The 72089-nt window shown below is 38.6% G+C and overlaps 2 protein-coding genes across 2 annotated transcripts in view; both read right to left on the bottom strand.

The window, feature by feature from the left end:
* Positions 1–46713: 46713 nt before the first annotated feature.
* inpp5kb (inositol polyphosphate-5-phosphatase Kb) lies at positions 46714–55769 on the bottom strand. Its single transcript, XM_063014778.1, has 13 exons — positions 55564–55769; positions 54857–54961; positions 54654–54762; positions 53801–53917; positions 50937–51112; positions 50472–50583; positions 50152–50261; positions 49914–49940; positions 48608–48809; positions 48257–48394; positions 47464–47547; positions 47275–47379; positions 46714–46800 (listed from the first exon to the last, which is right to left on the bottom strand). Exons 1-13 carry the CDS (start codon positions 55767–55769, stop codon positions 46714–46716), a joined length of 1578 nt encoding a protein of 525 aa, XP_062870848.1.
* Positions 55770–62420: 6651 nt separating this feature from the next.
* The window catches only part of pitpnab (phosphatidylinositol transfer protein, alpha b), a 13792-nt gene continuing 4123 nt past the window's right edge, over positions 62421–72089 (bottom strand). The window contains exons 2-11 of the mRNA XM_063013771.1: positions 71392–71422; positions 67938–68083; positions 67623–67714; positions 66654–66661; positions 66129–66203; positions 65929–66012; positions 65127–65204; positions 64913–65023; positions 63974–64096; positions 62421–63246 (exon numbers count right to left, since the gene is read on the bottom strand). Coding sequence (XP_062869841.1) covers positions 63199–63246; positions 63974–64096; positions 64913–65023; positions 65127–65204; positions 65929–66012; positions 66129–66203; positions 66654–66661; positions 67623–67714; positions 67938–68083; positions 71392–71422 — 796 coding nt within the window. The 3' untranslated portion in view covers positions 62421–63198. The remainder of the gene's footprint in view (positions 63247–63973; positions 64097–64912; positions 65024–65126; positions 65205–65928; positions 66013–66128; positions 66204–66653; positions 66662–67622; positions 67715–67937; positions 68084–71391; positions 71423–72089) is intronic.

Genomic DNA, 72089 nt, shown 5'->3' with positions numbered 1-72089 from the left:
TGATGTGATGAACATTTTGGAATTCGTGCCAATGCCACTTGGAGAAGACGTGAATAATGATGGAGCTTTCGCCATGGTCTGATGTACAGTAATGGTGCTGAAGGCATACACTAGGCATTACAAATGCATTTTGGAATTATTTTAAGCAGCTGAGTGCAGTGGAGCGTGTAATGCAAGTAATCCATAACCGCTAAATGAGAGAGGGGATAATGAAGCTGTATTATCTGATTCATCATCTTGTACAATTTACAGTAGCAGTAATACATCTGATAAATAGGTACGAACGTATGTTTAATGATGGGGTGTTGAGATAAAGGTTTCACAGCTATTTAATTATATAGGCATCTTGATTGGCCTTTCTTTCTTGTACTTCGTCTACACATCAAATACTAGAGATATACATCCTAAGATGGGTCCTCCTTCTTATATTTAAACCTAAAAAATACAGTATTTGATGAATTGTCTTTCTTTCCTCAGCACTATGTTGTTGTGAACTCGCATTAATATAGTAGTGAGACCAGGTGTTGAACATATTCACTGATGAGCGCAGTGGCCTGTGGGAAACGTGGTGCAATTATATGTTTATCTTTGATTACTGCTTCTGTTTTTGCTGACTCAGACTCAACATGTCTTTCATTTTGCCCTTTAAACGTTTCTTCCTAGATGAAAGATTACAACCACCCAATTTAACCTTTAAAATACACTCGTCTCAACTACCATTAGTTCGTTGATAATCACCTTCACTTGACAGAACATTGCAGTGTGATCTGTGAGACTGTCAAAGATCAAATTATTCAGAATAACGTTTTGATAATCTCAGATCATTTCAATCTGAAAGGAAATCTCACCTTGTCAGTGTTATACTACTGCAGATGATACAAAATCTTACAGCGACTCATCTTCAGTCAACCAATAATTCATAAGCTACTGGTATCTGATACAGCTTAACTTTAAATCCTCTGTGATGCCTATAAAGTAACCATTGGTAGAATGCCAAACAACATAGAATGACCTGAACTCCATGCCTCTCTGTATAGTCTAAAAATGAATGCCACTTTTTAGTTAGAGTTTGCAAGAGTTCTGTAACACTAATTCACTAATGAGAAGTTCTGGGGGTCTGACTGTGAAGTAGATATCCTCCTCTTTCCTTCCTGAAAGAACTGGAAAAGTTCATTTTGAGGAATGGTCCAGCATCACACCCCAATCCATTTAGGACTCTAACTTGAGCATTACAGGAACTTCCCTTGGGGTGTCCAAATCTTTCCTCTTAATATAATTCTAACAAGATGTTGTTTTAAAGATAAAAAGTAAAAACTAGTACACCTTTAGGATCTATGCTTGGTCCTTTCCTGTTGTTGCTATAAGGGTGTGTCAATTTGATATTAATGTTCATGGTTTTGTTAATGTTTCTCCAACAAACTTGTTATCTGGCGTCCATATACTTTAAATATAGTGTTTCTCTGAACATTTTGCTGTACTTTTTGCTCAACTCTGACTGTTACACCAATCCCTTATAGCCCTTCCCTCTCCAGAACCTCCCTTTCACTTTTCTCCCATCAATTACTCTTCCACTTACCTTTTTTTCCTCGTTTCACCAGGCAAATTGTATTTGATTCACCTCTGTGCTATTCTCTGTACCCATCTACCTGTGCTTTAAAGCATTAACATCCTAAGCGACGGAGGTGGAATAGTGAAGTTAATGGAACAGGGCTGGTAATTGGGCAATTAGGAGCTAGTGGTTAGTAAGGAGAACGAGGTGTGCCTCAGGAGCGGCATTTTTTGTGCCTCCCTCTAGCGCTGCCTAAGGCGCTCCCACTTGATCTCCCATTACTCTTTTTATTCCTGTTCTTTCCACTTTCATGACTATTTCCTATCCTCCTTCATTTCTTTCTTGCTTCCTCATCATTACCTTTCTTTACTTGCCCCGAAGCATGCTGGTTGTAATGAAAGCAGCCATTTGAGCTGTCTCTCCCCTAATGTTAAAATTGGTGCAATTTCTGCCCATTTGTCCATGTGATTAATCAATAAGCCTGTGTGCGGCACAGAGAGCTGCAGAATTGCTTATTTTTATTCTACCATATTTTTAGAGGTATATGCTGCCAACATTATGTTTCCTATACTGAGGGTATTCGCCAGAATAGTCATGCTTGCTGTTTTAGCCAAAGAGTTTAATTTGTGTCTAATTAGACCTGATAACCTGTATCCTCATGTTGTCAGTCATTTACATGTCCCTGTTGGACCCCTGAGCGAGGTTCTTAACCCTCAACTGCTTGCATTGTATTCAGTCACAACTGTAAGTCACTTTGGACAAAAGCATCTGCTAAATGCAATAAATGTAAAAGCAAATGTGAACTTCTGAGCAGTGGCAGCTAAGTGGTTAAGGTACTGGATTAGAAATTAGAAAGTCGTTGATTCAACCCCCACCACCCCAAGTTGCCCCTGTTGGGCCTCTGAGCAAGGCTCTTAATCCTTTTATATGCTTGCATTGTAATAAGCAACTGTACCTAAATGTCATAAATTGAAATGTAATAGTTTACATGATATTGTAGCAGGGCTTATATGTTAATAAAATGACTTTCTTGCAGTTTGTTAATAAAAAGAGCATAATGTGTGTCATCTGTTTGCTGTGAAGTAATATATTCTTAAAGTAATAAAACATAACAATAAAGCATTGGAAACATGTAACCATGGTAACAACATTGCATTTCCAATGGTTTTTTTCACTAGAATTGTTTGTTTTCATCTACAAACAAACTTTTTAACTAAATGACTAAATGGAATTCCCCATAGACACTCTCCAAAATCTTGTAGAAAGCCTTTCCAGAAGAGGGGAGCCTGTTAAAGCCACAAAAATGCAGCATCTGCATATTAATTTTAATGGTTTCACGGTTTTCGTATGGGACGTCTTGCACTGTTTTATACATTAGATCAGCTCTCCCCAACCTTTTTTGCACCACGGACCGGTTTCATATAAGATCAAATTTCATGGACCGGCGGGAGCAGAAGGATTTAAAATAGAATAACTGTACTACTCACAAAGGAGCTTTTTTCGCTGCAACGAGACTCTGCTTCCACCTGTGGGTAATATGAGATGATAAACACTGATGTAGCAATCTCTAATTATTAATTATTTTTGTGCTGCCCGGTAATAAATGACCCACGGACCGGTACCAGTCCGCGGCCCGGTGGTTGGGGACCACTGCATTAGATGACATTATGTGACCCAACAACACATACAAGTTATTTTTATTCTATAATTCTACACCACCTTCTTCATAATAGTCATCCGGGACTCAGAACAGACTTTACAGGATACATAACTAAACTAATCATCTACATTATTAACAATGCCTTTCCTTAAGTGAGTTCTCTGTTTGTATCCTTTTTTTCTATTTTATTTATGCATTTTCTCCCAATTTAGTGTAGTCAATTTGTCTTCCGCTGCTGGGGGATACCTGATTGCATTCGAGGTGGGTATATTGCTGCTCGCGCCTCCTCCGACCCACGTGCAGCCCTTAGCGGAACCCCTTTTCACCCATGCATTCTGCACAGGAGCCTCTCTATCTGCCAATCAGGGTCCTTACACAGAGTTTGAAGACCCCACCCACATAGTCCGGTCATCCCGCCCTAGCAACAACATGTCTGCTGCAGGCACCTTAAATTATGCCCGCCAGATGGTTGCCCAGCCAACCTGTGCCCAGCAAATCTCGGCGCCGTTATTATACTTTTTAATATGCTTGCAGCGTTTGATACAGTTAATTGATTATGTACTGTCACGTGATCCCATAAGGGTGTGTACAGTGAAATGTAAAAAGGAAAATAGCTTGTATGAATGCAGCCCGTTCCACAACAGTTAAAAAGGGCTATGAGAAAACCAGCCACGGCTTTTCCTATTACAGGTCATACAATGTAATTAAGAAGATTAACCTGAGCTCACAGATGCCTAAGATTTACCAATGTCTTTTGGACTCAAAACTCATTATCATGTGTCATTCACACACAGGTTTCCCATACTGGTATATCCGTTTGCACCCTTCCACACATGAACAACCCGGTACACACGATCCTACAGATAAATAGATACGTAAAGTAGATCTGGTGGAATTTAAATTTAAAGCACAAACATCTTTATTCCGCCTAATGATCCGATTTCAAAATGATTCACTGCTGATTTACTCATAAATTATTCCACATTGTGACTCATTACTTGGCTACTGACAGCACATTCATTTCGCAAACAATTAAACTTGCTTTTTACCTTTTTCATGAAAGTTTTGAACAACAAGACGGGGTAAGTTCATGTACTAAATTAATTGTATAGTTTTTAATTCCATTTGATATGTTTTATTCATTAACTCTTTATTAAATTAAAAACACACTAGATGAATATGAAATACAACCATTACATAACATATAAATTAACATATGCACCTTTCTGCTAGTGTATATGTAGCTTAACAGCTATAATTAAATTGTTCTCTTTCTTTTCTCCTAATCATCTGTCTGTCTTTCCTCTGTTGTGTCTTTTTTCCCTTAATTCTGTTACCTATTGCCCTTTTCCCATCAGCCCCTTTCTGGTTTGCATTCACCACTGGACTGTTGGAGTGTGACACAGAGCAGTCAGACCTGCCTGTTCCAAAAGATTAAAATGTCTCATGAACCAAATCAATAACCCTGATTAAGGACAGAAGAGAGGAGAAGGGACATGAAAAGGTCCCGATTTTATGATGAAACCTCACTAAAATCTAATGAAATCATTAGAAGTCATCCATAACGTTAGAAGACATCCATAACGTGCGCACCTGTGTCATTTCCGCGGGCTTATTCATTTCTCTAAATAAAAATCAATACACTGATTAACCTTTGCGGATTGATCTCTGTTTGGGAGGGAAGAATTCAGCTGGGTTAGATATAGCAACAGGTACAACTGGGCAACCAAGGAATTAGGGATTATAGAGATGACATATATATATATATATATATATATATATATATATATATATATATATATATATATTGCGGCCAATACAGCATCAATTCGTCTTGGAAATGACATATACAAGTCCTGCACAGTGGTCAGAGGGATTTTAAGCCATTCTTCTTGCAGGATAGTGGCCAGGTCACTACGTGATGCTGGTGGAGGAAAATGTTTCCTGACTCGCTTCTCCAAAACACCCCAAAGTGGCTCAATAATATTTAGATCTGGTGACTGTGCAGGCCATGGGAGATGTTCAACTTCACTTTCATGTTCATCAAACCAATCTTTCACCAGTCTTGCTGTGTGTATTGGTGCATTGTCATCCTGATACACGGCACCGCCTTCAGGATACAATGTTTGAACCATTGGATGCACATGGTCCTCCAGAATGGTTCGGTAGTCCTTGGCAGTGACGCGCCCATCTAGCACAAGTATTGGGCCAAGGGAATGCCATGATATGGCAGCCCAAACCATCACTGATCCACCCCCATGCTTCACTCTGGGCATGCAACAGTCTGGGTGGTACGCTTCTTTGGGGCTTCTCCACACCGTAACTCTCCCGGATGTGGGGAAAACAGTAAAGGTGGACTCATCAGAGAACAATACATGTTTCACATTGTCCACAGCCCAAGATTTGCGCTCCTTGCACCATTGAAACCGACGTTTGGCATTGGCACGAGTGACCAAAGGTTTGGCTATAGCAGCCCGGCCGTGTATATTGACCCTGTGGAGCTCCCGACGGACAGTTCTGGTGGAAACAGGAGAGTTGAGGTGCACATTTAATTCTGCCGTGATTTGGGCAGCCGTGGTTTTATGTTTTTTGGATACAATCCGGGTTAGCACCCGAACATCCCTTTCAGACAGCTTCCTCTTGCGTCCACAGTTAATCCTGTTGGATGTGGTTTGTCCTTCTTGGTGGTATGCTGACATTACCCTGGATACCGTGGCTCTTGATACATCACAAAGACTTGCTGTCTTGGTCACAGATGCGCCAGCAAGACGTGCACCAACAATTTGTCCTCTTTTGAACTCTGGTATGTCACCCATAATGTTGTGTGCATTGCAATATTTTGAGCAAAACTGTGCTCTTACCCTGCTAATTGAACCTTCACACTCTGCTCTTACTGGTGCAATGTGCAATTAATGAAGATTGGCCACCAGACTGGTCCAATTTAGCCATGAAACCTCCCACACTAAAATGACAGGTGTTTCAGTTTCATTGTCCAACCCCTGTATATAACACTGTGCCACCCCACAATGGGACTAAATATCCAGCTAAATTCATCATTTTTATGTATTTTAAATTTTTTTCTCTGATAGCCTGCTTCGACCAAAAGAACTCTGGTTCTTGAACTATTTCTGTTCAGGCTTCTTAGAACCTTTTTAGAACCTTTTCCATCAGTTTTTGGGAGACAAGGTTGTGTCATCAACATTGGGTGTTGCACAACAGAAGTAAATAGTACTAACATGATGGCGAAGCATGTAGACTAGCTGCAAGCATTTGTGCTGTTGATACAGATGCAAAAAGCATCAATTTGTGTTAATATTTATTTGCAGATGTTTAGTATACAGGAGTGAAAAGAAAACTAGCAGCCATATAATTGGTGTTTAGTTTGTCAGTATTTGTATATGCACACAAAATTGGACATTGGCAAGCTCTATAAAGACATGAAAAAAATCTTGGTTTAAATAAACTCCAGTGGCCTGTACAGAACCCTGACCTCAGCCCCACTGAACAGCTCTGGAATAAAGTCTGTAAGATTCCTGCTGAGGCTGGAATACATTGTTAAGCTTCTTCACTTTCTGGAACACCGGTCTCCTGTTGCCTTTCTTTGCTTTTTCCTTCAGCTCACTGCATAATGAATTCAATGGCTTGTTTATCTCTTCTGTGCTTCTTCTGCTCTTCACGCTGAAGTTTTCTGTGTTCATCAGAATTTTTCTTTCCTGGAAATTCAGTTCTTGCATTTGTTGCTGTTCTTTTGAACTGTTTCCTCAGCAGCTTTCAGCATGACGTTCAATATCTGTAGCCACAGTTCATCTGGTAGGTGTGGTTCCTCGGGTCTCTCTAGCTTTTCTAATCTGTTGGCAAACACCACTTGGTATTGCTGCTTGTGTTTTTCAAGGTCCGACAGCAAGGGCTTCCTGATTTGCTTGCTTTTAAGCTTCTGAGCTTCATTGGCATGCTAGCATTATTAACTGACTGTTTTGTCTTGATATCTGTTGAGTAAGTGGAACAGTGTCACAGTGATAACCAACTTAGATTCAGCGAAGAAATCCACCACTGTCTGACCCCTATTGTTTCTCGCATCAGGACCGCATCCCAAGGGTTTTACTTTCTTCTGCATCTGACTCTTGAATTGAAATTGCTGGTGATCACATTTAATCAATTCATCAATAAAGTAATTTTGATCGATCATCCAACCTATATAATTTTTCTATCCTATTTAGTCACGTCTAGGTTGACATTGCCTCCCATCTACAGAGCTTAATGAGTGTAAAATGAACTCTTTAACTCTATTATAAAAAAAATCTATCATTTATTTTTTATTTAATATTTTATTATTTTGTTTTTTATAACTTTTAATTCATTTATTTATTTACTTATTTGTATTATTTTTTATTTATTTTTATTTTATTTTATTTTATTTTATTTTTTTGGTGAGGTTGTCATACTTCCATATGATAGTTTAGGTATACCTGAAGAAATCATCCCACTTCTGTGCACCTAATAAATGAAATAAAAGCTATGTATATTTGTATTCATGTGTGCATTCACACACAGTTTTTGAAGGTCTGTGTGTGTCCGCTGTAAGTAATGCTGTAAAGCACTGGGGTTAAGCAGGCAGATGTACTCAATGTCTGTAATTACCAACAGAGGCACTAGAAAATAAATTAATGTCCTTGTTGGCCCTGCAAAACCTCTGCTTGCTACAACCATTATTTGTTTAATGCGTATTCAGGTCCTAAATTAATTAATTTACTTTAACAAATTAGGTAACATTATCTAGCACTTACACACATCAGCTTTGACTGCTTTTTCAAGATGGCTATTAAAAATTAGCATACAATATGACTTGTTGTTGCTTTCTTGTCGAGTGCTATGGTAAGGTTTTTTCAAACCAGCAATATATATATATATATATATATTTTTTTTTATGTCAGGGGGCAGAAAGACATGGAACGTAAAATTGTCCCGGTTCTGTGAAAACAGCCTCATGAGGAATTTAGTGTGCTCACTCCTGTCAGGTGGTACACTGTGATTGGGGCTTATTGGAAAACAGCATGTGCAGTAATAGAGTTAATGACACAATGCCTGCCTTGCCTGCACTATTTCTATTTCTTACATAAAGAAGTAAAAACAAAGAACTATTGTAGATACTCATATTGTAGATACCTGCCAAACGATCTTTCTCAGAGACTTTGCCTAGCTAGATTCTCCATTTGTAGATTATGGCTCTCACTGTGGTTCATCTATCTATCTATGCTACCTACCTGTCCATCCATCCATCCATCTACCTATCTATCTACCTATCTATCTACCTATCCATCCATCCATCCATCCATCCATCCATCCATCCATCCATCCATCCATCCATCTATCTATCTATCTATCTATCTATCTATCTATCTATCTATCTATCTATCTATCTATCTATCTATCTACCTACCTCTGTACCTACCTACCTACCTGTCTATCCATCCATCCGTTTATTCTAGTATCTCTGGCATCATGTGCTGCTTTTTGGAGACCTGCTATCCTGCTTCACATTGCCAGACAGATTCAATTTAAGTGATCTTTGGATTCAGTATGTCCAGCAGTAATTATGACTGGGTGTGGCTTGTGAAATTGAACTTAATTATCAATTGATTTTGGTTAACTGGTTGATTTAGTAGTGAAGGGGGTGATTACCTTTTCACATAGGGCCAGGCAGGGCTAAACTGCATTTTTATCTACAATAAATAAAATAATCAAGTAGAAACATGTTGTGTTGTCTAATCTTAAAAGTAGTTTGATGATCTAAATCATAAGTGTGACAAATATACAAAAATAGAAGAAATTGGGAAGAGGGTAAATACTTTTTCACAGCCCTGTATTTGACTCTAGTCTGTTTTATTTTAAATATACGTTATTCATTTAATATTGTGTCTGACTGTGTATTGATTCCTGTCATGCTTCGTCATGCTTTGATAATAATTGTCATATAAAACCTTAATGTCAGCAGTCAGTGTGTGCATCATGCATTTCATGATTTTAACCAGGATCTGACCAGGATCTGACCAATAGCAATGCATTTATTTAAGAATAACTAACAAATCATTTCTGTTGAACTAATATCAACGTGTTTACAGCTTAAACACAATTAAAGTGGTGAAATCTTTTAAGATATAAAAGCTTATGTGGACGTCCTATGTGGGATTTTAATGAGGGATTTTTACTCACTTTATGATCTACAATTATTAATGACCATGCAATTAAAACAAGACAAAGGAGCAGTGCTTGTATTTGCTGCCTCTGTTGTATTTGCTGTTGGAATATGGCTTCAGTTTGATCAGGAAAAACAATTAAATCTTCATTTATGGACAAAAGTATGAGTCTGTGTCATACTGGAATTTGTCCAGCTGTCCTCAAGGTACCCAACTGTGGCCTGCCTGCCATCTGCTGGAAACATAGAGAACTACTGTAAAACACTTCTGAGACATCATTACACTGCATTACTGTCTCTAATGTGATGATGGTGGTAACTGGAATTAAAACAGCATTAGTGCATGAGTAACAAATTCTACTAAGATTGTATTGTTCAAGTATCTTAGACTAGAATAATGATACAGGACTATAAAGTGAAATTCTGAGAGTTTAAGGAAGCTAACAATTTTTAAATAAATCAAGTATTATATTTTGCTTTTTGGAGCTTGGGTGGCGCCACAGTATTTTTTTACGAGGGTTTGAATCCCCCTCAGTGCAATCAATCTGTCAGGCATCTACATACAGAAATAATTGGTCATGGTTATGAGGGGGGTACTGCATATGATTAATAATAGTGTATAATTAATCATACAATAAACAGATCATATACCAGCCAAAAAATTAAAAAAGATCTACCTTATTATTAATTTTGCAGTTTATCTTTAAGGTCAGACATCTGTGCAAGCCACTAATGTTTCTTAATACCAAACTCATCAAGCAGTGTCTTTGCTTTGTTCACCTGCTGGATCAGAAAAGGCCCTAGCTTAAATGATTACCACTAAAAGCATATCATTTATTTTATGTAATTGATTTTATACAGCTGTTAGCCATGTGTGGGGCAGAAACACTTGAAGCTAACAATTAGTGGGGCTGTCCAAATACTTTTTGGATATATAGCCAACTGCACTGTGCTTTCTGTTAACAGAGCATGAAAATAAATATATGACCATGCAGTGTCTACAGACAAACAGTGGGTTGAAGTTCAGATTTTTTTTGGACAAAATTGTATTTTTTATAAAAAAAAATAATAATTGTGATAACATGAAAAAATAAGATACAAAATTTTAAAATGTAATTTTTCAAACAGTTATTAAGATTTTTTAAAAGATAAAATGCTTACTCTAAAAATAAATAAATAAATAAACTTTTAAAAAATCGCGATGAATTTGAGGGAAATGGTTTCACAGTCAGGGCAGAAACATGCAAAGACTTGATTATGGATGTTTCTCAAGCCCAGCACATTGGGCTTTGTCATCATGTCACTTTGTGTGACATATTCTTTTTGCGGTGTGTATACAATCAGTGGAGACATTTATACGTATCCCTGGCAGCAGGCAGCGACAGATATTGTTTTACTCCAGCAACAGAGAGCAAACATCATTTTCTCCTTCACACTGTTAACTGGTCAGGAGGTTCAGTCATGCCGCAGGCAGCGTTTTCCTAACAGCAAAGGAGAGGCTAGTATTTTTTACTCATTTCTACTGTACAGCAAATTCTGCTGTCTGGTTAAATACCTGTAGTGGTGGAGAATAAACATGGAGCATAGCGTGACTCTCTATACATGGTATGGCTTTCTACGAAAGTTTAGCACTGGCCTGTGTAAAGACTCAACTAACAACCTTACACATGTAGGAGGAGGCAGGTGCTAGTCTGCAGATCTTCTTGACTACTAGAATGGGGGTGGTGCTAGCGGCAGAGGAATTGTAATAGGGAATTGAGTTGAGGGGAAAAGTAAGGAAAATGCAAAAAAATTAATAATAAAATAATAATAATAATAGCAATAATAATAACAACAATGTTTATATAATATATGTTTATGTCTATATACATTTTATTTATATATATTTATATAATTATAAATTATTAAAATATTTAATAATTAAATAAATTAAATGTAAAAAATAATTAGTAATAATAACAATTATTATAGCAATTATAATAATAATAATAAATGAATAAATAAATAGCAACAAGGGAATTGTAATAGGGAGTTGAATTAGGGGAAATGTGAGGAAAAAATGCAAATAAATAAATAAATAAATAAAAAATAAAGTAATAATTACAATAACAATAATAATAGCAGTAAAGTAATAAATTAATAAATAAATAATAATTTAATAATGAATAATAATAATATTTCAAATAATATAGGCAATAAATAAAATAATAATTAATAATCTATAAATAATTTAATAATCAATTATAAAATATATATATATATATATATATATATATATATATATATATATATAATATGGAATTGTAATATGGAATTAAATTAAGGGGAAAAGTAAGGTAAAAAATAATTATTAATAATAATAATAAAAATTATTATAATAAAAATAATAATAATAATAATAATAATAATCATATGGTGACCTAAAACCAGTTTTCCCCCTGTAATTGAATCTGCAACCTCAATCTTAAAGTTGCATCAATGCTGTTAGCATTGACAGTGTAGCAGTTCATTTCCGGCAGCATATGCCATGAGCTTTATTTGAACACTCAATAGCCTAGATTTAGCCCGTAGGCTACAAAAAAGCGTAGAATAAAATTCCTTTAAAAAATTATTCCATTTTCATTCTTAGCATTAGCATAGCATGACATGTTTGTAAAATCGCTGCATCCACACAGTGAAGTGAGTCGACTACCAGGGAGGAAAGTTCTCTCAGGATGAGAGGATGAGGATCGAAATTCATCTGCACCTTTAAAGTTGTGTTGTTGTTTTCCAGCAGGCTTTTTTTGAAAGCCCTGAAGGTCGAAGCACGCCATGACAATAGCTTTGATGTGTTTCTTTGTTTATGCCTCTCTCTTTCTGGTTTGCGTTGGCAGCACCTGGCAGCTATCGACTGTGCTGCAGATTATTTTATTGAATTCTGACATGCCGTGTGAAGATTTGCCTCGGTATCTCTGAATTACTGTGCATTACCCTGAAACGAGAGGAACACATCACAAATACTTTTAGTTTTTTTACATATATGACAGGTATGGATCAGAAGGACAGCAACAGTGTCCAGCGTATTTGCCTAGCTGGAGATTGTTCCTCCATCACCTCGGGTGCTGTGACCAACTGTGTTTGGAAACAAATTTCAAAAATAAAGAAGTGGTCATCTCTTTTTACTGAGAGAAAGAAACTGACATGGTTTGACACAGAGATTACACAGGAAGTGTAAGCAGTGTCGGGCTACATTGATTAGCTGTTATTTGCTGCTTTGCTCAATTGATAGTTTCATTGAAAGTTGTATTAAAAGGTTCAGAGGTTTCTTGTACCTGTCTCTCACCTGTCTTCTTTAATGATTACGAGTCAGAGATGGAAGGCTGACAGAGGAAAGCGGAATGGTGAGGTGTCTGACGTGCAGTTCTTCGAGATGGATACGCAGAAAGAACCACAGATTTTTCAGACTACCAACACTTTATTGTCTGCACACAGTATTACTGTCTGCTAACTTATTGTCTTAATTATTGAGTTCTGATGTTTTAGCCAGTAATTGCAGCATGTGTGTGATATTTTTATCCTTCCAATGTTGTAAAAACAGTTTGGCAAATGCTCTTTTCCTGTTTTAGTATGGCTGTGACATTGTGCACAAAGTAGGATCAAGTCATTGACCCAACCTCTGCGTAGCAGTAGCTTAGTGGTTTTTCAAACTTTATTTGAGCAATCTGATCCAACTGTGGTTTACAAAATGTAACGTAAAGCCTCCACATAAGGGCGTACATGGACAAGTTAATTTCGTGTTTACGAGCCTGTTAGAATTCATTATTTAATTATTAATAATTTTGTGTAACCCATTTTTATTTAAAGTACTGGACTAGTAATAGAAAGGTCGCTGGTCACTTGAGCAAGAACATCTGCTAAATACCAAATGTAAAGACATGGTTTGACTATTTTAGTATGGTTTAACTCCTGTGGGTGTTTATCACTGCTGACATCCGGGGTTTGAAACTTTAAGATGCTATCGGCCATTTGTGCCGCAAAGCCCTGTGATGGATTGGCACCCTGTCCAGGGTATTGCTGCTAATGTATCACACTGCAACCCTCACCAGGATAAAGTGGTTGATGGAAATAAAAAACTCTAATACAGTGTACAAAGCTCTGACCTCAGGCCTACTAAACACTGTTGGAATGAACTGAAACATTGATGGTCAGCCAGGCTGTCACATCCATCAATGCCTGATATTAAAAAGTGCTTTTTTGCCTAAATAGTCCAATTCACTGCAAAGAATCACAGAATTACTCATTTGCTTTGGAGTTCTAGGCTCTTGAAGTGATCTACAATGTTAAAACCGTCATTACGTTCCAAAAAAAGTCACTTTAATGTCATATGATATTTAAGTAATTTAGATTTTAGTAGCTTGTAGCTTGATTAGCCAAAATACCCAGATGATACCAGACCAGGAGAATAATCAATTACTACTTAGAACGTGTAGATAAGCTTAAGGCATAACTGCCAGTACTGCTATTCCAATATTCCAAGAATACTGCTACAATGGAATGTTACTGAAAAGTGGCATACGTTACAAGAAGTGCATCAATTACATTGTATGACCTCCAAAACCCAGTTCTAGCTGGTTTAGACCAGTTCCTGTTCTAGCTAAGAAATCTCTGTTAACAATGGAATCTTCCACTGTCCTGCAGGGTCACTGATGGGAGTATAAAGGGTGATTATTTCCTTTTCTTCTTATCTCATTCTCAAAGTTTAAAACTCTTTTCTACTCCTAATCCATTAAGGCTCTTTCCACCACAACACTATGGATTTTCTCTGCATCTGTGCTAGCTTGATCATGAAAGAACAGTGAAGTTTTTTTTGCTTAATTCCTTCTGTTTTAAACATAATTATATGAGCTTAATGTATGGCTCATTTTAAAGCAGTTTAAACTAATTGTGTTTTAAGTGTTCAGTAAATATCGCAAAGAAATCTCACAAGTACTTTACTGCCACAAATTTACTTTACTTTAGCAAATGCAGTGTCATACCTGTTAGTGTCATACCAATAACATATGTTCATATGTTTAACATGCATTTTTTTACCCAAAATATAGAGATTTTAAGTACTAAAACAGTGTTTAAATTTTGTCTGATTGAGAAATATTGTATTGAATGTGCCATGTGTTTTGTTTTAGTATCTTGTTTGGGTCTTCTTGGTCCTGTACTTGTTTCCGTGACCTGTTCCCATACCCTGTTTCCTTGTGACTGTTTCCTGCTTCTAGAATTATGGATTTGCCCATGAGTACCACAACTGCTTAGAAACAGAATTATTCTCTTGAGTATGACAATGATTATTGGATTAACCTGTAGATACAATTGCCGACTGAACACAACTGGTGTCTTTTGTCCATTTTTTTCCAGAACAGTTTTGGTGGTGCAGTAAATAATGCATTCCTCAAGGTTCTGGTACTAGACAACTTTTCCCCTTTAAAGTGAATGTGACCTTGGGCAGTCACTGAGAAGGTGACCCTGACAATGCTCCACTATGTCTCCACTCAGCTAATAACCCAAACCCACCATGAATAATAAAAGTCAACAGACCTTTGTAGAATCAAGGATGAATGTAATTAATGACGCATTCTTGTACCACCGGTGAGATGGAGACAGAAGGAGAAAGAAGACAGCAGCCTCTCTGTGGAAGTGATCTTAACCTACAGCAATGCTCTGGGATTCCGGAATCACGAATCTGCTCTACGGTTTCCTGAGCTGAATAATACTGGCTCACTCTGTGTTTTTGCCTGGAGCAAACCCAGGGCTCTGACCTTCACATCCAGCTCTTCATATGCTCCTGCAGGAACCCGGTCTGGTTTTTTTTTGCTATCCTGGCTGCCATGGAAACACCAGACAAGTGTTATTTCATGGTGCTGGTCCCACTATGCCTGCTCACCATAGCTTGATATTTTTGTTGTCTGCCTTGTAGTGTAGTCTTTTGACTATTGGAGCATCGCTGGTCACGCTGCAATGCTTGAGACGTTTGAAATAAAGTGCCAACAACAAAAGCGAGTCACTCAAGTTTCACTTTATCAAGCTTCTACAACAATGCCTACTTTTTTGTTCCTTGAAGCTTGATTAGCCAAATTACCCAGATGATAGCCAGAGGATACTGGACCAGGAGAATTAATAGGATGAAATGTTAAGTTGAATGTTGATGTAGTCTAAAACTATATCAAGCTACTAAAATTCTTTGCCAGGAGGACACATTAAGGTAGCAGATTATGTGGGTGTAATTTTAAGACCCCTATAAAAGTCGTAGAAGGAAGAGCCGAACTGGCATAAAATCATAACAATGAATAACAAATGAACCTAAAACAGAGGAATAAAAAAATGCTATGAATGAAGGACACAATATTAAGTTAAACAAGTCAAGCACAAATGTTTTTCTGCTTTGATTTGCCATTTATCTTGAGGATTTATGTCAAAGCTGTCTCGGGCACCACCTAGAAACACTGGGCATGCCTACGGGACAAGTCCACAGACCATCACAGGACATCAAACACACCCGTTTATTCTCTAATATAACATTTTTTTTTTAATTTAGAGAAGCCAGTCAACATTTTGAATACCAGTATACATTACTTGGGTGTGCTTGGGTGGCACAGCAGTCTATTGTTCTAGATTGTTCTAGATTATTCTTGTCTCCCTGGCAATTATACTAGTAATTATAATAATTATAATAGTAATTATACTATTGCTTGTATTGTATATATTCATACCCATATTTATTTAATATTTATACTTATATAAATCAACTATCTATCTATTGTTATGGGAAAATTAGATATTATTTTTGATATCACCTGAATATTTGTATTTTGCTGCTTGTGCATTCAATACTTATAGTTGTTAAATCTTTATGTGGCTGCTTGAGATGTGGCTGGGAGTCTAAAGTACAAAGATAAGCAACATGTCTGTCTTTAAGGTGTCATTAAGCTTTAGTATAAGAAACAACAGTTAAGTTAGCACAGAATGGAGGTTCCAAAGTCCAACACCTAATGTGATGTGACCAGAGCAGTATAAAGGGAGGGCAGTTCTATCTATCTATCTATCTATCTATCTATCTATCTATCTATCTATCTATCTATCTATCTATCTATCTATCCATCCATCCATCCATCCATCCATCCATCCATCCATCCATCCATCCATCCATCCATCCATCCATCCATCCATCCATCCATCCATCCATCCATCCATCCATCTATCTATCTATCTATCTATCTATCTATCTATCTTATCTATCTATCCATCCATCTATCCATCCATCCATCCATCTATCTAAAGATTCAGGTTTGAACGGACAGATTTAAATGCACAAACAGCATTTAAATCACTCTAGTATGCTACCTCAACTGTCAGTGACTTGCACTATATTGTAAAATGCACTGTAAAAGATGTGATTGCTATTAAGACACTTCAGTGGCTCAGTGGGTGTTAATAGTCATTAATGTTAAGTTATGTATAATTAGTGTTAAGAATCATTGATATTAAAATAGTGTAGAGTTAAACAGGAACTTTTACAACTGACTGACTCTCCGAAAGTACGGTGACTCTCCCAAAGCACCCTTGCTAAGAGACCGGACATATGCAGCTCAAGCTGGTTTCTGTCATAACACAGAGCAAACATTAATTAAGTGAATGGTTGCCATGACAGCAGACTCCACTTCTCGAAACGGCAAATAAAGCCACTTTTGTGTAATTGTGAAGCTGAGGTGATGTTTGTAGTGATGGAGTCGGCCATGCATTAGAGAGAGAGAGAGAGAGAAACAAACAGATGCGTGAGGCTCGGAGGTTGGATAGCGGGTGAGCATTTATGACGGCAATGAGAGAGAACAAATTGTTCGAGCAAAAGAATCAGCCCGACGTTCTGAGCTGAAAGAGCCGATGCTTTTAAAAATGCACGTTTACTGAAAGGAAGTGAGCTGCCAAAGGTTAAAGAAACGTCCAACGAGTTGCTTTGTTAAAAGCTGGCACAAAAAAGAGGAATGTGCATCGTTAGCCTATCTTTAATGTGATTCTTTTTCATGGGCATGAAAAATAATAATAAATAAATAATAACACTAATGACTAAGTTTGCATTGCTGGTGTCCTTCAGATATTTTGTATAATTCTATCTGATAGGGTTAGTTTTTAATGGGTTTTTTTTCCCAAATGGTGGCCTGTAAGTGCAACACACCTTAGCAAAAGTACATCAGCAAATTTGAAGCATACCAGCAAATCTAAGAAACACAAAAGATGCATTTCTTTTTTTACTTGTGATCATCATATGCACTATCCAATCAGCATGTAATGTTCAACAATAACTCAAACTCAGTCTGTTATGTCAGGCTAGGTTTAATCTAGTCAAAACAAGAGTTGGTAATGGGAAAAGGAAACAGCATACTTTATACATACATACCCCCATAGTTACCCATAAAGTAGACCATACCATTTCTCATCTCGTCTGGCTGCCTTCACTCCCATTATTGGTCATGTCCCATTATGGGCAGTGTAGGGCAGTTGTAGCCTAGTGGTTAAGGTACTGGACTAGTTATCAAAAGGTCACTGGTTCAAGCCCCACCACTGCAGGTTGCCACTGTTGGGTATTTGAGCAAGGCCCTTAACCCTCAATTGCTTAGACAGTATACCGTCACAGTAGAGTAAGTCACGTTGGATAAAAGCGTCTTCTAAATGCCGTAAATGTAAATAACCTTTATTAAGGTTGCAGTGGCACAAGCCAGAGAAGGTGGCTTAGAAGGTGCATGGGCCATCTATGCCCTCCCCGCTTGCTGAACTGTTGTTTTTACCTCTTCTTTGTGGGACACAGCATTAATTAGGAGGGTCAGATCCCCTGATGAAGCCTGATGAAGTGTATATTCAATATTCAAGCACTACACAAAATGCCAGTGCGCTGACTGAAGCGAAGTATAGAGCACCACCATTGGTTACTGGTCGGTTCTCATTTGTATCTGGTCGTCTAATAGATGGGAGGGTTTTTTTTCTCTGTTGTTCCATAAATTAGAGCCTGACTTAACTAATGCTCTTGTAGCTGAATAAAAAGGATTAACAACTTGCAGGCCAGTCAAGCACACACACTCTGTGTCTATAAGGCTTAAATTATTTGCAGCCTTGCTTTAGGAAATGTTCTCTTTAAGCTAATTGACACAGTCAGCCAAGGTCCATCACTGCTTGTACAGAAGGAGCCTTTGATGGATCCATCATAAATATCCAATCATGATTCTCTTACTTGTTACCAGTTCACCTGCTCATTGGGGAATTTTTCAAAACACTGTGACTTCAATATTTTATCAGCTTTTCACTCTTAGAGAGAGAAACAGAGAGAGAGAAATATTAGATTTTTTTTTCTCTGTAACTGAAGGACAATAAACAAAGCTACGTTATTAAAGAGGGAAGTCAAAAGAGGGGAATAGAAGTTAATCACGTGTAAAGGCCAAGCCAGCCTTTCCTAAATCAATCCCAAACTTTACTTTGTACCATCACCAAAATCACTTTAATCCTCTCTCCCAGTGCTAATTGATTTGGCCCTGATGCGGCAGCTGCAGCATTTGCAGTCGCTCTGATGTTGATCTGTGCTGTTCAGCAGCCTGTCGACAAGGTCTGTGAGTGATCTATGAGAGCAGCGAGGCAGCCTGGAGGTCAGGTACCTGAGGAAACATGGTGCAGATCATGCAGATGCTTTACACTCTTTCTCTCCCTGCAGAATGTGAAATGAGAGAGAAGCCAAACTGTAAAAAATGCCATTTCACACAAGTTTTCATTGCTTTTAATTTAGTAAGAAGCCCTCCTCTTCTCGCCCATGCACTCTGCACAGGTGTCTCTTCCGCCAATCAGGGTCCTTACACAGCGTATGAAGACCCACCCACCCATACACATAGTCTGGCCACCACCCTGCAGATATGGTGGCCAATTAGTATCTGCTGCAAGCACTGTCAATTTTGCCCGCTAGATGGCGCCCAGTTGACCGGCGGCAACGCCGAGTTTTGAACAGAGGAGTTTAGAATCTCGGCGTTAGTGTGCTAGCGGAATATCCCGCTGCACCACCTGGGCGCATAAGGTTGTTTTTTCAAGTAATAGTGTTGGATAATTTCTCAAGTAAATAAATAGCTAGTACTGTTACTTTTTATACGTAGATTGAATTAGATAGCTAGCTTACACTATATGGTCAAACTGTGTGGACACCTGAAAATGAGCTTACTGGACATCCAATTTCAAAACTATAGGCTTTAATATACGTAGAATACCTCCCTTTGCAACTATAACAGTCTTCTATAATAAAAATGAAAACTGACTAGTTGAGGGCCCAAGTTCCATCTGTCTGTTTACAAAGTAACAATAAGATGCAAAGAAATTTCTTTGTGTGAAGTGGAAGCACGTACACAAACACGTTTAAAGTCAGGGGCAGGATGTTGGGTTAAAGTAGTGTGTTGATATGAGCATATAGTAGGTCATATAGTAGGTCACATCACCAATAAACATCACGGTATTGCCACATTTGTCCGCAAAGATATGGCCTGGTCAGCTGCTGGACAATCCCTGGAGGGTGCAGAGATAGAATGGTTAACAACAAAAGTGCATGACATCATTATCGTCAACATCTACAAACCACCATCTAGCAGACTGGGCCCATCGTCTCTGCCAGATGTCCCAGCCCCTGCTGTGTATGCTGGTGACTTTAATAGTCACCACACAGACTGGGGATACAGTAGCTCCAACAGTGATGGTGAAGCTCTGGTAAATTGGGCATCGACTATAGATGCAACACTGCTATATGACCCAAAGGAGCCATGTACATTCTACTCTGCCCGATGGAACAGTACCACCAATCCAGACCTGGCATTTGCAAAATGGCATAGTAACCAGCCACTCCCGGTAAGACGCACCCTGGACATGTTTCCCCGGTCACACCATCGACCGTCGCTTATCGCTATTCCATCTCTGGTCCAGCCTGTGCAAGGGAAGGATGTCAAGAGGTGGAACTTTCGGAAAGCGAACTGGGCAGGCTTCACCAAACAAGTCAGCAAGGCAGTTGCCGGTCTACTACCTCCGTGCCCTAACAACCTAAACGATGCCTACGACTCATACTGCAAGATGCTGCTTTCCGCCGCCAAGAATAACATCCCCCGTGGTGTGCGTAAGGCCTATGTTCCCTGCTGGGACAAAGAATGTGAAAACCTACTGCATGCCCATACAGAATCGCAGACCAGCGAAGACAGGGACAAAGCAGCAGATAATTTATTTTGTAGGTTAACCGAGAAGCGTAGGCAACGCTGGACTGAGACTGTGGAGTCAATTAACTTCACACACTCCAGCCGACGGGGGTGGCAGACCCTGAACAAGCTGACCGGTAGGTCAACAGCTCCTGCACAGTGTCCCATCACTGCAAACTCCATTGCGTCACTCCTGCTGAGTAATGGCCGCTTCCCCAATGCAGACAAGGACTCCGCTCGACAGATATCGGCAAGAGTCCATGAGCTGCTTAGGGCCCCAGGGTGTGATTCCGACCTATCTACTAACTTCACAACGCAAGAACTTGAACTGGCAATTCAATGCCTGAAGACTGGCAAGGCACCAGGCATAGACGGCATCCACCCCGAATACATAAAACACCAAGGCATGAAGGCAACTGACTGGCTCCGTTCCTTCCTCTCCGTATGCCTTCAGTACTTAAAGCTGCCTTAAATCTGGCGTCGTGCGAAGGTGATAGCCCTGCCAAAGCCGAACAAGCCAAGCGATGACCCCAAAGGATACCGGCCCATCTCACTGCTGTGTGTACCATACAAGCTCCTCGAACGCCTCATCCTGGTGCGCCTCACCCGAGTGATTGATCCCCAGCTGCCAGAAGAACAGGCTGGCTTTCGAAGTGGCAGATCTACAACAGACCAGGTGACCCTCCTGTGCCAAGACATAGAGAACAGTTTCCAGGCAGGTGAGAAAGCTGGGGCCGTCTTCCTGGACCTCACAGCTGCCTACGACACTGTATGGCTGCGTGGGCTACATATGAAGCTTCTGGATACCATCCCAGACAAGCACATGGTGAGCTTCATTATGGAGATGCTGAGCAACCGCAGCTTCCGGCTACATACCAGCAACGGTCAAAGCAGCAGGGTGAAAAAGCTCAGGAACGGCGTCCCACAGGGTTCAGTGCTGGCACCAATGCTGTTCAACATCTACATCCATGATCTACCCAAAACAACATCTCGGAAGTACAGCTACGCAGACGATCTGGCCATCTTACTCAGCAAGCCATCCTGGGAAGCAGTAGAGGAGGGCCTCTCCAAGGACATGGCCATCTTGTCCTCTTACCTGAAGAACTGGCGCCTCAAGCTCAGCGCCGATAAGACTGTAGCAACAATGTTCCACCTCTACAACAAGGAAGCAACCCGTGAGATCAACATCATGGTTGACAATGTCCAGCTACAGTCCCAGCCCTCCCCGACATACCTCGGTGTGAAGCTAGACAGAACTCTGTCCTTTAAACAACACCTGGAGAGTGTCAAGGCAAAGACCACTGCCCGTGCTGCACTGATACGCTGTCTCGCCGGCACTACCTGGGGAGCCAGCACAAAGACACTGCGCATCTCCACTGAGGCACTGGTGTTCCCCACTGCTGAGTATTGTGCCCCGGTCTGGTGCCGTAGCCTCCATGTGAAGAAGCTGGATGTGGCCCTCAACACTGCCCTGCGGACTGTCTCTGGATGCCTACGAGCCACTCCAACCTATCAACTGCCTGTCCTCGCTGGAATCGCCCCGGCAGAGGTCAGACGAGAAGCGGCCATGTTGGCCCTCGCTCGGAAGGCACAGATGAGTGAATCACACCTCCTCCACAAGATCGTCACAGAGACACCACAGTGCATGCGCCTCAAGTCCCGACACCCCTTTGCCACACATGCCCAGGAACTGCTCCGCACAACACCAGCTTACATCTCCAAGGCTTCCTGGGTGAAGGCAAGATGGAGGGACCAGTGGAAGGCAGTAGGGCCATCTACGCTTCATTACTATATTAAAGACCCAACAGATGTTCCTGGCCAGCTCCTCACCCGTAAGGAGTGGACAACCCTTAATCGCTTGAGGACAGGGGTGGGACGCTTTGGAGCAGCGATGCAGAAGTGGGGTCTTGCAGACAGTGCCCACTGTGAATGTGGGGACCCATTACAGACAGTGGAACATGTGATGACCAGCTGCCCCAAATTCCGGCCACCGAATGGCGCTCGTGGGTTAACAGATCTGGATGACGAAACACTAGACTGGCTAGCAACAACGGAGCTGAAGGTCTAAGGACATACGCCAGAGAGAGAGAGAGAGAGAGAGCATATAGTAAAAGTCCTAAGAAACTCAGGGAAGCAAATAAGTTTATAATGTAAAAGCTTACACTGACTGTGACTTAAAAACAAATAAGATTTGAACCTGTGAGACACGACTTAAAGGTTTCTTTGCACAAAATGCTGACAGGCTTCCGGTTCGAGTGCGCACCGTTAGCTCAGACTCCGCTTTGACTGCGTCTCTGGGAAGCAGAGTAACATCAGACGGTAAATATGGCACAGAAAGGCTTTCATTCTTGGGCTGAAAATTGGCAAAAACCTCAAAGAGCATCTCATTTCCAGTGTGCAGCTTGTTACACAAACAAAGATGAAAAATAAAAAGTCATCGTCCTTATTCATGAGTTCGTCTGAAGGGTTTTTAGGTTGGGTTTAGATCCCACACCTGCTTGTTAGGAGCTCTGGTCTTATGTTAGTGACCAAATAGGCACTTCAGATCTCAGATTGTCATGATTATAGACTCAGTAAATTCTTTAGAGGACCTCGGTAACAAGATTTTTTAAAGATTTATTTCATTAATTGATTTAATTGGCACAATCAATTAATACATTTCTGCAAGATCTAATTTCTGGAAAAAGTTAGGACATTTTTTAAAAAAGCAATTAAAACAAGAATTTGTGATATATGTAACACATTTAACTTTAATATTTTAGTATTAAGACCCCTAAAGTATTACATTTTTGTATGAGTAATATAATTTCAAATTTACCAGAATGTTTTTCTCTTTACTGACTTTTACCCATTTAAAAAATAATTAAAAAATATTGTAACAAATGGTTAAAATTAAAAAATAAATATTACCACTAAAATATGGTGGTGGTAGCACTATGGTAGCAGCACAGACTGGCAATCGAGGGCTGCTCAGAGGGAGACGAGTGGCTTCTTTAGAGGACCTTGGTAACAATATTTTTAAAATTAATCAATTAAATTGGCACAATCAGTTGAAACATTGTCTTTCTGCAAGACGTTATTTCTGAAAAAGTTGGAACGTTTAAAAAAAAAGCAAATAAAACAAGAATTTGTTTGTTAATTCTCTTGAAATCATTCCTTATTTATACTTTAAATATCATATTTTAGTTTAATAAAGTATTTAGATTCCTAAGAGATTGATGAGTGATATATATGAGTGAGTTTCAAATTTACCATTTGAATAAAAAACAAAATTATTTTAACAATTTGCTAAAATTTTAAAGTAAATATTACCACTGAAATATGGTGGTGGTAGCACTATGGTACCACCTGGCAATCTAATCCAAACTGATGGTAAAATTATAGTAAAATCTTGGATTAAAAACCGCATTTGCTCAACCAGAAAGCTTAAACTAGGAAAGCCAGTTTAGCAAGAAAATGTCTTATGACAGCAGGTGAATGGGTGTGTGCCATGTGATGCCCTGCAATGAACTGGCACCCTGTCCAAGATGCATCTACAGCAACCCCAACCAAAAAAAACAGCTCTAGAAGCTGAATAAGAGTAATTTATTATTTCTGATTTTAAAGTAACTGGCATCATAAATCATACACTAGCTCTAACCTGAGTAAAGAACCAGACGTCTGCTCACATGGTGCGTTCATGGTTCTCATCTTGGATGTTTTGGATGCCTCCTAAAGTGGTAGGTTGGCACATGTTCCACTGCGATGGTTGTTTGTGTCACCGAGCATTACACAGCTGTGGTCCAGGGTGTCTGGCTGCTGTCCAGTGTTCTCAATGTTTCTGTCACTCTGGGGCTCATGCCGAAATCCAAACCACCCTCATAAAAAGCCCGGTTCAGAGACAGAGCCGCAGCGTGCCGCTTCGATCCCGCAGTTTAGCTTTAGATCTGTTTATCAACCTCTGGTCAATAGAAAGAGGTAAACATCTTGGTAGTCTGTTAAAGAGTGTTTTGAAGTCAATTGAGTGTGACTGTGGGGTGGGTGCGGGGGATGAAAAATAGTCCTTCTAAGAAGGACTAGGCTTCATCCAAACAGCATCATGGTTTGCTTTGTACCCACTTTTGGGTATACTCAAGCGCATGAATAATTGAAACCATGCTGAACGTATGGGCAGGGGGGACAGTGCGGGACAGGTTTTATCGCCGACTCCGTATTTAGATCCCGGACCGCTCAGAGGGAGACGAGCGGCTTCGAAGAAAGACAAAATGTCTCAGCGTCTGGGCGCTGCTTAATTATGGAGTCAGAGCTGTCACTGTGCTTTGTGCCGACGTCTCGGCTCCGCTCCGCTCTTAATCTCTGTCCTGTCAATTTCAAGCCGACACACAATATGACTATCAGAAATATTCACCTCATTGCACCCCTCCCTCCCCCAAACACACACACAGAGTAAAGTTTAGGAGAACGCTGAGGGATTTGATGACTCGGATTGAGCTGCCTGGTTCTTTTTTTCTTTGTTTATTCTGTTTCTGTTTGGCTTTGCTGCACAGGCTTTACTACAGTCGGAGCTTTGAAGCATTTTTTAATCAGCAGCGCTGCATTGTCTTCATCTGAGCAGTGCTTGTTAGTGGGAAGTTAAGGGGTAGTTAAGGGTAGCAATTAAAAAGAAACGCTTTGGGATGCAGAAAGGTGTGCTGGCGCAGTTTGAGGGTTTTGATGCAGATGAGACTTTGTTAGTTTGCAATTGTTGGGTTGTGTATATTTATATCTATTTTTTGGCAAGTGCCGAGTTAGTAATTGAAGTTTTTACACTATATACCCCTTAGATGACATGTATGTTATGACAGACTCTTGATTTTAATAAATTCTGTAGCTATTCATCCATCATTATATAACAGGATCACATACTTGATTTATCCAAAAATATATAAAGCATATGACAAAGTTGACAAAGTTGCAGGCTCTAAAACAAAGCAAATATCTACAAAAATCACCAAAAAGGTCTGTTATGATTAAGAAACTGCTAGAACTTGCACTTATCATGGTCCACAGTTAACCAGGGTCTTTATGCAGCATTAAAGACCCACCCCCTTTTCCAACCTGGTTTTCTTCCACCCAACAGACTTGACTGGCCAATTATTGTCTGCCTCATGTAATGCCAATTGTATTCACTATGGGGCACCCAGTTGACCAGTAACAGAGCTTATATTTAGGTATTTAGCAGACACCCTTACCCATAGCCACTTACAGTACAATGACAGTATACTTGCAAAAGGGTCCAACAGCAGCAACCTGGCAGTGGTAGGGCTTAAACCAACGACCATCTGATTACTATTTGAGTATCTTAACCGCTAGGCTACAACTGCGATGCTCAGCGCTCAGAATCCCATCACTGGTATGCGCCACCTGGGCGCCCAAGGTTTACTTACATGGCAGCCTCTAAATCAGTTAGACTTGGTAGTAGTTGGTCTTGGTCTTGGTCTTCAAACTACTGACTGGGGAAGAGCTTGCAGTGAACAAGACACTTGCAACCCCTTCTGTAAGCCAATGGTTATTAAAAGCTTGGTTGACTGTGATCTGTGTCATGTGCTCCAGCAGCTTGTAATGTATTGCATATTTATTGATCGTTGTTGGTTTTTGGATTGTATCTGGACGTCCGGTCCAATTTCAGCTCAGTGTGAGATAAGGAGAAGTTTGAGTGCTTTGGCAACTGATTTACTTTTATTGGGTGCAGTCAAACTAGTCTTTTAAATAATGGCGCAAAAAAAATCAGCAGTTGTGCCCAATCATAATTAATAACAAGAAATTAGAAAAATGTGACTGTCTAGAAAAGGAATACAGAAAGTGTATCATGTTCTTCTGTGCATATTGAAGCTCCTTGTAGAAAGTTGTTAGTATTTTTTTAAAAGAAGTGAGAAGTGTCAGGGATTTCACATGTGGCTGAGGTCGGAAAGACAAGTGAACATTAATGTAAATTCATTTTAAATAATCTAAATAAACAATTATAATAAAATAAACATTAGAACTGAATTCTAGTTGTATGTGGGAGTCCATTTCCAGTCATCATCAGCAGCTGGGAAAGATATGTGACTCTGTTTCCAGAGCTCTCGATGAACCCATCTATTACTGCCTGCTTAAAGTGACACCTCCCACCCTTCAGCGGTCCACTGCTCTCTTTGTCCATTGGCTTCAGAGGATGCGGGACTGTGGGAGCTGGAGATGAGCCGGCCCAGCTGCAGACCTCGCGCCGGGATCTCCGTTTAATCAAAACCCAGCCAGAGAGCTTGCATAGCGGGGAACAAAGACACCCTTCGGCCAGGGCAACAGTCTCTTCCTGCAGCTCCTGCCGCTGCCCTTTCTAAGCTCTACCTGCTATAAGGCAGCTTGTGGACCTTTGGCTTTGAAGATGAGAGCTCTGGATATACCCTGTGACCTGCCCAGGTATGCCAGTTGGCGGAATAATATCTTAAGCAGAAATGTTATTTGTTTTATGATTTAGTCATAGCCTAAAAACTTTGATCTTGTAGCCTGTGAGCTTTTAGGAGATTCTTCTTTCCTTTTCTTTTAAATGTCATTGCCTTTTCCCTGTAACAATGACTGAAACGGAAAACCTAAAATGCCAACTATTCACTTAATGTAGCTATTAGACGGCCAGCTTTTAAACCCGTGTTATGCTTCTCTTAGATTTTTTTCTCTATGGAAGCACCCCGGTGGTTATGTCTCCTCAGCTGTGGAATACGGCACGTATAAGAGCCCAGCAGGACGTGAGTAAAAAGCCAGAACTGTCAGTACTGATCTGTCTTTAAAATGGACTTCACGCAGGGTACGTCCACCATTTCCTCATTATCTCCCATCCCTCCCCGTCCCATTGTATAGTGATGCAATGATGTATTACTTTCAGAAGCAGAAAACATATTTAGAAAACAAGGCAATATTTCTAAAAGTGATCTTTTAGGTCTGTGCACCAGTAAAGCTTTGCTATCGGTCGGTTAGGCGCCTCCTATCAGGCAGAATTGGCAGTGACTAGTCTAGTCTGCTGGGTGGGAAAAGACCCCCTAAAAAAGCAAGTGGTGTCTTGTGTAAGCTGTGTAAGGACCCGGGTTAGTAGCCCGAGGTGCCTGTACAGAAGTGGAGAAACGTAGAGATCAGCGCATGACTCTCCATGTGCAAGACTGGCCTAACGCACAAAGTATAGGCAAGTAAGAAGGGGTTGGAAGGGGGCAAATATACCCTCCTCGGACACGAGGAGGTCCCTAACAGTGAAAAAATGGGGGTGAAAAGGGCACAACTGTCTTGTTTTATTACCTGCTCTAGTAGTAGTAGTAATGCCAGCAGTAGTAACCTTCAATGCGTTTTCTTAATTTCTAGACATTCTGCACAAATATGTAAAGCCTAACCTACCCAGACGTTTTCAAATTGGGGTCCCCTAAAATCAAAAATAAAAAGTAATACAGAGCAAGTACATTTATATCTGTATCAGACCATGGTGTTCTCTGAGGAAATGTTCAAGCCCAGGGTAAAGTTGTATTTAAGTACAGCAGCCTCAGGCCCACATTCACTTCTCAGGAAACTGGCAAACTTTGTAACTGGAATGTCTGGCCTTAACATTAATTTTTTATTCCTCATGCATTACGCATAGAGCAGAAGACAGGTGTTGGTGCAGGCAGGATGTTATATAATGGCATATATTTTTTGGCACACACAAGAGAGTGAACATCGGGACAGGGTTCCGAAACCAAAAACATCATCATATGAATCAGAAAAAATGATTAAAATACACTAGGACACTAGTGAAGAGATCCAGGTTTTAAATTCCCAATGGTGCACTTGGCCGGTCTGGGATCTACATACAGACATTATTGGTTATGTCCTGTCTGTGGTGTATTACTACATTGCACCCAGTGTTTCCAGGAACGCCTGACTCATCATGACCCTGATCAGAATAAACCAATGAAATTAAAACAATATCATGTCAGTTTTACAGATCAAAGCAAAGGAAGGGGTGATACAATTGGAGAAGGGGAAAGGCTATCACTGGAATTGGCAGAAGACAGTAAGAGTCATTTTGGCTCTATTACAGGGGTGTCCAAACTTTTCTTGTAATAAAACAAATACAAATATAACAGACCTACTTGATTACTAACAAGTACCAATTTCACTCACCAGTTTATAATCCTAATGGGAAGATTATTATAATTGTTTAAATTAAACATACTCACTTCCCTCTGAACTCAACACGCCTGAAATCTTCTGCATTCTCTGTCTAGTTTTCATTTCTTTAAAGCCGCCACATTTATCCAAAAACTCGGGAACATTAATGTAGGTGTAACTTTAATATTTTGATTCAGGGGAAGGAAGACAGGCATCATTTTAGATTTGTTTTATGCAATAGCGACACCCAGAGTTCAATCAGTTCAAGCAGTTTATTTAAAACCTGCTTAATAGCGGTTGATAACATCAAAAATGGTAATGGGTTGCAAATGGCCCGCCGGTCATAGTTTGGACATCCCTGCTTTATGGGGATTACAGTCTAGATCAAACTGCTGCCTTCTCAAGACAAAATAAGCACAGCACATGGACGTAAATGCCACACAGCATGTCGAGAGAATTAATAGAATGTGAAACAGCTGCAAAACCCGATTTTATTTTCCGAAAAGATGCACCAATTATGCTCGAAGCAGCATGGAAAGCTAAAGCCACGCTCTCAGAGTCTGTCTTCAGTTTACTGGTTTTATTTTAAATCCCTCCCAAATCCCCAATTTGACAACGATCCATGCCTTCTTTATTGAGCGATTATGAAACCATCACGAAGTTCCGCGGATATAATCTCACGACCATGCACATGCTGTTTTTAGAGCCCGGTCCTCTTTTCCCTGTAGATCATCGAGCAGAAGGAGTGAAAGTAAAAAAATAAAAGAGACAGACAGGGGCACAGGTCCTCAGGATTAAGGAGTTAATGAGGAGAGAGGGTTTTTCTTTTAATGAGAACAAGTACGCCATCTGTGTTTAGTTTAATAAATATCACGACGTTCTCAAAAAAAAGAAGAAAGAAAAACCACAATTAATTTAATGTGATTTTGTATTCGGATTTGTTTTGATCTTGCAGTTCTACGAAGGACCTTCAAAAAGTTTCCACACTTGTATATTTTGGTTGGAAATGGTGATGGTGGGAGGAGTAATAATTGCTCATGTCTGAGAGATTGAGAGAGCGCTTATAGTCCAGATTTAGCGCCATCTGATTTCCACCTTTTTGGACACTCAAAGAAGCTTTAAGAGGAAGAAGATTTTCATGTGATGATGATGTAAAAGCAGCGCTGCATCAGTGGCTATACTCAACCAAAAACACTTTTTGCTGATGGCATTAAAAGTTGGTACGACTCTGGAAAAATGCATCAAAAGGTGACTGTACAAAAGTTATGTCATTTGTTTTTGAAATTCTTAATATTTTAAAAGAGTTTTAAAAGTGCTGAAACTTTTTGAAGAACCTTCATACAATGTTGCCACCCCCACAAAAAAATAAATATATAAATAAGTCTTCCATCCACATTGTACCTGAAGGAATCTGAAACATCTACGTTGTCCTCAACAAACTAAAGATATGCAGCCTTTTTCAAAAAATAATTAAATAAAAAATAAATATTATTATTACTATTATAATTATTTCTGCATTATTATTATTATTTATTTTAGCATTATTATTATTATTTATTTTAGCATTATTATTATTATTTATTTTAGCATTATTATTATTATTATTATTATTATTATTATTATTATTTATTGTTTTGATGATTATGCCTAAGTGACTGGACACAATTGTAAAAACTCTTTTTTTTGGTCATGCAACGTTCTGAGTGTATGTGGATGGTTCGTATCTATTGGAGCTTGTGTTGCCGTTATGCATTGTAAGACTGTCCCGATAGGAGGTAAATGATGTTTTTACTAACAATTACCACAGCTGGCAGGGGGTTTTGGGTCGCTTTGTCAGCTCAACAGGCAGAAAGGGTTGAAATATGTGACTCATAGACACAAATCCCACTGGTTTGACTTTAATTGCAACAGAGATGCGAGTATCCGGCAACTCTTTAGTTTTGCTTCACCAGCTGACACAATATATGTGATAAAATGACCTTTAAATCTGTTCGGCAGAATAAAAACACACATTTTATGTTCTAGAGCGGGGGTTTTTTTACTTTGTTTCAAGCGACCCACAGTTTGTCCATGATTTTTACTGCGAGCGAGGCAACACAAACAATAAATCAAAATGAAACACAAACAAAATATACTTAATTAATAAAAATGCTGGCAATCTGGTCCCACTGTGGTTCACATGATAGAACATAAAGCCTCCACAAAGGGGCATTTGTGTACACATTCATTTCATGTTAATGTGCCTGTTAAAATTTATTAATTTAATTATTTCTGCAACCCATTTTTTGGGCTCGAAAGCCTTGTTCTACAGTCAGTACAGATGTTTTGCGTGTAAATATGCCACATGCCTTTTCTCTTAGGCATCTCTCCAGCATCTTGTGTTTGTGTGTGTATGTGTGTGTTTGTGTGTGTGTGTGTTGGTTGAGATGAATGTTCATTACGCTCATCTCACAAGGCTGCTGCACGGATGAGAGATGAGCTGTCTGATCAGTCTAAGACAAAAAAGACAGACTGCTGCACTAATTATAATTATGCCCTCATTATTAAGCCTGATGAAAGACAGTATTAGTTATTAAACCCATAATTATGTGTTTGCCACTTATGTTTTTAAAGTCTCTTGGAAGGGGATTAATGATGAATGAAAGTAGTGATGCGTACGAGTGAATAATCATCATAAGCTGTCAGTCTTATAGAGGAACTTTTATATCTGCATTGCTTAAAGGTAATTACTTACTGAAACTAAATCCTGCTTTGCTCTGATGGAGTGCAGTATAGCAGACAGTCCTGCATGGCACAAGGTTCAAGCACCTTTAAGAACCAGCTCTACTAATTAAAACTCTGGTGAGTTCAAGTTCAACCATGCTCCCCAAGTAAAAATAGTAATTGGTTTTTGGTATCGCCAAGAGACTAATTATTACTACTAAAAGTTGGTCACGGTGGCAGCCAATAAAAGTGCCTTACTAAGTGTCTAAGCTTTATTTCTTTAGACTTGTCTGTTTCTGGATGGAAACGTTTTATAGATGAATTACAGCCAAGCAGAACCTAAATATCTCCAACTCTGTCCTATGCAAAATGCTGACGAAGAATTTAAAACTCGTTTTTTAAGTGTTGAGAATAGTGCGAGCGTTGGCAGATATTTTACGAGCCTCTGGTATCTCCCCAAAACATTTCAGTAGCTTAATTCTTTACTGTAAATCACCCCTTGGTACAGATAAATGTAAATCACTCTGTGTTCCTTTGATACACTTCTACCCAGTGTACAGTATGGTCCTGCCTTATGTTTAGTGATGGGCCAAGTGAGTTTCAAGGTATTTTTCCCATAAGGATGTATGGGAAACCTGTTAATGCGTTCCATGGTCCTGTGGAACTGCATATATTTTAGGCTAATGTACAATAATGGGCTTGTTGTTGACATGTATACACTAAAAATAACACAAGTATAATATAAAAAAATACTGAAATACAATTGAAAAACAGTTAAATACAATAAAAGCTGCACTTTACCTTTACTTCTTTGTTGTTTTCTTATGCTTCTTAATCATGGAGACGCTTGATCTTGGATCTCGTGCTGGCTGTGCCGTTATTTCCTATAGAGTGTGCCGGTGCACAAAGCTTAACGTGACTTATTGTACTAAAACAATAAGCGAGGAATTTTATTAGTGGAGAGAACTTATGAGCAGTAATAATTAAGAGAGGTTTTGTGTTCCTGTGTCGTTCTTTTAATACATTAAGTCATGTTAAGCTTTTTTTTCACCATTTCTCAGCACCCCGAGCTGTGGAACGTAAGTGAAACAGTGAGGAAAATCAAGCTAAACACAGATACATGTGGAGCTTTCAAACTGTATTACATCAGACTTACATCAGAGAGTTTATTGTTCTGGGTCTATTGAGTGAATTAGGTACATCAGTGTTGTTGGGATTTTAAAACACTGTATAAACGTAATGTCCCTTTATTAGAAACACACACCCTTAAGTTAAAGTGTCTCAGACACACTCATTACTAACCAATAGTTTCAGATGTAGTCTCTCTTTGCTGGTTATTGTTTGATAAACCTAGTCAGTAGAGATTTGAGCTATAAATTGGAAGGTTGTGGGTTTGAATCCTGGCTCTTGAGCAAAATTCTTAACCCTCTCGTCTCAAAGGGTGGCATACAATACCTGACCCTGCACTCTAACCCCAGCTTCCAAACAAGCTGGAATATGCAAAAAAAGATCTGCCCAAGATCTTAGCGCTGTTAATTGTCTTTATTTTCTTGTAACAAGCTGTAAAGTGGCATGAAAAAGTCATAGCATACGTAACTTTAACAGTTCAGGTACCCGAAAGCATCTGTGAAATAATATTTGACTGCTATTAACCAGAGACTTTATGTTTACTAAAGAAAATAAGAACTCTGAGTGACAAGGGATTCATTAATGCATGACATCTTTGCATCCTAATTAGCTCATATTAAATTCCCTGACACGCCAGTGCTAATTGGGATTATTGTTCACTGAGAGGTGTTACTGAGGGGGTGTACATTATTAACAGTGCTTAGACTTACTCATTTGCTAGAATCACGATCGTTACTTCTATAACTCTGTTGATGAACTTTTACCCTGCTCATTTTCTTTTCACTCCCTTAGAGGCTTTTATTTTGCTCTGGTTCACTTTATTCTTCTTTTTTCATGTTTTTCTTTGTTGTTAAGACATTTATTCATATGTAACATATTTCCAATGCATTTATCCCTATTACATTTACTCGCATAATGCTGTTTGGCTTTGTACTTATAATAAATCAAAAAGTATATATTTTAAAACATAAGCACATTTTACCGATCCTTATTAAATCCTCTGCCTCATGTGGACTTGATCCACTATATATGAGTTTACAACAACCTTACCTGATGATGATAGCGTTTTAAAAGCTGAAGAAAGTCTGTTCGTTAAAAAGATCAAATATGCACCTAAACTACATAAAGAGTCCATCACAGGGTGAACACACACACACACACACACACAACACCTAGGGCAATTTTAGCATCTCCAATTAACCTCACTTGCACATCTGTGGGAGGATACCGGAGCCGCCGGAGGAAACCCACACAGACACGGGGAAAACATACAAACTCCACACAGAAAGGACTCTATCTGGGAAAACGAACCCAGGACCTTTTTGTTGTGACGCAACAGTGCTACCCACTGAGCCATCATGTCTTAGTAATATTATTATTATTATTATTATTATTATTATTATTATTATTATTATTATTATTATTATTATTATTATTATTATTATTATTATTATTACATTATTATTATTATTTTTTATATTATAATATTATTATTATTATATTATTATTGTTATTAATATTTTATTGTGATTATTAATACTAATTTTCTTTTAGGGTTTATTTATTTATTTATTTATTTTTATAAAAAACATCTTAGTATCCAGTCAAGACCAGCTAGCTTTTGCCATCTTCCACATTTCATTTCCTTTTACATTAGAAAACTCTGGACACTAGAAAGGCTCTAGACAGGGGACCAACCTATCGCAGCAGGGCTGTAGCTATTTTCTCAGCATAACTTAGTGTCTGTCTAGACGCCTGGCTGGTCAACAGCACTGCTGGTATTCAAAACCGGATCTCAACAGTGGTGGGCTAGCATAATAGACCGCTGCACCACCTGAGCACCACATTACTGAATATATTTTATGAAATATATTTGCCTATTTAATCTGGCATCTAACATTAAGAAACCTATGTGCAATGAGGAGTAGTACTCTGTACTTTACATATATTTCATTCCTTTTCCTCAGTCTTATTCTAGGCAGAAAAGTGAATCAGTGCAGGGTGATAAAGGTCTCTGGTGCATGTAACAGTCAATGTAAATGTGCAGTCAGGTTGATTAATTATGGCCTTTTTTCTCTGAAGTGCTCGCCTACAGTTGATCATTCAGTTCATCCCTTAAAAAAATTCCACTCCAACAGGAGAGATAAAAGGAGAAGAAGCGTGAAAAAATCAGAACAAAGAAAGTGTTGCTGATCAAATGAATAAAACAAGTTCTCAGTCTGAATATGTGATTATACAGAGTTATAAAAAAAAAAGCATTTTTCTTTTTCTGATTCGTGTTTTACATGTCACGGATTGTAAATTGTTTCAGATCTTTGTTTAAAATGAAAGATTTGGATCACTGATGACCAGACATGTTCCTTCAGAAGGAAACAATTATTTGAAGTCACCAGGACCCTGAAGCATAATATAGAATTAGATTGTTAAAACTGAGAAAAAGTACAGTTATAATAACCCACTTGTATACTGTAATTTGAGAACCAGGTAAGGATGGATTGTCTTGAGGTCAGGACATTATAAATGCATTGTATTGAATCTTCTTTAATACTGCAATCCAGTCTAGCAGATGCTTTTATTTAAAGTGATTTACAGTATGCAGTCTAAGCAATTGAGGGTCAAGGGCCCAACAGTGGCAACTTGGTGGTGGTGGGTCTTGAACCAACAAGCCTCTGATTACTAGTCCAGTACCTCAACTGCTAGGCTACAACTGCCAAATAAGGCATTTAGCAAATGCTTTTATCCAGAGCGACTTACAATTAAAACAGAATTCAATTTTGAGCATTTGAGAGTTAAGAGCCTTGCTCAGGTGCCCAACAGGGCAAATTGGTGGTGGTGGGGCTTGAAACAACAACCTTCTGATTACTAGTCCAGTACCTTAACCACTGAGCTGTGGTACTAATGTCTCCCCCAACATACAGTACTGATGTAAAAATTATAAATACACATATTTTACTCAGGGTGGCTCGGCGGGTAGCACTGTCGCCTCACAGCAAGAAGGTCCTGGGTTCAATCCCCAGGTGGGGCGGTCCGGGTCCTTCCTGTGTGGAGTTTGCATGGTCTCCCCGTGTCTGCGTGGGTTTCCTCCGGGAGCTCCAGTTTCCTCCCACAGTCCAAAAACATGCAGTCAGGTTAATTGGAGACACTGAACTGTCCTATAGGTGAATGGGTGTGTATGTGTGTCTGCCCTGCGTTAGACTGGCGCCCCGATACTGATTACAATTGTGGCTTTTTTGACCAACATCAGTGTCCATCCTTACAAATGCTCTTTTGACTCAATGGGCACAAATCCCTACACAAAGTCTTGTGAGAAGCCTTCTCATGACAGTGACTGTTGGTCATTCTATTTCAATACCACTTGTTTTTAAATTGGCATGGCCAACAAGCTCATTCCTTTTTTAAATGGATTGTCCAAAAAGCTTGTGTCCAGTGGTAAACAGTGTTGCACCAACAAGTGAACCAAACCAGTGATAGATTACACGTTGCTTCCGGTGTCCATGGTGCCGGTAATGGTCTGAGCTATGCAATTACTCGCTGATTAGTCCACCGAAGCATGCCTATGCAAAGAATCAATGATCCTGTTGATGCAGCTTTGGCTTAGGTGCCTCTTTAATCTGGCTAATCAGAGACATTTTAATTAAGCAGGATATAAGTGAGCGCTCCTCCAGCTACAGTCATACGCTAAAAGCATTCATCTTCAAGTCCTGGAAGACCTGCTAACCCCACTCTGAACTGTCTAATGGACACATTGCAATGAGAAATGAGAAGCAGCTTTTGCAGGTCTTTGACCCGTGTCTTTAAATCTTCTATGTAAAGTAAGTCTAATGAAAGGCTTTAATTGCGGCATCGCTGCTGTAGCTCTAATTTTCAGAGTTTATAATTTTAAAGAGCCTATAAATTGTTTGACAGACCAACTCTAAGCTTCTTTTTATAGCTTTGGTAGTGGTGTTTTTTTAAGGATTTACAACCCAATTTGTTAATGCATTTGTACTGGACAATCACCATCCACTATAAAATATCATTTAGTGAAATGAAAGAATGCTTTACTAGAAACATATTTATTTAAAAAAATGTTATAGGAAAATAACCAATTAAATAAACCGTTTTTGATTTGGCCCAATCAAAGTTTTGACTTGAACCTGTTAGAGATGCTGTGGGGAGTACAGATCTAAGCAGATATGTCCAGCAACCTGGCAGTGTTGGTCATTTAAAGCAGTTCTGCAAAGCAAAGTTGGACAGACGTCAACAAAAGTGATGATAAAGACTTAGGGACAGTTACCTACACTTTATTTCCTTCCTAAATACCCAGACATTGCTTTAAAGAGGTTTAGCATTTTGTAAATACAATAAATATGAAATTGCTATCATTTTTCCCAATACGTTTCCCAGAAATACTTTTAATAGTATAAATTGCTGTTTTTTTTTTCTTAAGCACTATGCTCCATGCAGAAAGACAAAGTCTGGTTTCCGAACTACTGCTGTGTCATCTAGTGGCCACCTATTGTATTGCACTCACAGAATATGGCCAGAATAGTGTGGACAGCTTCCTGCTGTCTTTTATAAAAGCATTCACTTTTGGTGGTTTTGCAGCATGTTTGTGGTAATTTGTGTCCGTTCATTCAAGTAGGTCGAGCAAATAAATTTTATACACCTGTTAGCAATGGTCTGGAGGTGTGGGAACGGAGGAGGGAACTTGTCCTTACGCCGGGTTTGGATCGCTTTTAGTCTGGTTTCCTTCCAGTGGCCAGGAGGCTAGAGTTAGGGGACACGCAAACCCCCACACGACAACAACGTGGCAATCCTTTTGTGGGGACAGTTAGTAGACCACCTAATGAAACTGTTACCAGAATTCAACACCCTTACAAGAAGAAAGTGGACAGGTGCCAACAGACTGAGATCAGGCAATGGAAGGACAGCAGGAAACTTTGTCGTTGGGGCTGTAGGGATTCCTAGAGGCTAACCAGGACAGTGGACACCTAGTCCTGCTCTGTCCAGTGACCAGCCTGAGAGTAGGACTCATCAGGGGACGACTTTAAGATTTGGCTCTCAGCGGTTCAAATGGAGGTGTAGCGCCATGTGAAACTACTACTACCTGTTAGCAATGGGTGTGGCTAAAACTCCTAAACCCAATCATTTGAAGTGGTGTCTATACACTTTTGGCCATCTCAGTATTTCTTATTTTATAATGAAGTCTTCTGCATGCATGTGAACGTTTTACTTCTTCCAGCGCTGCAGCAAATTAGTATCAGTTGGTCTTTCTATCCATAACAGATATGAATGTGTTATACAAGTGTCCGGGTTAAACGTTATGCAAGCGTCTGGAGACTTGCAATAATATTCCGCTACCAAAGTTCTACAAGAAAAAAAATAATAGCTGTTCAGACCAGTCTCACATGTCCACATAAATACACACATGCAAGCAACATCATGGTCAGATGTTTTATAGGAACCCTGTAAACTTTCAGTCCCAGATTAGTAATCGCCTCTCGCCCGAGACGGACGCCAGACTGAACCGGTTCATTGGCATGGGCAGCGGAGATGGAGCTCTTGGGTTCAAGCCCGGTTAATGAAGTCTTCCAGCAGCTCCCCGAGGAAATCAGCTTCTACCTGCTGCACAGAAGTGCCCCTTTCCCAACCATCTCCAAACACTCTGAGCTATTCAGGGCACATTTGGAACCATACATCAATTTTCCCCTCTCAAAGAGAAATGTCATTTAGCACCTAGCCTGTACCGGAGCCAATCAACACCTGGCTCCGAGCAGACTTACGCCAGCGCGGCTCTTCTGCTACAGCTATTCTGCCATGCCGCCTCAGGCCAAAGCATTACTCAAAAACAAAATGCCATCCTGAATAATCAGAAAATCGATTTGTTCAAAATGTGTCGTTTTATAGGCTATTTAGGGTGAAATTAAGGGAAAATAAATAAATAAATAAATAAATAAATGAATAAAAATAAAGACGGCCTTGCAGTATTTTCAGGAGTGTTGGTTTACTGAAAATATTTCAGAGAACCTTTAAAGTTGTCAGTGATTTGGATTGGCAGACGATTTAGCTTAGCATAAGGAAAGCAAATTAAATCAGTAGGTATGCAGGTCACAGTAGTAGCCTTTCTTTTTTCCTTTTCTGTAATAAATGAACCCAATTCACACTTTCTCTGGCACCGAATCATATAAACAGAACTGCACAAAATTGATGGAAACTACTAGATGTCTTTTCTTAGGCCGATCAAGATCAATCAGTTGTTATATAAAAAGCCAAACACACAGTGGGCATTAATTAAATTAAATTAATCAAAGTAAAAAATCACATGTGTCTTATTGTTTATTTATTTTAATCTTTCACTCCTGGATTTTAATTTAAAGACATAAACTGGTACCCGACAGAACAAGAATGACTGAACTGAAAAAGATCTCGTATCATTGTTGTCAGAACTGTCCAGACTTTTGGACAATAAAAAGCAGGACAGAAAGAAGAATGCATTTGATTGATGCACTTTTATCCTGGCAAAGACTTTTGAGAGTATCTTGGACAGCAAAGAAGACAAACGAAAGATAGGTTTAACCAGATTGAACCTAACCTCTCACTCGAAGCCAAACTGGACATTATGGGAAAAGCTATGTCATTGGGAGAGAACGTTATGCTTGAAAGAGTTGAAGGTAAAAGAGAAAGAGGCAGGCCAGAAACAAAATGAATGGATACAATTAGAGGGATAATAAAGCAGCCATTAAGAAGCCTGAAGACCCAAACAGACAGGATGTTCTGGAGAACCGCTATCCATTTGGTCGCCAAGAGTCGGAATCGATTTGACAGCACTTACCAGTAATAAAGTCTAGATGTAATGTATTGTTTTATTTCTTGACTGAAACTTAAAAAATTGTTTTGTTATATGTTTTGAAGATATTTTGACTCAAAAAACCTTTAACCTTAAACCATTAACCGCCATTAATTCTAAAAAGATGTTAAATGGAATTAATTTATCAGCATCCGTGATTAAATGCTGTTTAAACAGTTAATCTGCAGTTTGGTACATTTTTGTATGACTTGTGAGAACTTGACCCATTAAGTCTGATTAGGATAGTCCTGTTTTATTCCAAGCCTCGTTCATGTCTGATGTTTGTCAGTTCAAGTCCCTGACATTTTTCAGTGTGTGTAAATTGTTCTCTATTTTCATCCAGGTAAGATACATACTTACATCAAACGCCAATTTGTTTTATCAGGAAAGTCGATTATTTTGTGTACCATTTCAGATAAAATTTAATAGGGCTTGAATACAGCCTTGTGGGACACCATATTTCATATTTTTATTTTCAGACCCTATCACTTTTTGCCCATTTTGTGTTGTGGATTTTATTTTCAATTTATTTAAGTGTCATTTTACCCATTATGCATGCATGCAAACATAATCACATATAATGACAACCAAAAAAAGATTTTACTTTTTAAAAATCAATGCTGAAATTACTTATTCACAAAGTATTTATTCAGATTCTTAATTCAGTCATTTGTGGAAGCCTTTCCTATTAGATATGTTTCCACAAGCTTTGCACACTTGGATTGGGGCAGTTTATCTCTTATTTCAGATTGGGCAGATCCTCTCAAGCCCTATCAGTTTGAATGCAGAGCATTTCAGGTTTTGAAAAATCTACCAATTAACTGGTGATGATGTGAGGCATCATGTTCCTACCCTCACCTATGGTCATGAGATTTGGGTAATGACCGAAAGAACGAGATCGCGAGTACAAGCGGCCGAAATGGGTAGAGATAGGGTGAGAAGCTCGGTCATCCGGGAGGGACTCGGAGTCGAGCCGCTACTCCTGCGCGTGGAAAGGAGCCAGTTGAGGTGGTTCGGACACCTGGTAAGGATGCCTCCTGAGCGCCTCCCTAGGAAGGTGTTTCAGGCAAGTCCAGCTGGGAGGAGACCACGGGGAAGACCCAGGACACGCTGGAAAGATTATATCTCCCAGCTGGCCTGGGAACGCCTCGGAATCCCCCCAGTTGAGCTGGAAGAGGTGGCTGGGGAGAGAGAGGTCTGGGTTTCTCTACTTAGGTTGCTGCCCCCGCGACCCGAACCCCGGATAAGCGGAAGATAATGGATGGATGGATGGATGGATGGATGATGTGAGGCAATAAAAATATTTACGTACATACATACAGTAAGACAGTTGTTGGGCACCACATGATTGCCATTGATAGTCCATTGATAGTAAGGCCTTCTGTTTATCCCTATGTTCTTAAAAATGAAGGTGCCAGAACAGCTTGTTTTGGTGTGTTTTTATGGAGTAACTGGGCAAAATGTTCAGTTAGAGAACTTTCCTCCATTTTCCTAATAACCCTCTTCTTTTCTTTAAATACCCTAATTCTATAAGCATAATTCAGAGCTCCATTAACAATTTCTCGCAGTACCAGGTGACAGCATAGTGCAATAAGACCCTTTCAGTGCCTGAGGCTCCGCTCCGCTTGTGAAATTAGTGTTTCCTTGGATAGAAAAATTGCTGCAGCAGACCGTGCCAGGCAATAACGGTGATAGAACAGGGAAGCAACTCCCACTTAATCATTATAAAGAGCAATTATTATTTTTGTTAATTTACCAGCATCACTCTGGCATTATCTCCTGCAACACTTTAATTTCACACCAGCGCATAGCTCAAGGACTTGGACACTAATGGTCCTGTTTATCGGAATTGGTGTCAGTTACACCCTTATATTACAGCCCAATTTAAAGAGGCATTGCGGTGATGTGTGTGAATTGATACAAGCACGTGTATGTATGCCTTGTATGCGTCTTGCTTTTTTTTTTTTTTTTTTCTCGATTGACTGGCTTAAAACCTAATTCAGATGGACTAGCACTTGTCCGTTTTATTGCTTGTCAGCAGTTAATTGGTAGATTTTTCAAAACCTGAAAGACCCCAGTATGGTGTCCCACAAGGGACATATAGTATCTGTAAAATGAAATCTGTAAACATAATATTGACTTTTATTCTATCACAATTTTACCACAGTGTGGTGTCCCACAAGGCTGTATTCAAGGCCAATTATTGTTCACTGTTACATATAGTAATATATGTAACAGGCACTGTAATATGAAATCCATAAACATAATATTGACTTTTACTTCTACGCTAATGGGCAGTTACATGTAACACATTTTTACCCCAGAATGGTGTCCAACAAGGCTGTATTCGAGGCCAAATATTGTTCAGTTACATATAGTATCTTCAAAATGAAACCTGTAAACATAATATTGACTTTTATTCTACACTAAAGGGTGGTTTTATTGATCACTTTTTTATCAGAACTCATAGATGCAATGTAGGGATGCATCGATACCATTTTTTCCCAACCGACAGTACATGTATTTTTGTACTTGCCGATACCGATACCAATACCTATTTAGAATACCGTTTTTTTTTTTCAAACAAAAACACACGTGAGAAGTGACGAGAAGTTTAATGATACCACGTCCAAAAATGCACGTCAACAAGTAGCGAGTGATCAAAGTGTTTGTGCGCTGACGTGATGAAATCAAGGAGGAAAAATAAATGAATCTGAGTGGATTTGGCAACACGAATAGCATGGATTGTTCTGTAGTGAGTTGGAGGTTAATAAATATTTTTGCAATGTTGGTGTTTTGTTGTTATGTTTTGTAGAGAACGATCAGGTCAGAAATACTGTAAAACGTGTGTGTGTGCCGGTGTATTCTGATATAAACTATATTAGCCCCCTGTCCCACCTGTTTACACTCCTCTCCTGCGTTTCCCCTCACACCGAATCCTGCGTTCTCATTGGCTGTTCGACATGTCACTCATTCCCAGTCGCACATCTGAGATCAGATATCTGACGTGCTAGAAAACTCGAGCGCTCGGTGAGCCGGTCGGATCGAGTTGTTGGATAGTTCACACTTAGCGATCGAGAGCCGAGTTTTGATCGCCGAGCGAACGCCGAGTTGCTCCCGAGCCGGCAAATCTAGCGCCGACCAGTCGCCGAGCGAAAATCAGGGCAAAAATCGTGTAGTGTGAACCGGGCATAACGCAGCAACGTGCACTAGGCACACGGTATCGGATGTTTAGTATCGGAGCCTCGTTTGCGAGTACGAGTACAAGTTAATGAGCGCGGTATCGGGCAAATATCGGTACTCATGCATCTCTAATGCAATGATTGACAACACATCTTAAAAACACAAAGAAATAAATGAATATAAGCCTCATTCTCCCAAATTCTGATAAAACCTTATGGACCCCATCACCTTTTGCCCATTTTGTGTTGTGAATTTTATTTTATTTCATTTATTTAAGTGTCATTTTACCCATTAATGCAAACAATCATCCAAAAAAAGTATCAAAAATCAAAGATAAAATTTCATATTCACAAAGTATTCAGTTCAGACCCTGTAAGTGTTGTGTGTGGTGAATAATGGAGTTCACCTTTACTGCTTTTACTCATATTATTCACTCACACATGGTTTGGACCCACTGTGCAGGAAAGAAAAGCTATAAGGAAAGTTGGTAGTGCTTCTGCAACTTCGAACCAAGGACGAAAGAATGAGCGCGGTACTCTGCCCACTGCGCTACACAAACAGCAGAACTAAGAAAAGATTGTTACGCCGATGTGTCACATCTACACTACTTCAAATAATACCAAACTCTCACCTACAATATAAATAAGGAGCGTGTGCGGAATCCCGACCGCGCTGACCGCGGAGGCGCGCTTACTGCACGGAACTAAAGAGAGACACGTGAACAGCCCCTGAATCACCTCGGCAACACTGTTCACGTTTGAAACTACTTTCTAGGTTCTTTCTTTTCTCCTTTATTTCTTTTCTTCGTATGACTGTTCTACAACTGTATTCTGAATATATCTAAATAAATATAAACTGCTCAGAAATACCCGGTAGCATACCGGCTCACTCATTGAATATCAAAGCCTGAGCGCCACGCTGTTGTGAACGCGCATTAATATAGCAGCGAGAGCGCAGGTGCTGCAAATATTTACTGATGAGCGCGGTGGCTTGTAGGAAATGTAGTTATTCCAAACTACGGCGCTCCGCTGTGCGCTTTTGATTCCCCATGGCCCTGGTACAGACCCTTTATTCAGTACATTTGTAGAATTTGTAGTAATTTGTTCTTGGAGATGTCTCCACAAGCTTTGTTTTCCTGGATTTGGGCAGTTTGTCCCTTTTTCAGAGATTATTTGGCAGATCCTCTCAAACCCCATCAGTTTAAATACCAAGCGTTTGTAAACTACCATCTTCAGGTCAAGGCTGAACTTTGGTTGGGCCACTTGAGGACATTCAGAGATTTGCTTTGTAACCACTCCAGTTGTTTTGGCTGTATGCTTTGAGTCATTATCAAGGTGAAAAGTAAACTGTCACCCAGGTTCGAGTTTACTTGAACTTTCCTCTAGGCTGTATGATCTGCATTTGGCTGCATTGCTGTCACTCAGTTATCAGTCTGATTTGTGTGTGTGTGTGTGTGTGTGTGTGTGTAAATTAATTGGTCCATCAACGTGCCAACAGAAATGATGAAGTGCTATCAACTCAGTAGGATTTTCGACACTGGGGCTTTTAAGATGATTGTTTTTGATGATTCAAATATGTTTGTATACGATTAATTTGCCAGAGTAAAACTGTTCCTTCAGTCCTTATTAGCCACCTATTATTTATTTTATGTTTAGTGGCAAAATTAATTGACATTTTCATAAGAAACCTTATTTTAATTTGTGTTTTTAACTTGATTGATTTAACATTTGACTCTGGTTACCTGTTGTCTTTGCCATTCTTGTTGTTAATACTGGAGAAATTATTATTTTCAGTGCAGTGTTTACTTCAGAAAGATATTTGTTTTTATAACATACTTGTGGTAAGCCTTTCCCGAAGAGTAAGGGCTGTAAGGGCCTGCATATCCATGTTAACGCCCATTGTTTTGATATAGTGTAGGTCAAACCAAGCTAAATAATAATAAAAGTCATATTATTTCCACCAACGACTTCAGAGAATGCACAAATAAAGTGTAGCTTGCTAACTTGTGGGTGTTTTGGCATAAATACTGGCTGTAGGTGAGGTACCATGCCTTCCTCTCCTGCCAGCATGTGCTGAACAGTGGAACAGGTGCCTTGGGGTGATTTATGACTGTAATTATGCATGAAAATACTCCCAGTTGGGACAACATAACATCTCCACAACTGTGTGTGCATGAATTTGTGAAAGCATGAAGGGTAAAGATCTGATATAACACTGCTATACCCCACCCTACCTGACTGGGTGCCAACTGTGTTTTGAGGGCACTGATGTAGGCAGCTGCTGTCTGAACATTACTTAAAGCTGCAATTCATCTGTTCACCTTATCTTATTATAGCCATTTTATCTGGACCAGGGTTGTGGTGGTTTGGAGCCCACCTGTGGACACTGGTATGATGTGTGAACACACTGCAATTCCTTGCAAAGCATTACATACTCGCCCATTTACTCACACGTTGGGACAAATTAGAGAAGCCAATCCACCCAGTAACACATATACACACCAATTGAGAATACACCCACTATACATAAACTTTGTGGGTATACAGTTACTGACTGTAGCCCATCGGACAGGGACAAATGGAGACATCTCTGGACAAATGTTTGGTCGGTGAAAATAAAGCACTTTTGTCCTTGGAGCTTTTGCCCTGTTTCTATTTATGCACATGATTTCCAGTGGAGCATTAACCCAAATGGGACAGTTAAGTGGGGTTACAGTGTGCCTGTCACAATTGATAAATAATTGCATTATAATTATAGCATAATTAATCTAATTGTGTTAGCCATTGACTTTGTCCCTATTGCACTAAATGGCATACATATAAATGGCACAGCTATTTAAGTGGGTTTGATCAATGACTTCTATCATTCTGGTAACTATCAAGAAGTTTCACATGTTCTCTGTGGACATGTGGGTTGTCTTTGCATACTCCTGTTACCTTATACCTCCCAAAACTATGCACAACTTGGACTGGCTATTTTATATTGTCCTTTAAAGACGAAATGAAAAGGCTACTGAAAATAAGTAAATACAGGAATACAGCCTGAGCAGGGCACAAATCCATCATTTCATTTCCATCAACTGCTTTATCATGGCCATGGTCACAGCAGGAATCAGGAGGCACAAGGCAGGAATACCCTGGACAGGGCGCTAATTCAGTGCTGGGCTTCTGCCATCCCCAAAGACACGCAATCATGTCTGTCTAGATGGCCAACTGGCCAACAGCATTGCTGAGATTCAAACCCAGATCTCACACACACTCATATGTTCACTTATTTACCCATGTTGCATGTTTTTGAGCAGTGAAAGAACATTGGAGTACCTAAAAGGCAACACATGGACACATTCAACAGAAACGAGAATAAAACCCAGGTCCCTGGGACCCTGTCTACTAGGCGTACCACCTTACCCTCATGTTATATGATATTCTAGTATATCATAGTACAGGGTTTTTTTTAAACCCTGGGTTCCAAAAAACAGGTCACAGAGAAAAATAACAATGATTAAATAAAAAAATTTTAACAGGCACATAAACACGAAATGACCTTATACACAAACACCCCCTTGTGGAGGCTTTACAGTACATCTTGTAAACCACAGTTGGACCAGATTGCCATCATTTTTATTAATTAAGATTATTTTGTTTTGTGTTTCACTTTGAAGCATTGATTGTGTTGCCTGGGTTGTGGTAAAAAAAAAACCGTCATAGTAGACTAGCCAAATAATTAATTAATGTGCAAGTTTAGTAAAGATTTACTAACAAATTTACTAACAGAAGCTGTGCATAAAGTTGTACGATTTGGAAACATGATAATTAATTGCAGTCATGTCAATTAAATTCATTAATCTTAAATATATTTGATAAGACCACAATATATTATTACAAATTATTACAAGCCTATGTAAGTGATTTTTAAAAAGTGGATAATTTTGTCTTTTTTTTTTCTAATGGGGGGTCTCTAATACAGCCCTGGTATTTTCAGACTGATTTTCAGAGCATATCCAGTCATTCTAAGCACCTCTGAGTCTAAATCAAGTTGGTCTTTAGCACACAATGTTCCAGTTATGTATCATTTGTCTGCAGTATTGGTCTAATTTTTGGTGATTACACATCAAAACGACATTTGTTGCTGAGACTGTAGTCCGTTGAATTTCTCAGGAACCAAGCCCTCCAGAAGAGCCAGTTTAGACTCCATTATCTGAAATGCACAAACCAAAGCATGGTTAAAGTTTGGTGCCAGCTGACTATAAACATTACATTAGATTTGTCTAAACCACACATTACTTTAATAGCCAATCAACAGAGTAATAAAAAGTCAGGATGTTTTAAAAATACTCAAGAAAACGCTGAGAAACAAGGATATTGTTAATATATACAAGTACTTATATTGTTATGATTATAATAATTATTTATATTAGTTTGTCATAGAATCTTTTTTTCAACCACAATAGCCACATTTAAAGCCATATTAACACAGTTCAGTCAACTTCATGCATGTTTTTCTTATCTTTCTTGGTATTTTTTGCACTTTGAGGTCCCTTGCATGCGTGCAAGCAAACTTCATTACTCCAAAAAACATAATGACTTAAAATCTTCATGGAGGTGAGACTTCTCTATGTATTTATCCTCATTTATTTAGGATTCAAGTTCACGTATGTGTGTTGGACTCTACCTGAAAAACAGGGCTAAGGCCCACTAGGGACTGCATGTTCCTGCTGTAGTAGCCCAAAATATAATCTCCTGCAAGCAGTGGGAGGTCGTCCTTCATCATGCTCAGCTGAAAGACGCAACATGGATAAACAAAACACTCAATACAGAAACATCTTTAATTAGTTTTACATACAATTTTATCAATACATACCTGAACTACTTCATCGATTTCAGCCATTTCATCCTCCCTGACCCAGACAAAGGCAATGTAATCAGAGGCGGACTTGAAGTTGGTCTAAACATAGAGTAGGTCAAGTATTTTATATCACACCCATTGCTAACAAGTGTAAAACCATTCATATAGAATAAATGATATGCTTCCAGCTTTTTACAACAGTTTAGGAACCCATAATTAGAATATCAAGAAATCTTGGTGCTCAGATCTTCCACTCCAGGGTCATTTGATGAGTCTGACAGAAAGAGCCCTGCAAAACCTGAGTATATTCACTATTTAAAGACATATGAGGATTTATAGCTATAGGACATAAATCTTATAATTAGAAATAAATAGCAATGGCGTAGCAGGTAGTACTGCATGACACAAAAAGAACTTCTGAAAATGAAAAAACAAAAACCTGAGATTTAAACTCTGTTCTGAGCGGCCATGGGCTACTGGTGCACCACATGAGCACCTCCTGTTATTGGTGTTTTATTTTCTTAGTGAGGTGACCAGGAAGCTAGCTGATTTGGGCATCTAAATGGTAAGTGTAGCTTATGAAAAGGCCAGTAAGTACATTTAGGAAAGTTATATATTCATTTTATATCCACTAGTGGACCAGTAAGCCTTAATAGGTTAATGTCCAGATCTTTAGGGAGTGTTACAGGTGCTTGAACGCCAACATTTTTATTGTAGTCCTTTATCTCTGTGTTTGTTCCTCTATACCATGATCTTATTCTGTTCCTATTTTTCACTCTCTTTCTTTCTGTCTTTCTTTCTGTGTGACCTTGTAAAGGCCGATCCAGTCAGCGGTGCAGGCATCAAACTGCTCCTGGATGCTGTAGATGAGCACGGCATTCTCGTCTGCGCTCCACTGGCCCACGGTGTTCACATGCACCAGAGGAGTTTCCACCTTCTTCTTCATCTAGAATCAATACAGAATACATACACTGAATTTAATCTTTCTGAGCAAGCGGGATAAAAATTAGAGAGATATGAGCGCAAAGCTTTTGTTCTATCTGTCTATCTATCTATCTATCTATCTATCTATCTATCTATCTATCTATCTATCTAACTAATTATAAGTGCTTTACATAGCACAACAGAATGAAATTAGGATTCAGTATTCAAAACTAACCTCCAGGTTAAAGGTTCCGATGACAGGTTTATGGTCACTTATTCCATGTGATGGATCACAGGTGTATATGTCCTGTTTCACCTTTATACTGAAGTGTTCCTCATCATCTGATGATTTGTCACTCTCTTCTTCATCCTCTGAGCTTTTGGGTTTTATCCTCCACAGGATTCGATCAGTCCATGCTGGCCTTCGCTTCTTACCACTGAGGGTCACAGGTACATAACAGCGTAAGAATAAAGCATCTTCAGTAAGCACTACATCTGAGTAGCAAATCCAATAAATTACATGTTTTAAAAGTTGAGAGAAAACCTTCCTACATCTGATGACTTCAAAATCAATAATGTACAGGAACTCACATCTGATCGATTTTATTACATCAATCCTTCTCTTGCATTAGTTGAAACGGTAGCTCTGGACTGAAGAAAGTAGATTTAGAATGAGTAAACGCTGCTCCCTAGTGGTCTGAGGAGTCATTTGCGACCATAGGTTCAACTTTCGAAATGTTGATCTTGGTACATGTGCTATTTTTCACCTTTATCTTTATTTGTTTATGTTTCCTGTAAGTCTTCCTGACTAGATCTTATCACTGGACACTGGACATCTATCAGAACCTGAAGACCTAGAAATTATGAGTAGTTTTTACATGTATTCATCAACATTCAATAGACATGTTGCAATGTAATTATGATTACAGTTAATTCACAAGCAAAAAAACGTCTTTTTAATAAATTACTTGGCAAGAAAATATGCTTACATTCACATAAGGCTGTGTTTGTACTACTACAACAATCAATATTGTATTGTACACTATGACACTATAGGTGCTGTACTAATTTGACAAACCTTTAATATGACAGTATGTGGTATGAGGTATGACATGTAGCCATGATGAAAGTAGAAACAGGGGCTGTGTATGTTAGTTTGGTGGACTTCTGTACAAACCCAATTCCAAAAAAAATGGGACAGTTGGTAAAATCGTTTGTAAAATTTTCTACATGTAACCAGGTGATAACCAGGGTTATGCTTGTATATATAAGAAGCATTAATAAAATGTTCATGTTAACATCATTTACAAGCAAGGACAAATTGAGCTTCACTGTTTTTTTGAAAAGCTGTGTAAATTAATGCTCGAGCATTTTAATACAATGTTTATTAATGCACAACTACAATGACTTTGCCATCTCCGTCTAGGAATCATTATTGCTTGTTTATAATTTATTCACTCTGATTTTTTTTCTTGGAACTGGGTTTGTATGGCATGCGCTCAGTTTGGTTGCAGTGGGTGACAGTTTTTTTTAAAGCTTACATGATGCCAAACCATGTCTCCTCTGAGCTGCAAGAATAAAAAAAGAGATGAGACAATTTGCTCAGTCTTTGTGTTTACCTTTTACCAGAACATACATGGGCATTATGGGACATTACAACACATTTTGCATACAAATAAAAAATAATGTTACACCTTATTGCATTTAGATCAAAATTCCAGGTAGTGCACTTAATTTTGTTTTTAATTTGGTACTAACAGAAATGCTACCATGTCTTACCTCATGTCATAGGTGTCAGAGAAGCGTCTAAATTTGTAGGTGGGTTTGAACTGCAGAGGTCCTTCCTCAAACTCCATCAACAATGGCTTCTTCTTCTTCATCGTCAGCAGCTAATAGTCCACAGTCAACACCAACACATTCAAACAGATCTGTACATACTATACATAATTGCATGAATGTATACATATAGACACATACTGTATATTTACACCCAGTCCATAGGTACAATGTTTGTATAGCATTGAGAAACTTAAATATATAGAGCAAGGACATTATTTAGAACCATTTAGTGTGTGTGTGTGTGTGTGTGTGTGTCTTACTTGATCTTTTTCCCACAGCAGATCGTACCGACCACTGTTGATGGAGTTGCGCAGAAAGTGCAGGCCATGATCTGCAATCCGAAAGTTTAGATCACCAAACCAGAACACCACCCTTGGAGACAAACAAACATTATTAATGCTTTGTTTTACTTACAGAAATGTTGCTCATGAACAATAATGCTAAGTCTAAATCCTGTGACACATCACATTTTCACATGCTGTCACATTGTTCATTTAGGAGTCAATTCAAAGACTCAAAGACATGTTTTGGTCAACTAGTCAACATTTGTTGTAGTATTTCCCTGAGCTAGCTGCCTACAGTGGTAACATAATGTAGATATTCTTGAATACACTGAATGATTACACCAATTAAATGTGAGTAAAAACAATATCCACCACCTGAAAGTACTACTTTCTTGGTTAATCAATTAGCTGGTAAAGCAAACTTTCTTGTTTGGTACTAACTTGTGATCGAGAACATGCGCTGTGTTGTCAAAGTCAAATTCTTGTGACCCAGCGATATACTCAAACTCATTCACACGCTGCACAGCGTAGTTCATATGTGCTGCAAGGTGGCAGTTTAGGAAGCAAAGCATGTGACCGTAAAAGGAAAAACGCACCGACACGCCACCTTTATTCCCCTGTGAACATAAAACAGATAATGTACATTTCCTTCTGAGAGAAATAGAAATACACTCACTGGCCACATTATTAGAAACACATGTACACCTGTACATCATGTAGATTATGCAGTATAATAATATAGAGTATAAATACTATAGAAACATGGGCCAAAAGCTTCAGGTAATGTTTAAATCAAACATCAGAACTTGTTGATGCCAGACAGGTGATTTAAGTGTGTTAGAAACTGCTAATGGTCTGGGAATTGTACATACACCTAGACTTCTAGATTTAGACATTACAGATTTTGTTTCTCTGGTAGCCAGTGAGTGTATTTTATGTGCTTTATATTATATTATATTATATTATATTATTATATTATAGCACAATTTAAATAAGATGGTGAGTGTGTCATGCACGTCCTGATATTGTAGAGTGAGATGTGGCCCTGGGTCAACAGGGGAGGTGCTTAAATTGAAATGGTTCAACCAATCACAAACTAGCTGCTATGACATCACTACATTTGCCTGGCGGCCTTTCAAACTAGCTGCTATGACATCACCACATTTGCCTGGCGGCCTTTCAAACTAGCTGCTATGACATCACCACATTTGCCTGGCGGCCTTTCAAACTAGCTGCTATGACATCACCACATTTGCCGGGCCTTTCTATTTTTTTTATTTTTAACCTGAACCAGAGAAGCTCCGTGCCACGCACTGAATCCCCTGCAGAAGGGAAGATATTTCTTTTAGAAGTTCCTTGTTATACATGCTTTTAACATGTAGTAGTACTGGTTTTGCTTACACAGAATAATATTTTAGATATTGTAGCCTTGGCTACTCTACAGCTTCTCTCATAATCTCTCATAGCTTTTGCTATGCTAGCTAGTTAAGCTAGCTGGCTAACCTAATGGTAAATCTGAAAAATACTAAAAAGTAACACAGTTGCTGGATCTTTTAGCTTGCATACCCATTACCTAGCTAGATAGCTAGCATAGATAGCCGACCTATGCAGTTTTAGGAAAATCATGCCTAAAATGTACTTAAAGACATCATATAGGATTGCTGTGTTAACCCAGAAGCAGTCCATTTTATATTAACTTAGCAGCAAAGTTCTGGAACTCACAGTTTAGCTTTGATGACACAGAAAGCAATATTAGCATATTATGCAGTCCCAGGAACATCATCTATGTGGTCCCAGGAACATCATCTATGTGGTCCCAGGAACATCATCTATGTGGTCCCAGGAACATCATCTATGTAGTCCCAGGAACATCATCTATGTGGTCCCAGGAACATCATCTATGTGTCTAAGACTAAGTGATGTTCCCAGGTGAAGACTAGATGATGTTCCTGGGACCACATAGATGATGTTCCTGGGACCACATAGATGATGTTCCTGGGACCACATAGATGATGTTCCTGGGACCACATAGATGATGTTCCTAGAACCACAAAGATGATGTTCCTGGGACCACATAGATGATGTTCCTAGAACCACAAAGATGATGTTCCTGGGACCACATAGATGATGTTCCTAGAACCACAAAGATGATGTTCCTGGGACCACATAGATGAAGTTCCTGGAACCACATAGATGATGTTCCTGGGACCACATAGATGATGTTCCTGGGACCACATAGATGATGTTCCTGGGACCACATAGATAATGTTCCTAGAACCACATAGATGATGTTCCTGGGACCACATAGATGATGGCCCTGGGACCACATGGATGATGTTCCTGGGACCACATAGATGATGTTCCTGGGACCACATAGATGTTCCTGGGACCACATAGATGAGACCACATAGATGATGTTCCTGGGACCACATAGATGATGGTCCTGGGACCACATAGATGATGTTCCTGGGACCACATAGATGATGTTCCTGGGACCACATAGATGATGTTCCTGGGACTGCATAATATGCTAATATTGCTTTCTGTGTCATTAAAGCTAAACTGTGAGTTCCAGAACTTTGCTGCTAAGTTAATATAAAATGGACTGCTTCTGGGTTAACACAGCAATCCTATATGATGTCTTTAAGTACATTTTAGGCATGATTTTCCTAAAACTGCATAGGTCGGCTATCTATGCTAGCTATCTAGCTAGGTAATGGGTATGCAAGCTAAAAGATCCAGCAACTGTGTTACTTTCAGTATTTGAAAGACTGTTGGAAATCATTGTTCCAAGCAAAATTAGGTTAGCCAGCTAGCTTAACTAGCTAGCATAGCAAAAGCTATGAGAGATTATGAGAGAAGCTGTAGAGTAGCCAAGGCTACAATATCTAAAATATTATTCTGTGTAAGCAAAACCAGTACTACTACATGTTAAAAGCATGTATAACAAGGAACTTCTAAAAGAAATATCTTCCCTTCTGCAGGGGATTCAGTGCGTGGCACGGAGCTTCTCTGGTTCAGGTTAAAAATAAAAAAATAGAAAGGCCCGGCAAATGTGGTGATGTCATAGCAGCTAGTTTGAAAGGCCGCCAGGCAAATGTGGTGATGTCATAGCAGCTAGTTTGAAAGGCCGCCAGGCAAATGTGGTGATGTCATAGCAGCTAGTTTGAAAGGCCGCCAGGCAAATGTGGTGATGTCATAGCAGCTAGTTTGTGATTGGTTGAACCATTTCAATTTAAGCACCTCCCCTGTTGACCCAGGGCCACATCTCACTCTGCAATATCAGGACCTGCAGTGTGTCATACCCAATAGCCAAAAAATCCAGTGCGGGTGTATGCTGTCTGGATGTCACGGATAAAAGGAAGGTGGGCTTGTTTAGCAAATATGATCAAGAGCAGACCCTGCAGCCGTACTGAAGTCACCTAAGAAAACATACACAAACATACATTGTATTACATGCTACATAAAATGTACAGCATCTTAGCGAGGTGTGGAAATTACAGTAAGAGCAATGTTATACCTAACCTTTATTTTCCAACAGAAAAGTTGAGAGGAAACTAAAGAAATACTAACTACTTCCACAAAGTAATTAAGTCAAGTTAAGTCAGATTTATTTGTATAGCAGCGTTTGTCTTAAATTGTCTTAAAGAAACAGAATTCAGGACAGAAAACCAAAAAACCTGTTAATGTTAAGCAGCCGAGGACAACAGTTTACTTTGGATTACTGTGCTTTTTCGTTCGAAACTTTGGTAATGTTGACATTCTTAAGTTAAAAAGAGAGAAAAGAAGTGTTGAAATGTTGTTCATTAATGCAAAAGCTTGTGTGAAAGACTTTCTCAGTTCCTACTCTGAGAACAATGTTAAATCATGAATGGTTGAACTGTTAATTCCATATTAACAACATTTAATGCCTGGATTTCATTAAAAAAAAAAACTGCTGGCAAAAAACAAAGAGGCCCTTGTTCTCACCCCAGTGCACATCTAGTTTCACAACTCTTAATGAGTTGCCACATAAACCATTCATTCATTGTGCTGCATAAACCATCTATTGTGTTCCGAGTCTATTGTCAGCTGCATACCAAAAAAACCAACAGCCTCACTTTAAACCCCACAACATCATATTATATTATACAATACATTCAGTCCACTCTTGTTTACCTTTACAAAACCACTCGGTGCCAGTGTGTCCATGAAGAAGTGACTCCATGAATCCTCTGCTATCAGATCAGAGATGTACTTCAGTGGAGTGGCTCTCACCTCCTGCAAACTACAACACAAGACATCTTGAGTTTGTTGGAATATTCTCCTGAGTATCTTTCACGATGCAAGTGTATGCTTTACTTTAAAAGGAAATATCTCACCCTATGACGTAAATGTCAGGAGCAGAGTCAGAATCAAGATGTAGTAATGATCTTACATCAGTGGGTGGATCAGCTGTGCCAACATTCCATGTTACTATGTGGAGTCTGAGAGAGTTAAAAAAAAAAAAAACATGGGAATTTTTGGGACCAGTGAACATCTGATCATCGTGGCAACACAAAATCCTTCAAAAGACAAACCATGCATTCAAACGCATGTCAAAGCCAAGTTATTCAGGCAAATTTTAATAAGCATACATGTAAAATGTAAACGTAAATGAGAGAAAAAATATGCATGGTAGATTTCTGTATATGTTCCATTTCAGGTTAGTGTGAGTAAACAGATAAATCAACTAATTAATCAATTAACCAATGAATTTATTAAGTCAGTTAATTAAATTATCACTTGCTCAAAAAGGCATGCATTGTTCCACGCTGCTCCTTATTGGTGGCTTTTGGATGTACACCATAGGAGCGGTCACGCTGATTTTTCAGTCCAGTATTAACTCAGACACTATCAGAACATTGTCAGCTCTCTGTGGTCTAACCAATAATTCAGCCACCAACAAGCACGTCACATTATGTGATATAAGTGATATAAGATATTGGATTTTACCTCACAACAAAAGAATTCTCAATCTAATCAACATCAAAATCACTCAGGATATTGTACAATGTAAAGCTGCCATAATACAAACAGAGGCTGCCACCTGAAAAACTCCCTGCTGTATCTTCCACAGAGCTGAAAGGCTTCGTCCAGGGTGCGAGTCACCTCGTCGGCGGCTTCGTCTTCCGAGCTTAGATCCTCCACACATGTGAGCAGCTGCAACAGGCTCTGGCGTAAACACGCCTTGCTGGACCTGGTGCTGGTGTTGCTATCTGATCGACATCGCATGTCTTCTAACATGATAGCCATTTTTACTTTTTCTGCTCAACCGATCGAGATCAGGCTTTGATGAATGACTGTTTAACGGTCTCAGAGCTTAGCTGGCATCATAATAGTGACAGATTTTTTCTCACAAAACATTCAAATTCTCTAAACACTCAAAAAATATATATAAAAAATATATAAGTTCAAGATTTACTCTCCTCTGTTGACTGAGTTCTTAATTGCTAACTGCCTCAATGTGACAACAGGAACACAAGATTTTGGTAGCAGTTGGTCTTATCCGATGTGTGCTAACAATATAATTGGCTCAAAACAGACCTTCAAATCAGTGAGTGTTCTGTAACTGTACTAGTCAATCCAACCGGATGGTGTCACAATGCTAATCCTTGTAATACCCTTATTCTCTAAAGTGATTATGCTCACATTCTTTTGGAAACCAAATCCTATAGACCAAAGGTTAGCATTAGGCTAAACAGCTTAGTGTATTTATATATTTATTGTTACAGCTGCACTGAGTTATTTTATTTCCATTAGTAAAGGTGGCCAATAACACAAAAGCCAAATTTATAGCGGAATTTTCAAAGCAATGGGTCCTAAAGTTTTACGCTGTAGTGAACATATGATCAGGACCATCCTGTCGTCTTTTTTTTACTTTCACTTTTATACAGAACAAAATCATCTGCTATGTTTTAGAGAACCATGAGCAGCCTAAGGTGATCTGGCATACTTCCAGATTAATGACCCCATACATACTGCTAAAATTATTTACAAGTACTGTGTTAAACACCAAGTTATGCAGTAGTCAAGAAGACAACAGCTGTCCCTTAGTCACTTTTGGTCCTTGGTTTATTGTTACCGTTTTCAATATTTTGTCCACCCCCCCGTACAAGAATGTCATACACCTAAAATGCAGTGACTATAAAAATGAGATTAATGGATGTAATAAATTATTCCTTTAGCATTGAAATGCTTTTAAAGCAAATACATTCTGGGACTTTAGTAAAGGTCAACACTGTTGGATTATCAGTGTACTGGTCTAAAATGCTGATCATATTAAACAGGATTGTATCAATTGGAGACATGGACATAAAATAATATGACATCAGCTGGCACAAAACACATTTAACCACTTATATTATTTTATATATAATGCTTGTAGTGCATATTATCACTGTGCATAAAACACATCTATACTGTGAGTCAAAAAAGGGACCTTTGTTTATTTGCCCATAACTTTGACAATTAAATTGTCGATTTTAAAATTATTTAACAGCCAGTGGCAGTCACAACTTCGTGCCTGTGTCCATGCAAAAGGGGGGAGGGTGGAATTTTGTACATTGTAACTTGCAATTGCAAAAACACATGTTGATGATGAATTATGGATCATAATTTCACATTTTATTGTACACAGTTAATTGTTTTCAATGATATCTTCATAGTAACGATTAAGGTGTGGTGAGCATTATAATAATCACTTTTTAATTCATCAATATTTGCCAAAGGTATGGGCAATGGTATAGAGATCCCTTTTTGATTCAGTGTAGATCCTGTTTTACTATAAAAATGTTGCAAGTGGCTGGAAAAATCCATAGATTTATTGGATTTATTATTACAATCCTTACACATTATTAAACAAAACATAAACAAAGCAAAACACATTTTTGTTGTATGTTTTTTGCTTTATAGCTACAAAACTGCAACAAAGTAAAAAACAATGTGACAAGATGGACAAGTCAACTTGGTTACTAACAGGATTTGAGTTTTGAAACAGTATCAGTAATTAAAACCTAAAATCTGATAGCAAGACAACACCAAATGAGACTGGCACAATTACTCATACTTGATTATGTATTGTATACAGATAATTAGTGGACAACACAGACAAGACGTTGCGTTTCCTGCTGACCTCAAAATACTTTAACACATTCTTGTATCTAACTTTCACTAAATACATAATTTCAACATTTTAAATAGTGCTATTTCACTTATAGTATCAGTATAAGTATACTAATTATAATCAGAAAGGGTCCTACCTGCATGTATGGTGTCTTCGTCTGCTTCGAAGATCTCTTGTATTCATTTTCTTTACCAGTTAGGAAGTGTGTGCTCTCGAGAAAATAAAATTCTGCCCTGTCTACTATCCTGTCACATGTTCTGCACACTATTGCCTTTTAAATGTCCTCTTTTATTGGTCAACGATGCTTGTCTTAAAAACAATGGGTTTGAATGGAGTGAATAGAGCTTCGAAACAATACACCTTTTCATTCTGTTTGTTTTATCTAGCAGGGATGAGGAGCATTAGGGTTCTGGGAATTGGTCTGGACAGAGTTTTGTGTGTTCTGTCTGTGCCCATGTGGACTTCCCTTGAGTACTTTGGCCTAAAAAAACTTTTGGGTAATATCTAAGATATAATAATTTAGTAGGATGTGTCCCCTAATGGTGTCTCTTATTTTTGCATATGTCATACATAATTGTTTCCGATTTTTAAGGGTGATGGGGTTCATTTTTTACAGCACTACTGTTACTCCCACTACTTGGGAGGACAGGAATTAAATAATAAAAATTGAAGGACTAAAATAAATAAAAGTGCCAGTGTACTGAAGCACAGAAATCAGCTGTGTACATTTACATTTTTTTTAAATGTACAAATTATGTAAACTTTTTTTTTCATTGTCTGTTTAATCACCAATTTATCCTGGTCAAGCTTGCAGTGGGTCTGATTCATTGTGGCAAAATGCAGGGAACAACCTGGACAGACAATTTCTAGTAGCTTCAGTTGGCCTGACTGCATGTCTATGGACTTGTGGGGGAAAACCAGAGAACCCATAGGAAATCCACACACACACACTGGGAGAACATGCAGACTCTACGCACATAGGATAGCTCTGAGGTGACAGCGCTACCCACTGCGCCACCGTTCAAACAAGGTTCGAGTTAATCTCACTACACTAAACCAAATCCTGATTAGACCAAATTTCTTGCATGTTGATAGGGGATTACACTTGTTTTCCCATGCACAAAATGAAGTCATTGTTTTCCAGCACCCATCAGAACCCTCTCTGTAATCTCTGATTGGGTAACGGATTTGTTCATTCCTGTATATGTGAAAGATAAATGTGTTAATGGTAACTGTATGGTTAATGCTATTCCTGTTTCTGTTATTCTACTTTAATAAAAACTATTGAAATAAAATATATATTTTTTTGCATTTTCTCCCTTTCTGCGTTATGCTTCCTCTCTACCGGTGCTAACCACCGCCCCGATTAAGGAGAGCGAACTGACACACACCCCCTCTGACACGTGAGCAGTAGCCGACTGCATCTTTTCACCTGCACAAGGAAAGTTCAAATGCCGATCAGCCTTGTGCATGGAGAGCCACACCCTGATCGACATTTTTCCTCCCTCTGTGCAGACGCCATCAATCAGCCAGCAGAGGTCGTAATTGCATCAGTTATGAGGTCCCTATCGGGCTCCTTTCTCTGGATGAACAACAGCCAAACGTTGTTCATATAGCTGCCCAGCCAGATGCGATACAATGTATTCGAAAACCCAGCTCTGGTGTGCTAGCGCATTTTACCGCTGCGCCACCTGAGCGGCCCAAAATAAAATTTAATTACAATTCACATTACATTTATCTATTATTTATAATATACATTTACTATAGTGGGAAGTGTTGGTCATTTCAATTTATTTACACTTTGCAAAGCATATTTATAGCTAGATTGGATGCTATCTAATAGCTAATTTCCCCAGGTGATGCCCTGTGATGGACTGGTACCCTCTAGGTTATATTTACACTTTTCACCCAATGCTTTCAGGATACGTAGCAGACCCTTTTTAACCCTGATTAGTATAACAGAGTTACTGACTAAATAAATTAATAACTAAAAATTTACAATCAGTACCTTGGGTCACTGAGACCTGGGTTTGATCGAGTCTGGCATGTTGTAAGCATGTACGCAATACCTCGTACCTCACAAAGACATGCAAAAAAGTTACAAGGCTACTCTAAAATACCACAAAGACCCTGAGCAGGATTAAATGAATTGTTCAGAATAACCAGGAAAATAATGTCCACCAGATTTTCTTTGAACAAGTTTATTTCACATCATCGGTGTAGTTTTATAGGAAGGTAAAATGACAAAAGGCACACATTCACAGGTAAAGAAAGCAAAAACAAATGACAAGCAACAAAGTGACATCAAACAAACATAATTTCTACAGAGAAAATAAAACACATTTCTATTTCTGGATTAGCTGATTTGTATAAACTTACATGACAGTAAAACATGGACTCGAATAACAACAGTGTCTTTTCACACCACGATCTGCTTCCTCCAGTAAGGTAGAGGAATCAGATTCTTTAATGTTTTACTTTAAGTACAATTCATTCCAAAGGTTCTGGATAAAAGCTGCCTTTTTGTACTGATCCAGGACCAGTTTATACTGTCTAAATGTCATATTTAAGTAAGTAATGGCAAAACGTATCTGATCTCAGACCAATAAAAAGTCACTAAAGTTAGAGTTAGTTCAGATTCTGACAACATAGTGCAAGTACGAGGACAATAAGGAAAAATATATATATTTTTTAACATCCTGCCAAAAAGGGGAAGTTGGGGGTATGGAAGAGGTCAGCTGTGGTGGGAAACGTGTTTTCTGAAAATGTATCTCTATGTTGCTCTGACTTCATAAACGGAACTGAATGGACGATACTGATTCCTGCAACAAAATTAGACTTTACTGGAATGCTGGAATCTAACCTAATCAGTTCCCCTGCATACACGACCCCACCACAGCGATTGGTGTCATCTTCTAAAGGATTGGCAGGACAGTCAGACGTCTATATATATTTATGTTTGTTCATCTACATATATTTATATACTATGTACAATTCAATACATACAACCCATACCCATACATCTCCATGATTCTTAGGGTCAGAGGAGTGGTGGAGTATTGCTGATGGGTTTGTACAGTGTCGGATGAGAAAGCCAGTGTACAGCTTAGCAACTGGCAACCTTCAATCCATCTCAAACATCAATCAAATACTTCTGACCCTGGTACACATTCTGCTTTAGAGAAAAGCCAGTCTGATTAAACGGACCAGAGTCCGTTTCAATCCGGATAAGTGCTTCTACTTGGCGACATTCTGAGAAAAGTATGGATTGTTGGCTAGCACACAGATGAGTTTCATGATGAATTCAAAGTAAGAGATGAGAAATATAGATGTGAGCATTATTGCTAAAACCTGGATAAAAGTTGCCCTTTATCTGTTTAAAAGATAAGAAGGTAAGAAGGGTAGGTTGCCACTTAGAACACTATTAAACAACCTTTACATGTGGACAATTAGGACTAAACCGTACTCACAAGAAACGTCAACCATTAATTCAAAGCCGTACAATGGACAGCTAGAACAAAAAGAGATAGAACACCTAAGACTTGACATCTGAACACCATTTTGCTGCTATAAGAGCCTCCACTCTCCTAGGAAGGCCTTCTATTCATGTGCAGAATAGCTGAAACTTGCTACAACTTAGCCACAAGAGCATTAGTGAGGAAAGTTTCAGTTTATTCAAACTTCAGTTTAAAAAAGGCAAAAGGCCTTCCCTAAACTCTTAAACACTAGACCTGCATTATGAATTGTAGCAGTACAAACCAAGACATAAAAACCCCAGACATAGTGCTGTACAACTCACATACACAGTTGGTTAATAACTGCAATGATTTGGAGCTTGTGGAGCTGATCTCACATGCAGCTTCAAGTATCTGAAGCTCCTGTCAAATTGCTGTGTTGAGATTGCTCCAGAGGCAGTTTGGAACTCAAAAGTAAGTGTTACCTTTGGTTGGCAGAAATTTGACTGACTGACTGGCTGACTTGTTGTGAAGATGGCATCTGAACTAATTGCCTTCTTGAGTACGACCCACCCAGTGTATTGCCAGTGTCTGTTTTTAAGCTTACAAGTGTGTATGTCTGATTTTAAGCTCCTAATCAATTAAAAGAGGTATTTGCATCATTTTGGCCATGAAGCTTATTTTCAGTGCTAGGAACTATTAGAAGTTAATAAAATCTGATAGGTGTATATTCCTATTCATATTTTTATTATTATTTTGTTACTATTATTATTGTTATTATTTTAAGTCACATAAGTGGTCCATTACATTAGCCAACCAAGCTATGACTGGCTATTGCTGAGGGGGATGTGGCCTAAGCCCTTTGATGGACTGGTTGCCCTGTTAAGGATGTTCCTACCTTGCCCCAAGGGTGTCTTGGTAAAACTAGACCCATTGTGACCCTGACACAAAGGAAGGCACAGAGCAATAAGTTTAATGTTCTTTACAGGTGACCTTCACTTTTGAATACCTTTAGGGCATTTTTAAATTAGAATGTTTCTGAAGCTATTCTGGGATTGTATTAAAAATCTGTGGTTACCTCAGGCTTTGTAAATTATTGGAAATAAAAAAAAATATGGATCACCTACATCCAACCAATACAACACAGAGAATAATGAACTTAGCTTTAGCTACAGTCTCAAAAATAAATGTGCTAAAATATACCTTTGCTTGTTGCTGAGGTGGTTTGTATATTCTGATATGGAAAAATACATATAAAGTGCAACAGAATATCATGTATCATCTTTAATAAGATTAAGAGATGCTAAATAATTTTTCTAAAGGAACCACCTCACTGACAAGCAAAAGTACATTTCATTACTTCTGTTCTTAAGTGTAGTTCCAAAAGAATTCCTCACACCACCTTAAATATACAGAAAATATAATGAATGGTTTTTAAGAACTATAGTTTACACGATGGCAGAACATTAATAAGGAAAGTCAGCTTGGTCCTCGAAACACATCTGAGAATGAACATGATAATATTTATGATAAAAAATTGTTCACACAGCTCTGACAACCCCCTTCCTAATATGTATAGATATATTTATCTCATTTTTGTTTCTTCATATAAATAATCACAAAAAAACACAATGTTTGTCTGTTGGTTTTGTTCCACTTGCTAACTTTAGCCTGGTCAGACAAGGAGAAATGAACAATAATAATAATACTATGTATTATTTTAGGGTGGCGAAGTGTAATGTATTATTTTACATTAAAACAATAACATTTTATAACAGATTTTCATCCTGTTTGTCTGAAGAGCGACGCCGCTGGTGTCTACAGAACTGAGAGCTATAGAGACACATAGAGATCAACATCCTATGTACTACGTATGAAAGTAGGTAAAAGACAAAAGACAAAATACGTGGGGTTTAAAACTTTCACAATCATATAACATGAGGCCAGTAATTAATTAAAATCAAGTCTTGTGTTTTAAGGGTTTTTTTCTAACATGTGACAACAGGGAAAGCCTATACTGTATTTTCGTGATACCGCAATGTGGCCGGCACCTCTGTCACACACCAATACAAACAGCAGCACACTTCATCTATATACAGAAGGTTCAGTCTTCAAGAGCCACCATCCCTTTTACAGGGTCCTTCACTCTCATCTGTAGGACGAAGACAAAAAAATGGTTTATATTATTGTCCTTTATTTATTAAAATTGCATAAAGTTAAAAATTATCCTAAATTGTACTGTACAATTTTCACTTATAGCTGTGTCTTTATTTTTAGTAAAACTTTATGATTAAACAGACAGCACGGTCCCCTCACAGCAAGAAGGGCTTCAGCAGTCAAAGTACTGGACTAGTAATGACTGGTTGAAGCCCCACCAGTACCAGGTTGCACTTTACCTTCAATTGCTTGGAGTGTATACAAGTATGTCAGTATACTCTCCACAAAGCAGTGATAGAAGGTCAACCAAAGCTCCATAACCAGGTTTTTCCTGAATGCGCTCAGAAAATAACCTTTTGTTGAGCTAAATAAATGCTACATTAAGTAATTAGATGTTTTGTTTAGACATAGGTTTCAGGATACATGTGTACATTTGTTATTAAGCCTTACTTATCATGGTATAACAATCATTACAACTATCATTCTGTAACATTATTTTGAACATTATTTTAAAACATCAGGTATGCGTCCAAATATTTACGCATCTGAGGGGTTGATTTCAAAGCTTTTTTTCAAAAAATCACTTGCCCTAATAATTAATTGAATAAACAGCTTTCATTTCCAGCCATTTATCTGGAAACTGGTTTTACACATTACATTTCCCAGTAAATAACCAGTTAATACTTCAGTAAACATGCATGTGTGCATGTTCTGTCACTCACCTCATCCAGCTCCTTTCTGGTCTCCTCCTCCATCCGGCGAATGTCATCCATGTTCAGTTCGATCCAGTGATCAATCCAGCAGAAAAGCTGCCGATGGAAATTGGTAAACAAGCGCTTCTCTTGCTATTGGCCAGAGAGAAAAATGGAAAAAGAGAAAGTGAGAGAGAGACAGATAACAGGATTAGACAGTGTTATACCTTGGGGTGCGTGTGTTTCATACATTTATCATTCATTTATCCTCATAGAACTGATGCCACCTTAAAAACACTGGCCACAAGGTAGGAATACACCCTACACAGGGTGCCAATCAGTCACATGGCCAGGCATCTAGGGAAGTCAGACAAGGGTATTTTCTATCTGCCGCTGCATACTGCCACCTCAAACACTGGCTAACGTGCCAGCTGAGCGGTGGGGAGACTCGCATGAAGGTTAGAGTGACACTTTGTACGCAATAAAGCTCTGCGTGAGCCCTCACGGCTGACCAGTGAATAAGAGGTTGCCAGCTATAACTGTGCAGTTGTGGGAGCAGGACAGCTGGACACGGGACAGTCTGCAGCAACTAGTTTGGAAGATAAAGGGGGAACTCACTCTAATCAATCAATAAAAATAAACTTATGTACTGTGTTATGGAAAAATTAGATTTTATGCTACATGTCTGTCGTTAAGCTGTCGTAAGCAGATAAGAAACAACAGTTAGCAAGGAATAGAGGTTCCAAAGTCCAACATCCAATGTAATGTGACCAGAGCAGTATAAAGAGAGGCACACAGTTCTGTTCCTTGTTCTTCTGCTATTCCACTGCTGTAAGAACCCACAATCGTGCCAATAAATTCTTCCAATCCAGTCAACTGTAATCTTTGTTTTCATTTATTATAGTGTTTATCATTTTTTCACTATAGCCAAAACTCGAATCTATAAAACTTTAATCCACATAAACTCACCTTTTGAATGAAATTCTCTACTTTGTTTTGCAGTCCCCACCACTTGAACTTGACCGTTACCAGTTTGTAGGCACACATGTGTGGACATTCTGTCTTTTTTGGCAATTCTTTCTGCAACCACACAGACACACACAAGCACAAACCCACACTGTATTTAAAATCATGCTTTAAAAAGAAATATTTGGGAATTTTAATTAAAGGAAAGTCTGTTTACCCTCCAGTCAGGTCCCAGGGGCCCTCGACCAGTCTTGGCAGATTTGTACTTGGCTGGGTCTTCATCTGGTTTGTAATCCTGAGGACAGCAGTAATAGTTTATACCTCTCAGGTTAAAGCACAACATCATATTTCAGCAGTTCCGTTTTGCTGCTTCAGCAAAATGACTGATTAGGGATAAAAAGCAACAACGCAGGGACTACCACCGAGCCAGCCCTGTATTACTCTGTGTCTGTACTCTGTATTAATCCCAGTGCTTAAGGTACAGAAAGAGAAAAATAAAGAACATAATTTTAATTTCATGTCGTTGTTCCAATCACATGACAGGATGAAGGCCAAAGCTAGCACCATGTTTTATTTGCATACCCCACTTCTGACAAAATAAGGACATTTTGTAAAACTGTAAATTCTCTTGAACATTTATTTATCTGTAATTAGTACAACTCCTGACCAATGTGTTTACATTTACTAAATGCTCAACTCAAAAATAGACAAAAAACACCATTTGATATAAAAATATTTTTTACATACATACAAAGTAATAATTATGGTGATTGACATTGATATGAATTACCAATCAATCAGCTTTTGTATTAATTAAAGTAAGATTTTATCAGAAAAGGTTTATGCAACTGTAAAAACTTTGAGACTAACCCCTCCTATTGCTTCCATGTAAAATAATCACGTTTGTTTAAAACTGGAGTTAAAATAACACTTCAATAGTGTTTTACCTTTGCAAAGCATTAAAACAACCAAACATTGACATCCAATTTATTATTTTCTATCCATAAGCCGGTTCTTACCTTTGGCTCTACCTGACTCCTGTCAGCAATATCAATATACACAACATCAACCTTTTTCCAGGTATCAGGGTCCAGACCGTGTACCTGAAAACACAGAGCAAAACACACTCAGTTCCTCTGACAGAGGGTTAACAAAGCCAGAGCTCATGCCAGCAGTGACCTTTCAGCTTAATGTGGGGGGTCACAGAAACTGTACTTACGTTCTCCTGATGCCCCATGTCGGGTTTATGCCATGTCTCTATCTTAATGAGAAAATTCTCTTTCATGTACTCGTTCTACAAGAGAAGAGCATCAGTCGGTCAAAATAGATTTGTACATGAAGATAATACTGATTTTGTATCAACATTATTTATAAATATATGGTTGACATTCTCGTACCGCAGATACAAGATATATTATACTTTTTATCTGTGACTGTATAAACTGCCATTGTCTTGACAAGAAATATTGCTGATGTACTTGATGGTGGATGTGTGATGGTGAACTGTTTGGACAATTATGTTTAAAATAGAGTTCTTAGCTTGTTGCCTATTTGTACTAGAGTAGGGAAATGTTTACTGAGGAATATACATAAGCAGTACAGTAAGTCACTCTGAATAAAGCATTTACTAAATTAAAAGCTGTAAAAATGTGTGGCTTGTGTGTGTGTGTGTGTGTGTGTGTGTGTGTGTGTGTGTGTGTGTGTGTGAAAGTGTGTGTGTGTGAGATGAAGATCATGTACTCACTGTGATGACTGCAGAAAAGGGAGAGCAATGCAAATAAAGAAAAACACATCAGGTATTTTATATTCCACAAATTACAGAAATGTATGGAGTGATCAATATAAAGTATTTTTTCTACAGTGTAATCTCCCCCCCCCCCCCCCCCACGTTCTGATTACTTGTTCCTTCATATTTGTTACACTGAATTTTTGCAGATCATTACACAAAATGAATTTGAATAAAACAACCCACTTTGTAAAACATTTTTTTAAACTAGGAGACAAAGTCATATAGCACTGTTAACAATCTTTACAAAACTGTCCATGACTGTGTAACGAGTAACTACCATTTCTGTCATAAATGTAACCAAAGTGTGTAAAACATGATGTTAAAAATCCAAATAAATAAATAAATAAATAAGCTATTGCTAAACTTAGCTAAATAATTTAAGCCAGCAGTGTATAAGTCTCACTTATGCAGTCAGCTAAACACTAAGGGACCGTTTAAGCTTACTGTTATAAGCCATGTGGGACTGGAGAGCCATTATTTCGAAAAGGATGAAACTTAGAACAGTGTAAAATCTACCAGGAGTGGCTGATTTGCTAAAACTTCTCCAGGCCCCCTTTGCAACTCATTCAATTCACATAGTCAGAATAGACCACAAAAAAAAAACATCTTACCCAAGCAAAAATAAGTTTTAGTGAAGCATTTAGAAAAACCTCACAGGAAAAACACTGCTGCTCATTTGACATTTACAAAAACAGCCCCTGGATAATCCCTATACTATGGGATAATGTACTATATAAGGACTTATGACAATTTGACTTTCCTGGCTGGCAAATGTACCATTATGTGTGTGTGTGTGTGTGTGTAAGTGTGTACAACATTAGAATGACCTGAGTTCCCTGTACTGTAACTCCACTCCCACTCTGCTCAGTCGGTTAATTATTTAACAGTTAGACAGAGCTAGATGAGGAGGGCTGAGTGGAATACCTGTGCGGCAGTATGGGTAGGCGTTCCAGGCTTTTTCGTGAATGTTGAGAGCTGACGCTGGTGCCAACATTCGCACAAAGGATGGAACTTTACTAAAAAAAAGGGTCAAAGACAGCCTGTTATCTGACAGCATTTATTTAATACAACTACTACTACTAATAGTAATACTAACAATACTACTGCTACTAATACTACTACTACTAATAATAATAAAATCAATAATTATCTAGGGCAGGTGGAATGCCTTTATTGGAGATACTTTTCAGTTAATGAATGTGCTAAAAAAGTTATGTGTGCATGTATATGATAACTCACCTCTGCAGATGATAGATTTTGTGTGTGTACTGGCCTTTTTCTCCATCTTTCTCATATGGTTCATTCTTCAGGACCTCGACACCCTCTCCTCCCCCTGTCTCATTCTTACTGGCCTCTGCTACTGAGTACAGCTGACCTACCTGATACTACACAACACACAAACACACACAGGGTCATTACATAAAAGCACCACAGGTGAATGCAGGGTAAATTACTACTATTATTATTAATAATGGTTATTAATGGGGGACCAGTCTTATTGGATAAAAATTCATTAGAGTAATATCAAGAAGGTACAACAGTAATAATTTGCCTGATATTTGAAAGAAATTGGATCGCTCAAATTTTGTGAATTTTTTGTATTGTTTGTAGAAATCAGAAATATAGAATACAGAAATACACACAATTAAAACATTAACAAAGTTTAATTATAATAAAAGAGGAGAAGCAAAAAATACATACAGGAATATATGATTAATTAAAAAATATATATACAACAATATGGATATAGATATAAAGAATGTGATCCTCTGCCCATTTTTGCTTCTCAAAGACTCTTTTTGTTACCAAATCATGATTATAATCACCTGGTAACATCACCTGTTTGAAAGCATATCATCGGGTTTTTTTAATTATTATTTTTACGTCAGTACTAGCCCTAAATTGGCCCTGTCCCAATTTGGTTGTTATGTGTTGCATGTATAACAAATGAGTGTATATAAGGAAGAGTTTGCATGTTCTCCAGTGTGCCCCGTTTCAACAGTGTGCTACGGTTTTCTTCCACAGTCCATATCATGATTTGTCTGATCAACTTTATTTCTTCAATTCATTTGTTACACATGCACCACATTCCAAATAAAATTGGGACAGGGCCAATTTAGGGCTACATCCAGCAAATATTAAAAAAAAAACAATTATAAAGAAAACAGAGAAAGAGAGACGATGGATGGATGGATGGATGGATGGATGGATGGATGTGGGTGGGTGGATGGATGTGGGTGGGTGGATGAATGGATGGATAGATAGATGGTTTTTTTCTTCCTTTCTTCCTTTTTTATGCTTTTTTTTCCATATCCAAACAAAACAATAAGCAATAGCTCCTTTCACTCCATGATCATCTTTAACACTTATAAATGATCCTATGATTACATACAGAGCACTGAGTGTGTACCAGGTACGTATGTATTAAAATAAGTAGAAGTGTAGGCAGCAGGAAGAATAAATGTCATTGTGTAAATAAGTTGTGTCCTAGTGAAGGGAGGCTCGGGGCTTTGTTCGACTAAGCTAGTTTTACTGAGCTGAAACATTTTGCTGTTAGTCCTGGAAAAAATTCCATCTAGCGGCAGTTAAGGGCAACTATTTACCTCCTGCATGTATCTAAGAGAGTCTGAGGTTGATAACATGGTTAAATATAACACACGCTTGTCCACACTATAGGTAGCATTATGCATGTGATGTGAGACCTTGCACTCAGAGGTAATACTCATGCTGGGCATAACCAGTTACCTCTGGGTCAGGAACACACACAGGCAACCATCCTATAGTGACTTAAGCAAAGGTGAAACAACAGCCGATGTAAACTGAGAAATAACGTAACTGAATAAAGAACGAGCCTGTATAGATAGATCTTGTGTACTCGCTGTTGTGTGTGTGCTCGGGACAGACGCTGAGGAAGCGATGCAGACTATACTATTTTTAGCACCCCCGTCCACACAGCACCGGCCAAGGAGAAGCAAAAAAGAGGGGGGGTGTGCAGGGAAGCATCTTCAGTTGCCTTTATTTTTAGTGCTGATCCGAGGATTTCATGACACTACGATAGGGAGGCAGAGACTGAATCACAAAGAAAGAATAAGATCCTGATGTTTAAAATAAAAACAGGAACACCCTATATTGGATGTAAATGCATGAATATGATTCTTTTTCATTTGGTGTGTGCATGAGTTTGTGATCTCATAGAGCCTCAAATGCATCATCCTGGCCCGACCAATCAAATGCTACGTTCTCACCAATCCCAGGCCACTAGCATTGCATGTCACTGTGCAGCCTTCACACACTGGCAGAATATTGTGCAACAACGGAATTTATAGATCTTTTACTAAAATAGAAGGATTAGGCTTTGGAAAGTGGAAAGTTTTAATCAGCTTTTTATGCAACAACTATGTCATGTGTCATATTGTTTTATAATACATATACGTATATTATACATATTACTTCTTGTGTGTGAGTGGAGTGTGCTTTTTTTTGGCAATTATTATTATTATTAATATTATTATTATTTTGGCAGCAGGTAGAGTAGGTTCAGCATGGCAACTTGGACTGAACCTTAGGACCAGGGCTCAGTTCTTCCCTCTGATCACTGTCTGTGAGAAGTTTGGTATTTTTTGACTGGGTTTCAGTGGGTACCTTTCTTCCATGGGAGGTCTCCTTCCATGTCAAAGTTAAAAAAGAGCAGCTATTTAAAAGCACATGTGAGTCCCCTCATAATTTATCTATCATATCATTAGCCATGTTCACATGCAGCCTGATCATTCATTAATAATCTGACTAATAGCTCTATCATATTAAAATACATCCATGTATACACTTGAATCGGAATAAACTCGTTAGATTGTGTCCATTCTGAATACAATTTCCATCCGATTAAAGAAGGCTAAAATTATCCTTTAAATAAATTAATAAATAGAAGAATAATAGCCATGTAAACACCTGTAAACACCTGTATCTGAATACATCCCCAATCTCAATGTTTAAGTACGTTCTGCACATGTGCATTTGCATCATAGTGAACAAAATTTAGCATGGCAGAAGCAAAATTGGTCTGCACAAGAGACAAGGTTTATAAATGTGCAGGGCGTGACATCTTTTCCTCTCGCCGCTTCTTTAATAAGTGAATGTAAAGTATGTTTTCCTGAGTCTGCAATTTAAAAATATGGTATAGTTTGCTGACCCAGTAATTAATACTGGTAAGCACATAGATAAACATCTATAATCTTTTTGGTTTGTAAAGTAGACACACACCAAGGACACACCAAGGCAAGGACAAAACCCATTCAAAACCCATCCCAACTGCCCAAAGAAGAGCAGTGATTTTGAAAATCTTGTCACACTTTGGGTTATAAATGTAACTTGAATAAAAGATAATACTGGACTTTTAGCTTTTAATGTTTGATAGATTACAGAAAATAAACATACATCATTTCAAATAAACAAATTAAGTATGGACGATGAAGTGAATATGGTCACGTTGCTTGTAGGTGCTTTTAACCATTTGAAGGCTTTAGACTGGACACAGTGTATTTTTAAAAGAACCAGTTCAATGGTTTTACTTACTGGTACACAAGTACAAAATCCCAACACGGGTGTTTATGCAGTCATTACAGTACAAAATTCTGCTTAACATTGCATATGCACACACACACGCACACACACAAGTCAGCGTGCAGTTGGTACTTACCTCCTCCACAGAAATGGGTAGGATCACACGACTGAAATGAAAAGAGAACAAATACAGATCACAAACAAGTCAGAACAAAATGAACGAATTCATCATTAACAAATTAATCACTGTAACCATCAATACCATCATTACCATCATAACCAGTATTTCACTTTGTCCATCACTGTCAGCAAGTGTTACAGTGCAATTATTCCTGTCACAACAGTCAGGAAAGTTCAATGCATTTGTATAAGCTGTTTCTATCATGTAAAACCGGCTTTTGTTATTATTTCTTTTTGCATGCATCTGTCTACAATATTATGACCAACCCAAAAAAGTATATAACAATGATGCATGCCACGGTCAAGTATATATTAAATATACAGTATTTAGACTCCACAAGACTCACAATGTTGCCAAACAATGTAGAACAATGCCTTTATTGTCACTGCACAGTGTACAACGAAATTTTTGAGCGGCTCCTTGAGGGTACATGTATGTTCACACACACATTTATTTACAAATAAATATATACACATCTAGATACAAAAATACAGGTGTGGGTTTTAAAGAGCTTTAAAGAAAGAAAGAAAGTTATTGCACAATCCCTATAAATTGCACATTATGCACTAGAATGCTACCTTATTATATAATTTATATATTATCGAACCCAGAGGCGGTGTGATGGCCCTTTTACATATAAGTCTCCACATTTG

The sequence above is a fragment of the Trichomycterus rosablanca genome, chromosome 18, assembly GCF_030014385.1.
Source record: "Trichomycterus rosablanca isolate fTriRos1 chromosome 18, fTriRos1.hap1, whole genome shotgun sequence".
Classification (NCBI taxonomy): domain Eukaryota; kingdom Metazoa; phylum Chordata; class Actinopteri; order Siluriformes; family Trichomycteridae; genus Trichomycterus; species Trichomycterus rosablanca.
Note: the sequence above shows the minus strand (reverse complement) of the source record. Positions and strands in the feature narration are given on the sequence as shown.

What these genes read in the sequence shown, in the direction of transcription:
- inpp5kb (XM_063014778.1), bottom strand. Translation starts at nt 55,769, where the DNA reads ATGGCTATCATGTTAGAAGACATGCGATGTCGATCAGATAGCAACACC. An exon ending in CTGGATTTTTTGGCTATTGG is followed by an intron (nt 51,113 to 53,800) that starts GTATGACACACT and finishes TTATGTTCACAG; the next exon opens with GGGAATAAAGGTGGCGTGTC. An exon ending in ACTGGATCGGCCTTTACAAG is followed by an intron (nt 47,548 to 48,256) that starts GTCACACAGAAA and finishes CTCTATGTTTAG; the next exon opens with ACCAACTTCAAGTCCGCCTC.